We start from the raw sequence: 72,089 nt of genomic DNA on the forward strand, positions 1-72,089 counted from the left end.
CGCCTGGATAACGTTTATAACGTTAGACACCTAAATGGGTCAAAAAATAATATAGACACCTCTTCTAGAATTTAGATATAGGTTGGGCACTTATATTGGTATTAAGTCTTCTCTAAAAAGAATAATGATGATGATGACAAAAGCTTGACATCATGATGATGATGGGTGGAAAAGAAATAAATGGGTCCTTTGTTTATGTAATTCCCCACGCCTCCCTTTATGTCATACCCTCCGACCAACCCTCCCTCCCTCTGTTTATTTCTTTTTTAATTTAATTTTGTAGTCTCAATCACCCCTAAGGTTCAGTACTTGTATATAAACCCCCCGTCATCACCCACATCCAAATCTCAATAAACCCAGAAAGACAAAGTTTCATATTCATCGATTACAGACACCAAAGGAAAAACATTGTTAGAAAAGAACAGAAAAGAAAAGAAACCATGTCTGCATCCGACCAAACCTGTTTCAACCAGCCCAGATTGGTCACCAAGAAGGTTCTCGCCAAGCATCAACGCGAGGGCGACGGTGCAATTGTTCGCCGATGCATTGGAAGGTTTCTTCTGTTCTTGTTATCTCCGCGTTTGTTTCTCTATTTTCATTTTTTTTTCTGATTATTTGTGTTTGGTTTCAGGAGTGAGTTGAAGTCTTTGGATCCATTTCTCATGATGGATGATTTTACAGGTACGCGTTGACGATGTCTGTTTTGTAAACAAGATTTCATGTTAAGGAATAACTTTTAAAATTTTAAGACGGATTCTTTTGCCAATGATTTTTGCAGTGTCTCCACCAGCTGGATTTCCTGACCATCCTCACAGAGGTTCTTGAATTTCTCACTATAAATGTGTTGGGGGGGGGGGGGAAGCAAGAAAACGCTCTCTTTATAGTGGTTTTGAATCATATTCTTCTGATGCAAATGTTGTGCTTTTTCTTACAGGGTTTGAAACTGTTACATACATGTTACAGGTAAAATTCTTGTTTCATTAATTTCTGCAAAAACACACCACAGACAATTTGATCACTGAGACATGTGGGACCTTTTTTTTCTTTCTGGATTTTCAGGGAGGCATTACCCATCAAGATTTTGCGGGGCATAAGGGTACAATTCATACTGGTGATGTGCAGGTGATTGTTTTGTCGGTTTAAATGATAAACCTGCTCAAATTTCTGGGGTTGTCTTAAAGAATATGTTTTTGGGGTTTTGGATTAAGCAGTGGATGACAGCAGGAAGAGGGATAATCCACTCTGAAATGCCTGCTGGTGAAGGTGTTCATAAGGGCCTGCAGCTTTGGATCAACCTCTCCTCCCAAGAAAAAATGTAAGAAAACATAGTTTTATTTCAAAATAAAATTGGGATTCTGTGCGTGGATAATTCTAAAATTTCAAATTATCTTATATTTTAAATATATTTTCATAAAATTGTATATCTTAACACAAAATTACACGTCGGTCCTGATTTTGTGTTCAATTTAAAGCAACAGATGACCATTTAACATTGGAAACTTTTGGTCATACTTTATGTCAAAGTATTTTTGGCTAATTAATCAAATAATTTGTGGCCAAACATAATTGACAACAAATATGAGCTGTGTTGTTTTCTTCTGGAAAAAAAACGCACTATTCTTGTCTTGTTTTATCTGCAAAAGTCATGACATCTTCTAGAATATTTCTTGTTTACCAGAACCCCGTATCTTTTCCAATAGTACACTACAAGTCAAGCGAGTTTATCTTTTGAGTTGGATATTTCATTGCAGGATTGAACCAAGGTATCAGGAGCTTTTAAGCGAGGACATTCCAAGTGCAGAACAAGACGGAGTACAAGTTCGAGTCATAGCCGGAGAATCGATGGGAGTCCGATCTCCGGTCTACACCCGAACTCCGGCGATGTACCTCGACTTCACCTTAATGCCGAGGTCAGAAGTTCACCAACAAATCCCGGAATCATGGAATGCGTTTGCATACATAATAGAAGGCGAGGGCGTGTTTGGGTACCAAAACAAGTCACCCATATCGGCCAACCATGTGGCGGTTTTGGGACCGGGAGACGGGGTTAGCGTGTGGAACAAGTCATCGTCGAAGACATTAAGGTTTGTGCTGATCGCGGGGCAGCCATTGAACGAACCGGTGGTTCAACATGGTCCCTTTGTGATGAACACACAAGCCGAGATTGATCAGACCATAAAGGACTACCACTGCAGCCAAAATGGGTTTGAAATGGCAAAGTACTGGAGATCACATTGAATGATGAAAAGTCCATTATCAATAAGGATGAACCACCAACAGTCTACTTCAAAAAATTTAAATTAATATATATTTTAGATTTTTTTTATATTTTATATCAATAATCTATTTTTATAATTTCCATAATCATATATGATCTTCTTAAAATATTTATTAAATTCTACGCCCGTCGCTATTTATCAAATATATCTCCATCTATTAGATAGGAGAGGTGAAAAGGAAAGATTTCCTACTCATTGGAGCAAAAGCTTCTGGAAGATTCAAAGTGCAGGTGGAGATTGTTTAGCGCTAAGTGATGGTGATGATTTGATGGGATTGCCTTACCTTTTAGTTTAAGTATATTTCCTAGCTTTTGGTATTATTTCTTATGGTGCTGGATATTATGGTAGGGTTTTATTTCTTCTCATATTTGTTGAATTTTATTTTTAATCATATCTACTACGCACAAAGTTGACTTATTTATATAATCCACACCCCAACTTCAAGATCCACTAAGAGGTCCAAGGGAAGGGAGGGATAGATTTTGGTCATCATCCCATTAAACTAAAACTTGAAAGGTGGGGATGGACCATAAATTAACATTATCATCCCACAAATACATATTTAAATGTTTTATTTTATATTTATGTATTTAGAAGACATATTTTAATATTTACATTTAAAACTAAGTTTAATAAAATATGATATACTAACAATTAAAAAAAGATGTAAATCGGAAATTAAAGATATGTCCCTCTATATCGCTTTAAACATAATCTTTACGCAGCAAAGATGTAAATTCTCTGATAAAATTGAGGGTAAATTACATGCTGAGTTGATATATAAACCCCAATGACATACAAAATGAAGACTTCTTCTATAGCTTTTCAAGCATTCTCTCGACAGCTTTTCATCTATATCCGTGTCACGAAAGTTATAGATCAACAATCGGATCATTACCGATTATAGATCCACGTCCAAATCAAGAGAAATGAATAGTTTACAATCGATATAATTCATTATTTCCATCAACAGATAAACATATTATTATATTATGCTAAATATTAAATTAATGTAGTATCATCCAATACAATATTTTATAAAATTAACATTTTTCAAGGAATAATTATTTGGCTAGTTTTTCTAACGTACATGGACCCCTTTTCTTGTTTTAAAAGCACAAGGTTCAAAATATACTCTTTGCTATGATAATGGGGACTTATACAAGAATTTTACCACAGTTTTGCGATAAAGTGTATATAGTTTAGGGTAAACTACATAAATGACCACATAAGTTGAGTCTTGAAATGACCAACATTTTCAAATTTGCATCAATATGAGCACCGAACTATTTAAATGGTTTCAATATAGCCACCTGCAGTTAATACTTAACGGAAGTGTCTACGTGGTAATTAAATTAATTAGTATAATCAGAGCGCAGGTCCTTATAAAGTTACGTGTTCACGGTGCTGACATCTGCTTTGTTTTCTTCCATTTTGGTCACTATTTGTATATGATTTGTTTCCTTAGATTTTCATTTAATCTAATTTGATCCTGATTTTGTTTTTAATTTATCTAATGCCTTAATTTGAGCATTAACTTTAAAATCTTTTATTCTTATCATGTACTAAATTTGTAGATTAAATCCCCTAAATTTTAGAATTAATCGTTGAGTCAATTCTCAGACTTGTTATCAAGATAATATATGTGTTATATAAACTTGTTCAAGTTTAGGCAAAAAAAAAAATCTTAATTGCATTTGAACCCAATATCAGTTAGTAACCAAACAAAGCCTTAACTAATAGGCTAAATCTAATATTTATGAATCAATTAAAATAATTTTAAATATTATATATTATAGTTAAAGATAGAAATAGACAAGTGATACTTAAATCGAGGCCAATTGAAAATATAATAACACTTAAATTACTAAAAAATCTAATATATTATTTATAAATAAGATAAAATTTTAATATTTTAAATTAAAGTTATTTATTTTATATTTATTTATTAATGATTTTAATTTGAATCTTAAATATATTTTTCTTATGATTGTAATTTGAATATTAAATTATTTTTAATGATTTCATATATATAATCATTAAAAAATATCTAATATTTAGGAATCAATTAAAATATTTTTTATATATTATAGTTAAAGATAGAAATAGACAAGTGAGGACATAAATCTAGGCCAATTAAGAATATGATAACACTTAAATTGCTAAAAAAACTAATATATTATTTATAATTAATATAAGATTTTAATTTTTTTTAATTTTAAGTTATTTATTTTATATTTATTTATTAATGATTTTAATTTCAATCTTAAATATTTTTTCTTATGATTATAATTTGAATATTAAATTATTTTTAATGATTTCATATATATAATCATTAAAAATAAATATGAAAACAAAAAAATTAGTTTAAAAATATTAAAATCTTAAATCAATTATAAATAAACTATTAGATTTATTTTAGTGATTTTAGTGATGTTATATTTTCAATTGGCCTAGATGTAAGTTCTCACTTATTCATTTTATTTTTTTATCATTAACTATAATATATATGTAACACCCCCAACCCGTACCCGATTCGAATACGAATCCGATGTGTCACATTGACTTTTCAAAACATTTACTTGTACAAAATAGAAAATAATTTTAAACTTTCACCAAATACAACTGAATAATTTACATAAATTATCTCAAAACGGTTTATAAAACTTATTAGCGCATAAACGGTTTAAAGCTTTAGTTACATGCCAACTACAATCAGTATTACAAAATACTTAATATTCAATTCTTTTCTGATCTGATCTTTGGAAAGGAGAAATTGACCTGTCTTGTTTAACTTTTATCATTCTTCTTCTTCTCGGAACCTACGTGTGAAACAATCACACACTAAGTCGTTGAATTAGTAAGGCATATAAAACATATAATAGAACCATAGAACATTTCATATAAAAAAATGCATACATGCACATATGCCATTATTATCAACATCATTATCATGATTTCTATCATTATCATTAACCCATTTAAAACATGTCATCTTGTACTTAACCTTTGTAACATATCATATAATACATTTCACCAAGCAATACACACAGTATCGCATATAAATCATGTAATATACTTCATATAACAAAGCATATACATCACATACAATGTATTTATGTTATATCTTTAATAACCCATATACTAGCTCATGTATACTTTTGATATCTTTTGTAGGCCCATGTACATTATTGATAACTCAAGGTATATGAGTACTTTGAGGTTGTGCACACATATGTTGTCACCACAGCTCGTATAATAATCTGTCCATATGTCCCGAAGAACATAGGTAATCTGTCCATATGTCCCGAAGAACATAGGTAATCTGTCCATATGTCCCGAAGAACATAGGTAATCTGTCCATATGTCCCGAAGAACATAGGTAATCTGTCCATATGTCCCGAAGAACATAGGTAATCTATCCATATGTCCCGAAGAACATAGGTAATCTGTCCATATGTCCTGAAGAACATAGGTAACTTGTCTCGAATGACCTATCATATGTCCCAAAGGACGACATGTATGTCCCGAAGGACTACTCCTTAAGAATCACATATATATTCCAAAAGACCAAATATGTGTCCCAAAGAACCGCATATATGTTCCAAAGGATTACATATATATCCCGAAAGACCACATAGAACGCTCAACTCTTGGCATGCCAACTATACCCCTAGCTCTCATATCACATAACATGAGCATTATTATTTATAACAGTTCACATCCCTTGTATCATATAAACATGTAATCTCATAACTTATTATCATGTAGCTTATATAACATTCTTGTATGATCTCATAGATCATTGTGTAACATTCTTGTATGATCTCATAGATCCCTTTTCATATAACCCATATCACATATATCACATGTGCATGTAATCATGTAGATCATATCATATAACTTATATCATTTCTCATATATATTTATGTAGTTCAGTATCACATATCGCATATACATGTAATCATGTAAATCACGTCGCATATAATAACATATGACACATATACCCACTTTCATGTACTCATGCACACATAAGCATCATATCAATCACATGCTTGTACTTATGGAATCATGCATTCCAACATGGGAAATAGACTTATCGCAAATCCTATCCAATGATGTATAAAACATCCATATATAATGTTATGCATGCATCACAAATCAAATAACATTTTAGGAGTCACTTCTTACCATAGTAACTCTGTCACTGGCTCATCGCAAGCCGATATTTATTCTATAACACAGGTACAAATTAAATTTGCACTCACCTTGACACTTTATATACCCAAAAGACGTGTCTCATTATAATCCACAATAACTCTCTTATACTTGACTTGTCTTAGTCACAAATCAATCACGATTTGTACAAATCACAATTTCATAACGATACATATGTTACTATTATACTAACATAAACAGATCCCAAAACAAAATCCATAAGATACTTGAAACTCATTTTCTATCAAAATACTTAACACTTAATAATTCATTTTTAATATTGGCACAAACTTTTTCCAATTTACACAAAATGGTCATTCACCATTTTATCACTTAAATTTTAAATACAAAAAATTTCAGTACTGAAATTATTACCAACCAATTACTTTTACAAAGGTGCATTTACCTTGAAGCACCCCAACTATGTGAATGTTGCACTTAAATCACCAATCTTTTCAAACTTCCAAAATGGTCATATTTCACATCTAAATGCTCATTTCAATCCCAAAACAACAACTTACATCATAGTAAATCAACTATTAGACAATTATACAACCATTCACAGCTTTTCCAAAATTACCAAATTGGTCCCCCAACTTTTCAAAAATTAAAAAAATGGTCCCCAAATTTTTATAAGCCTTGTAACATACTTCCTACATCATTTCCAGACCTTATATATTTTTTCCATAATTTTTCTCACTCAAATACATCAAGATTAAATACTTTATCCTTTAAAATTACGTTTTCATGATTTTGCTCGATTTTGATTCGATTCATGCATGAAATCAACTTTCAATAAACCTTTTAACATCTCCAAAATCAAATCCCTAATCAAGTCTCATCAGAACAAAAAGTTCTACAATTTCCTCTTTTGGCCGAATTTAAAGAATAATTTCTAGAAAGATTGAACATGTTTTAACCATAAATCAAGCTTGAAAATGAATCTACAACCTCAAAAACATCAAGATTCATCATCAATTTCATGAACTCAATCATGAATATAAACCCTTATATTTGGGATCTTTAAAATCCAACAAGCTTAGAAAGAAATATTGGTACCAAATGATAGCGTTTTTCGCGTAGATCACTTTCCTATTTCACGACATAACTCGAATTCCAAAGAAAATTGCTCAAAAATGGAAAACAAATATTTTCCCTTACCTTATGAAACTCACGTTCTGTTCTAGAGAAGATGAAGAAATTCATCTGATAATTCTTCATCTTTCTTTATTAAATAATGAATAAAAAATTTATTAAATATCAAATTACCACTTTACCCTTGAAATTAAAATATCCATACTAATTTACCCTTAAGGAACTTGATATTTACATTAATACCAAGCCATAGAAACCTTATCATCTTCTAAAGTCAAATATGAACAAAATATTTTCCCACTTTACCATTTTGCCCTTGAAATTTCCAAAACTTACAATTATGTCACTTTAGTTCAATAGTCCAAATTAAACATGGAATTAAACTCTTAAATATTATTTTCCAACATTTTAAAAATGTGAAAAAATATATATATTTTTTTATTTTCGAAACCAACAATAACTTTTTAAAATTACCATTTTGGTCCTTAAACTTTTTAAAGTTTATACTTTGGTCATAAAACTTTCAAAAGCTTATAATTTGGCCACTAAACTAAATCCATTTATGGAATAAAATTATTTTTGGGAAAATATCACTTAGGTCTTTATACTTTTCACAATTTTCTACTTTGATCCTCAAACTTTTAAAATTTACATTTTAGTCATTAGCCCACTTTTTGAGATGTTACAATATATATATATATATATATATATGTAATATTATAATTGATTCCTAAATATTAGATTTAGCTTATTGGTTAAGGCTAGCATGATTACTAATTCATTTTGGGTTCAAATCCAATTAAGTTGTTTTAATTTTTTTTGCCAAAACTTGAACAAGTTATATAACATATGTATTATCTTAGTAACAAGAGTGAGAATTAACTCAAGGGTTAAGGCATGCGTAGGTTACCCTTGGGACCCAAGTTGGATTCCCTTGTGTTTCAAAACTCATGTAACACCCCCAACCCGTATCCGACCCGGATACGAATCTGAGGTGTCACATTTACTTTTTAAAACGAGTACTTTTATAAAATAATTAAAACTTCAAACTTGCATTACAATAAAACTGTTATTTCTTACATAAATACTATAAAAAAGATTTACAAATCGATAAGAGCATACTTAATTTAAGCTTTATATTTACATACCAACAAAATAACATATAACAAAAGTACCTACCGCTTAAATTAATTCTGATTTGATCTTCAGTCGATGTATATTGTCTTGTCGCTTGTCCTAACTGGGGTCCCCTTGATTCTTTGAACCTACGTGTGAAACACTCACACGCTAAGTCACAGACTTAGTGAGACATATAATACAATAATGCAATACTTAATTCATAAACTATGCAATCTTATAATATCAACATATCACAACAATCAACATATATTCATTCAATAATAACACATATATGGTCATGCATTTAACCAATAATACCATGTCACCTCATAAGAATGTTAATTATTCTTATCTCTTTTATTAGCCCATGTACAATTTTGAGAACTTAAGGTATGTGAGTGCATTGAGGTTGTACACAAATGTTGTCACCACATCTCGTATAAATTTGCACTGAGTGTCATATAAAATTGTCCCAAAGGACCTCGTAGAATTATCCCGAAGGACCACATATATGTCCCGAAGGACCACATAGAATTATCCATAAGGACCACATATATGTTCCAAAGGATCAAATATATGTCCCGAAGGACCTCATATATATTCCAAAGGATCTCATATATATCCCGAAGGACCACATAGAACCCTCGACTCTTGGCATGCCAATTATACCCTCAACTCTCATATTACATAGCATGGGCTTTACCATTTATACTCTTTCACCTAGCTGGTCACATAAGCATATATTCACATATATCATTTTCACTTAGCTTATATCATTTTCTCACATGTCCACATAGATCATATAACACATAGGCTAGCATATAATACATAGCTCATGTATGCCAATGCATGTAACATATAGATATATGATTGTACATCATGTACACATAGAAACAATATCACTAATATGTTTGTATTCATGAAATCATGCAATTAAACATTGGAAATAGACTCATCGCAAGTCTTATTTCCTTATGATCATATTTCATAATAATATGCACTCACCTAAACTACACTTTTAGAAATCCTTTCATATAATCAAACTCAACTATATTCACTTTAACCATCTTTTATCACTTTAACACATCATCTTCTTCAATATCTCACCATAATTCTTTAAACTAAGAATCTTACTAAACTTGCACCATGTTCTAAACTCATTTCTAACACTTATTACTTCTTATTCTAACTAATCACAAGTCAATTCCAACTTCCAAATCCATTTATTTCCTTTTATTCACAATTTCACTTATAAACCTCTTATATTCAATCATTCATAACTTACAATTCTTTGAGTTTCTACATCCCTTTAAGTATCCATAATCTTTCCTAATGCTTCATCAATCAAAACCACTCATGAATTTCAAGAATTAACCAATTGAAAACCAAACTCACCTTAGCTTTGGAGCTCACGTTGAGAGAAGGAAGAAGAATGAATATATCTCTGGAAATCTTTTTTCCCCTTTTTCCTAGCTCCACATGGTATATAACACCACCATAATAATTTTTTTATTCATTGACTTGTCAAATGACCAATTTTCCCTTCCATTCATCATTCTTTTCTATTCAGTCCTAGATAAAAATATTCCACTTAGGTCCCTAAACTTTTCAATTTATCTAATTTAGTCACTGAATTCTAAAATTTTACAATTTGGTCACTAACCCGATGTTTGGGATGTTACAACTCATCTTTATTTATTTTCACTTCAATTCAAAAGTTGACACATGCCACATTTTGATTAGATTGAAAATTTATTAAATTAATTAAATTAAAATTAAAAAATCTTCTAATCAGATTGTGACACTTGTGACATGTGTCACAATTTGATTGGAGAAATAAATTTATTAAATTAAATTGATATTAGGACCTAATTAAAAATTAAGAATTAAAGTTTAATCTTGATGATCAAATTGATTAATTCTAAAATATAGGCAATTTAATATATAAATTTTATACATGACTAGAATAAAAGATTTTAAAGTTAATGCTCAAATTAAGGCATCAGACAAATTAAAACTAGAATCAGGATCAAATTGCATTAAATGAAAATCTAAGGAAACAAATCATACACAAGTAGTGACCAAAATGGAAGAAAACAAAGTAGGGTTCTAACATCACGAATACATAACTTTACAAGGACCTATGTCTTAATTATACTAAATTTTGTTAATTGCCACGTAGACACTTCCATTTAAATAGTTTAGTAGTCATATTGACACAAATTTAGAAAATATTGTCATTTCACGACCCAACCCATAGTTATATGGTCATTTATATAATTTATCCAATAGTTTAACATGTCATTGAATTTTAAAAGGGTAAATTATACCATTAGTCCCCTTTATTTTTGGTTTGACAGACTTTGGTCACCAATTTTTTAATTAAGTGCGCTTGGTCCTTAATGTTATCGATCCGTTCGATTTAAGTCTCTGAGTTGTTAACTTCCGTTAACTCATTAACGGAAGTCTAACTTAAAAATTAAAATTAAAAGAAAATTCACGGAAGTCTGACTTGGAAATTAAAATTAAAAGAAAATTCAAGAAACTCACGTGTCTTATTCTTCTCCTCCTTATAAAGTATGAGTTGGCAAATGAAAAATAAAAGAATTAAAAAAAACCCAAGTCTTGTTCTTCTTCCTCCTCCTCTTTTTTCCCATTGAATGCACCCTTGAATGTCGAGTAAAGACACCGAGGCTACAATTGAACTACGCTAGAAAGTTGGGAGCAACAACTCGATGCCGGGTTGTCCAGTTTCCAGTAATGTAGTTTAAACACGGGATTAAACCCAAGAGCACGCTGATGTAACCGGACTGAACCTTTGCTAAATCACAAAGAATGGTCATAAAAACCATGGCTAGACCAAACTTGACATATTCCAAATCCATTTTGGAGGTTCAGTTTGTAGCAGAGAACAGGTTATTTGTGGGACTAAAAAGACTTGAGTAACAAATAGATGGAAATGTGTCTTGCCACTGGAAATGGTGGGCCAACTTTTTACTAAATCAGAGTTGATTTTGGTTGAACAATTTTAAGAAGCTCAACCATTCTTCTATGGCAAGTCTTGAGCTAATATTTATAGCCAGCTTTAGTTTCTCAAAACATAGGTGAAATAATGGCATACCCAAGTATAAATCGATTGGCCTAAATGGTTGAAATTAAATTTTCCAGTTTGCAACCCCACCGTTAACCACCGTGCAAAGGCATTGCGGCAACCATTGAACAACGATCAACATCATTAACTACCACGCATAGGTATTGGGCCAGTGGAAGAAGACATAATTGTTTGTTCTTGCATATTTTTGTTACTGTTTCATATTAATTTTTAGGGTTAACTACACAGATCATCACATATGTTTTTGTTTTGTCTACTTTTGGTCACTGATTTCAAAAAACATAAGATATAGTTACTTTCGTTTTTATTTAATAAAGATGTGGTCACCCCAACTTAACTGCCGTTAACAACAGTTAAATATTTTGATATAATCACACATTTGGTCTATATTATTTACATATTCTCTCAATTTAGTCATAATTTTAATAAATTAAAATAAATTATATATTTTAAAATGAAAATATTTAAAAAAAATTAAGTTATAATAAAATATATTTAATAAGTTAATATAAAAATATTTTTAAGTTAATATATATAAAATTTTATTATATATAATCCGGGTCACGAGTATCAGGTTCACAATTTTTTTTTAATTTTTTCTTTAAACTATATTATTTTTAAAAAATTATAAATAAAAATTCTTAAATTTAAAAGTCTATAATATATATAATCCACACATAAATTTTAAAAATTAAAATTACATAATTAAAATAAAATTTATTAAAAATAAAAATAAAAATATAATTAATTTTCAAATATTTTGAAGTTAAAATAAATATTTTAAAAATAATTTAGAATTTCAATGTGAAATAATTTAAGAAATTAAGAATTTAGAACGTTATGGTGTGAAAATTTAAGAAATTAGGATTTTAGAATGTCATAGTGAAATAATTTAAGAATTATGTATAAAAATTAATATAAAACAAAAATAAAAAATATATAATAAATCGGGTTCCTATTTAATCAACATTTTGTGACCCAAGCCCGACCTAGAATCCCAAAAAAATACCAGCCGGGTACCCGACCCGAAAATTAGAGTATTTTTATTATAAATACCCTGTATTTTTAATTGGGTCGATGGGTTGGATCAATCGATATGTGTATTTTTGAACCCCTACGTGACATGATATGTCATCATTCGATTGGAGGATTAAATTTATTTTAATTTATTAAAAGTATGATTAAATCGAGAGAATATGTAAATAACAAGGACCAAATGTGTGATTATATCAAAATATTTAACTGTTGTTAATGATAATTAAGTCGGGGTGACTACATCTTAATTAAATAAAAATCAAAGGAATTTATCTTAATTAAATAAAAACGAAAGTGACCATATCTTATATTTTTTGAAATCAATGACCAAAAGCGGACAAAACACAAATATGAGTGACCATCCATGTAGTTAACCCTATTTTTTAAGTAATGGTGTTATGTCACTCGTATTGCCAACTAAATTTGAAGTATTAAGAATAGTATTGATATACGATTTTTTAAGAAAGAGACAAGAGAAGGAAATTGTGCTTTTAGTATTGATCACATCATCGTAGAAGATTTTATTAGGACTGAAATCTTCAAAGATCTGGGAACCAAGTCTTTCTAGCGGGTGGTATTATAACCAACCTTTGTAGGAGAGTTAAACCATATTTTCCATACCTATTATTACCCTTTTTAACATGGTAAAAGTTAACACAAAAAGTGATTGTTTCTAGCTTGGGTGCTTATTTATAGGTGACTTCTGAGTTTCTGATATTTGAGAGTATATTCTTTCAAGGAGCTTGGCAGTGATACTTGTTGAGTTTTGCTAACAAGTGAACATATGACCCTCCCTCAGCTTAGTTGATGACACTATTTTGTATTAATAATATTTTATTAAATGCAATTGTAGGCAACTTTGTTCATCTTTTTCAATACATTGGACGTAAATATTACTAATCTTAAAGAATGCCCCGAGGTTTCTCGTCAGAAAAATCCTATTTGTTTATCCACAAGATAGTAAAAGTCAGCTTGATAATCTCTTATTTCTGTTTGGAGGAAATCTATCTACTCTTGTTGCAGTGGAATTTAGGACAATTCCAAGTCTTGATATGAACCTAAAGGAGAACGTGGAATTTATGGACCTTGAGGAACAATTTTGACCATCCATGATGTCTATAAATCCACAAGGCAGGGTCTTTTTCCTTCATTTTAGTATTCTCAACAGTTGTCATGCTTTTGAGCACTGAAATAAACTTGGCAGCTGTTACTCTAGATGCGCTTGACAAAACAGTCTGCAGGATGTCTATGTCTGCTGCTGCTCAATCATCGGAACTGCCTTCATGTTTAGGTACTGCCCTCTTCTATCCAAAAATAACCTGATAGAAAGATGGTGGGAACACTTGTATCTCCATTGAAATTTTAGTTCATAGTCGATGCGGATTCATGGATCCATGCTGGATCATGACACTACAACTAGCTCAAAATCAAGTTTGACAGAACCTCTAGGGCGTCATAGTAGTCATGGGTTTTACATCAGCCTTGTATTGGTTGGGATGTATGTGTTCATACGACCATCTTGTAAGATACTTTTTATCGATAAAATTGTGAGACCCAACATGTCAAAGTGGACCGTACAGGTTGGTGTAAACCATCACACAGTCTTCTTTAGCCACTTTTGAACCATCCATTTCTATTTACGTGCCAAAATTCATCAGAAACCCTATCTGCCGACCTCCACCGCAAAGCAGCAATGGCGCCTAAAGCTTCTAGTCAGCCATTTTTGTATTAGGAAGCCCAAATCCCAAACTCCAGTCTCCAAGGGCATCCTCTCCTCCACGCTGTTCTAATACAAAAGCCAAGGTTGACCCTGCCTTAATTCCCAACCATCTTCCTTCATCCCTGCCTAGTCCGACAAGCATAACCTAAGATAAGAATTGTAATCAAAGTTATAGGTTCTATGACAACGTTGAAGCACATAACTCACATATCTCATATTTCGAGTATGACTTAATTTAATTCTAATCATAAATTAATTTAATTTAATTTAATTTAACTCACATGTTCATCTGAAACATATCAAAATGACCGATAAAATTTACTAAAGATTATCCGATTGCAATGCTAACTCAATATCTGATTGCAACACTTTTCTTTCATAAACCAGTATATGAGCATTGTAATTCATCAACGAATAAAATATCAATATTTTTTTTGACCTTTCAACTGAATAAACCACATAATTAAACTTTGATGTCATTGAACAAAGATTTTTTTCAACTATACCCACGGCCACTATTTTCTCCTATCTTACTAATGATGCTTATCTTTCTTGAAAAGAATTCATAAATGATCTACCCAAATTTTAAACTCTGGGTGAGTACTTCAGACTGCTGCATCTTTGCTCTAGTTGGTCCTTGAAATTACTTTTTTTTTTATATTATTGAATCTCAAATTTTCTTTTATGTCTTTGTAAAGGATGATTTCTAGGATTGAATGTTTCATTGCCTAGAAAAGATAATTCTTTACCCTAAGAACCTGCAACTTCTCTTTTGTGTATTCATCGTTATTGTGTCCTCGATCAACTATTGCATTCTCATAAAAAATATTTATCAGTACTCCTCGAATCTGAAAAAAAATTCCATCAACATTCTTCGATGATCATAGTGGCCATCAAAATGAGAAATCCTATTTGTACAAAACTAGGATACAACTTTTATTGTAATGTAAGAAATAAAAATGAAATAAGGGAGAGTTTGAGAGGTATTTCAATACAATAAGCAAGAGCTTCTTTAAATAGGTTATAGAAGAGCACACAGAAAAACATGAAACCAACACCTAAACTTTTAGAAAGCATAATAACAAAAATCAAAATCAACTACAGCCTGTAGACCAGGCCATAATAAACTACAACAAATATCTAAAAGAATTCCTCAGTTAATGTAAGTGGACAAATTAACTTTTGTTGGCTCTACTTGTAGCTGTAGGCCAATAATGATTTCTTTCCTCCAACAGATTGTTTTCTCTGTTTTTGAGGCCTTTAAAGAGCTTGTTGGCAATCATTTTTATCAAATTAGATAAAGTTTGAAATTTTGGGAAAAATACTTAAAAGTAGAGTTTAGATTAAAAAATTTGAAGCTTTTGATTTCCCCTTATATTTAAACCTACTTTTTTCATCATATTTATAACTGTTTAATAATTAGTCAAACAAAAGGATTGTAGACAGCTCAACATAAAAGAATATAGCTGTTTTGGCTTGAGTCTGGCCTGGGAAGTCTCACACAATTTAAAATACAGCTAAGGAAAATATTATCGGTTTTGTTATTATTTTTAATAAAATCAGTAAAATATTACCAGAAAATCTGGCCTTGTCTTTTTTTTCTTCAGATAATCTTAAATCTTTCAAATTATTTGTTCAGAATATGAGTTTTTGGAGTACTTGAAAGTTTGATTTTTATTTTGTGTTCATTTGCGGTTGCGTTTAGATTTTCAGAAAAAGTATACAAATGTTATTCTATTATAAGGCTTTATTTTATTGAGTATTCGATTATTAAAAGTTATAAAATGATTTTTTGAATATAAGGTTATGTTTTATTGAGTCTCTTGACTTTTAAAAATTATAAAATGATCATTTAACTACTCATATATTTAGTTGAGGATCTAGAAATTTTTTAGGGTGGGTACACATATATTAATTATTGAATTTTTTCGTATGGTATAGCGTTAGTAAAATTTCAGGGTGGACATCCATAGTAAAATGAACATCTAATATAAAAAAATTCTAATTCCAAGGTGGGTACGTGCCCATGAGGATGCTCTGCATTTGCTACTGCATATATTTTAAACTCATCATTTTCTGTAACAAAATTGACAACCATCTGAGCTAGACGTTAACCTATTGATTATGATATGATAAAATTTGATCTCAAAATCATTTAAGTTGTATTTTGTAGATCAACTCTTTGCATACATTATGTAATCAAGTTAGTACTTTAAATACTATATTGTCGAGCTAATATTTTGAAATGAACGATGGTTTCAGTAGATATTATTAAAATATAATTTTATCATATCCTAATCATTATGTTAGCGTCAAGCTTAGACAATCATCAAATTTTCAATGAAAATTATGAGTTTGGAACGTATGAATAATCGATGATCATTTTGTAACTTTTGATAGTTGGATGACTTAACCAATAACATCATATAATAGAGGATTATTTTATAACTTTTAAATAGTTAAAAAAATTCTACAAAGTAGCGTTTTATAATGAGAACCATTTATATACTTTATTCTAGATTTTATAAGTATTATAAAAAGTTATCATTAATTATTAGTAAAAGAAAATTGTCACTACCTAATCAATTATTTTATTATTGACCGTTCGTTTTAAACAGAAAGATAACAGGATTGGTTAAGAATTTGGAGAGTTAATTATCTAAAAAGAAGTGTAATCAACAAAGTATTAGGTACGGAGAGAAAAAAGGAAAGAGATTATAAAGGAAATTTTCTTTTATTTTTTAATTTAAAATTTATTTTCAAAAATTTTATCATTTTGTTTGAAATTTATATAATTTCTTCGGAATTTTAAAGATTAGTATCAAATTATCAACGGGGTTGGTTCAAGCGATAAACAACTTGATATCGTTTAAGTAATGTCTCAGGTTCGAGTTGTCGTGTATGCAGAAAATCTCCCTTAAAGATTTACCCACCAAATCTAAGTGTGCGACTCGGGTCTATCCAGATTAATCAGGATAAAACCTTAAAACTGGAGGGCAAAAGAAAAAAAGATTTAGATCAAATTGTAAAAATGTGTAAAAATTAAGAGATATTTTTTAAAATTTAGAACAATTTGATGTAATATATCAGACTTGTATAATTAGAAATAAGTATACTAATAATTTCTTCAATCATCAAAGGAATTTCAAAAGGCTTGGAGGGATCTTTAATCAGCAAAAAATTTACCATGATTAAAACTTTTGCATATAATGTGGCTAAGATTGGGGAAAATAGAATTTATGCACAAAAAAAATTAAATTTATCGTAGTGGGTCCAAATAATTTATTGTTGATTAATAATTATTAATGTTAGAACATGTGTTCATGTATAGACAATAACATGATTGTATTACGTGTAAAGCTAAAAACACCGCTTATCTGAGTATTTTGAAAATAATAAATTTCTTAATTTGATGTTAATTATTTTACTTTTTTAATATTAATATTTCATACATAATATTTTAATTATTAGAAAATATTTTGAAAAATAAATCATAAAAATATTTAAAATTATAAACTTTTATAAAAAAAAACTATAAAATGTGAAAAACTATAAAATATTAAAAATATATTATTTATTGTCAATTGATTTAATTTGACAGAAAACATATAATTTCGAGGTCAAAAAAGAGATCAAGTTTAAAATTACGACTACATTTTTATAAAGTCGTCAGATGATCGATGCACTTTTTTAGAGTAAATCTAAATGAATCACATACTATAAGAATTAAATGATGGTAAAGTATCCTGACAGTCCTTGTATTATAACTTAATTACATTTTGATCCTTCAACCGAAAAAAACAGAAGCTGACTAGTGTACATTTTAAAATGAGAAATTTCTTTCTATTCCTTTGTTTCTTTTCAAATTCCAATGAAAATAGTAACCACATTTATTTTCAAGTATGCATGTATTCGAAGAAAAACTATCTTATGATCCATGCATCTTTATAAAGTCGCCAGATGATTTATATATCTATTTAAAGTCCTTAAATGATATGCTTCTTTAATAATAAAATATTTTAACAGTGAATCTTATGAAAAAAATATTTTTTCTGGCCCCTTATATAAGATTATTTTATTATCCAAAAGAGATAACTATCCAACTCAGTTGGTAGAACACAAGGTTCTTAACATTGAGGTCGTGAGATCGAGTCTCACGGAGGGCATTTCATAATTCGGAGGTCTTCTATGAAAGCTGCTTTCAATCTGGTGTTGGGGGCAGCCTACTATCTTATCTCCCCTTACCCCATTACATATGGAAACAAGGGACATCCAAATTTTATTTTCCAAAACATTTTTGGGCAATTTTGCCCGAGAATTCTAATTCAATATTATATTACTAATAATTATAAAATTTATGGTAGTTTGGTTGGTAAAGGGCGTCTTTCTTTTTTAACCTCAAAAGATAATTGTTGGAAGTCTCGATAAGAACAAAAAGATATTTGGGTAAATTTTGTATATAGTCATCCATTTAAATTTACGGTTTTATTTTAGTTATTTAACTATTGTTTTTTTAAACCGTACTTTTTTTTATTAATTTGGAGTGAGTAAAAGACATATCTGTTTAAAATAACTCTCAATCATTTGATATTTGAACGCTCACACCTCTGGCCACTTATATAGTAATAATAGAAATTTTTATATGTGAGTATAAATAAAATTTTAGGTGGGCACCGAATTATGATGAATTTTTTTTTTATTAATTTGAGGTGATTATAACGTAATATTTGTTTCAAATATTCTCAATCATTTGATAATGAACACTCAATCACTCTTACTATAGTTGTTGGTACTCGAACCCGTAATCTCTAAAAATAACAATTATTCTTTTAACCACTTAGGTAATTTGGCTCGTACGATTTTTCTAAGGAGAATACACTTTTGCACGGATGATGATGGTTTTTCTAAGAGAATGCATAGCACAATTACAATTATAAAGACAATAAGTGCAAGCACAATCAATCATAATTTATATATAATCAAAATTAATTAGTGTAATCCAAGTATATTAAAAGTTTATCAGACCTTCACCTCGATCAAAATAGTTTAAATATAAATTCATACAAAACAATTGGACTAGAATTTTTGCGAACGTAATTTTTTAATAGTTTGTTGATTATAAAGTAATATATATTCAAAAAATAATAATTTAATGCACACATATATTGTATACGTCGCTGCTCGAAAGCAAAACTTTTAGAAATATAACATTTCCTTATACTACTGAAACCAATTGATAGATTCATATGAACGTAAATTTATATGATAATACTCAAATTTAAAATATTTTTAAATCTCATGACCTCAATCTTACAATTGATATAACTTAAATAATAAAAAAACTTAATTAAAATATAAATATATAAATTATATATATATATATTGAATTTAAATGTTCCGCGCATTTAAGAATTTTAAGTTCTATGAATTAAAGTGGCATCCGTAGTAAAAGAATTGTTATTGTTCCTTAAGAACTAGTTTGAGCACTGAGAATGTCGAGAATGTAAGTGTTCAATATTAAGAGGTTAAAAATAAGAAATTTTACGTAAAATTATTGAAACATATTACTTGAAATTTATATGTATGACCAAAAATATTTAGATAACTTTTTACTATTTCATAATTGTTTGATAATTTAATTTTTAGAGTAAATTTATTGATGTAGAACAATTTTTATTTAATATTATTTTTATAATATATATTTCAATTTAATACTATTTTACTTAGTAATATCATCTCAGTTAAAAAAATTAGATGAAAAACATGTTTATAAGATTTTCATAGTAATTTAATTTAATTTAGGTTAAAAATAATAATTATTTTAAAAATATTTTATTTTTTAAATTGAAAATATTAAATTAGTTGCATTCGCCTTATAGACTATTCAAAATAATTATATGTTTGATTAAAACTTAAGTAGCATTGCGTTAAAAACTAGTAGAATGATCAATGAGTTGGACTTTTCTTTTGAAAAATAAAAATAAAAATAAAATTTCTGGAACTATATTCGTTGAACCGTCAGGGATAAGCCAGATCGGGGGATCTCTCGAGCTAGTTTTCTTTTAGTAGATTAAGATTTCAATTGGTGGGTTTATTTGCTTATTTCTCAGTTTTGGCCAGTTCGCTTTGGTTTTAGTTTCTAATATTGAATTGTTTTGCTGAAATTAGAAGTTTGATGGACTTAAATTTTGCTGATTCTGACTTGAGACATGATAGAAATTTAGTTAATGTTTTTTGTTTCTAGAGTTGTTCTAAGTCTGAACGTTGTGATCAATGAGTAAATTGGCATGTTTTATTGATGTTCTTGGGATTGTTGTTTAGTATTTTTAGTTGATTTTCCTTTTTTTCGCGTTAATTTGGATTTTCAGATAAGCGTGTACTTGAATTTCCTTGAAAAAATGGGGGTAATGTCGAGACGGGTTGTGCCCGCCTGCGGTAACCTCTGTTTCTTCTGCCCTTCGATGCGTGCAAGATCAAGACAGCCTGTTAAAAGATACAAGAAGCTGCTAGCTGAAATTTTCCCCCGTAATCAGGTAATTGTCAGCTCATCTACTGTCAATTTTTACTTGATTTTGGGAACTTCTTTACTAGCTATTTTGTTAATGTTTGATTCTTATAGTGAAAAATTGCATAGGGGTGTTAGTCTAGCTTGTTCCTTTTCTTAGTAATGGATGATTGTTTGTTTGTATTAAATTCAGTTTAATTGGTGACTTCAAAACATGAAATAGATTTTAGGTTGTGAAGTTCACAGAAGGATAAAATGTTCATAAGATCTACTTCTACACTGCTGCTTCTATTTTGCTTTTGGCTGCATAAGTTTCTAATGTCCGTGGTATTAGATATTGTTGAACGTTGAGGAAGAAGTGGCACTATTGGCATTACTTTTTTCTTATATTTGGGAAGTAAGGCATTCATGTGCTTCTAGAAATGGTCTTTAGGTTTCTTGAAGGGTATCATATCCCCTCATTCTGATATGCTTAAAATTTTTCCAATTATTTTTTATTTGACAGGATGCTGAGCCGAATGATAGGAAAATCGCTAAGCTCTGTGAATATGCTTCGAGGAACCCATTAAGAATACCGGAGGTATTATTGCTTTTCTTTTGTTCATTTATTATTGGAAGAATTTGATTATAACATGGAATTTCTCAAATTTTAATTTTCTGTTTGTAATGTTAGTTTCCACTATATATATATAAAGATACTTATCTCTGCTAATTTAAGTGAAAAAATACAACACTTGTAAGTGCGAACATGTCTACTTCTTTTCTAATGGGTTCTGTAATAATAAACTTAGTGATGTTTTATATCTTCTAGTTGTTTACGATTCAATCTTGCTTTTAAAATGATTCTTTTATATTAGTTAAAAGGAGGTGGTATGCAAATATTTTCTACAATGTTGGTAATTTTGTCATGAAATGCTCAAAACCGATTGCAAATTTTTAATTGGTATAAATCTTGGAAAAATTCAAATTTATTGAAGTATCCTTGATGTGTTCGAAATTAGTTTGAAATTGACTATATTGTGAAATATATATAACTTTACTGAAATGCTTATTGATTTTTCTTTCACTTCTTTAAACAATTTGTCTGCACAGATTACAAGTAATCTAGAACAAAGATGCTTCAAGGATTTACGGAATGAGAACTTTGGATGTGTGAAAACCATATTGTGCATTTATAGGAAACTGCTATCATCCTGTAAGGAGCAGATGTAAGTTTGATTTGTTGAAATATTAACATCTAATGGTATAAATTTTTTGGCATAAAATTTCTGGAAATGTTTCATCTGGGGGTGAGCAGCTTGGAGCAGGGGAGTTTTAAAGAATGAACCATTGACTTAAATAACTAAATCTTTGGTAGAGCATAATATTTGGCTTGTTATTGTCACATAATTGTTGAAGGGGCTTGTGTTGCGGGATTAAATTCTTGCAGGGGTTGAACTTTGAAAGATAACTACTTTTTAATTTATGATCTAATTACTTTCTTTTTTATCATTTGTTTCAAATTGTCTTTGGTTGCATCTCAAGAATGCTGATTATATAAAGATATATATTTTTTTATTTTAACAATTCAATAGGTACACATGTTCAATAAATAATAATATATTGTTTTTATGTTTAGTGAGATTATACTGCAACAGTGATGATGCTTCCTTAGAAGTTCTTTCTTTGACATGCCAACTAAAATTTTGAGTAGATTGTTAATTAAAAATTAATCTTAATTTTGCATAAAAAATTAACGGGGTTTACAATGCTGGACAAGATCACGCGTAGTGAAAGATTAAATTGTTTAGAAAATTATCTCTAGCAATTTTGTCTATTTCCTCAGATTCAATTTTAATTTTTAGTATGTAGAGAATTAATATGGTATTTTTTATTATCTTCATTGTTTTAATTTACCTCAGCTTATGCTTTAACTTTTAAGTGTTAATGTGATGTATCTATATTTTTTGTGCAACATTCATAGGAGCACTTTATTCTTGCAGGCCACTTTTTGCTTGTAGTTTATTAGGGATCATTCGGACTCTTTTGGAGCAAACTCGACAGGATGAAATGCGAATTTTGGGTTGCAATGCTCTTGTAGATTTCATAAATTGTCAGGTGTGTAGTCAAACTGATATGCGAGTAATACATACAGGTTTGGCTCGGGTTGCTAAATAGCCCTTTGAAATTTAAAGGTTTCCATCACTGGGCTTTTTAAGTTTTTGCTGTAGACTACTTACTGGATTTGGACCTGCTGATTGATTATATAACAGTTCATTTCTTGGCTTTAGATTGCAAATAGACTAGAGACAGAATGCTTTACATTCAGCTATAACTAGCAATTTTTTTCTAATTCTGTGGGATTTAAAACCAGATGGATGGCACACATATGTTCCAATTAGAGGGCCTTATTCCTAAACTTTGTCAGCTGGCTGAAGAAGATGGAGATGATAACAGAGCTTTGTGTTTACGTTCAGCAGGATTGCAAGTTCTGGCTTCCATGGTTGTATTCTCTCTAGATTTTTTTGTTGTTGCAAAAGTAACTCTTTTGTCCAAAATATTGAATGCACTTACATTAGCTCAGACAATTTTTTTAAGTAGCCATAACTTTTCTTCTTTATGACATGTGCATGCATATTCAAACCATTAATTGTTTTCTATTTTCTCCATTATTTCTTGTATCTAATACTTGCTGGATTTTGTGTGCATGTCTTTCCAGTCATTTCCTTCACAATTTTCGTACTTGAAAGACGTGTTTCCAAAATGAATTTGGTGGTTCAGTTACTGGCAATGACTACTGTCCAGCAGTTAATAAAATTATGGCTCGGCAAGATTATTATACAGCTTATTTAAATATTTTCAAGTAGCTTCTGCCTTTTCTACCTTTATGCAACAGTCCATATTCTCTGTTAGAAGGCATTCTTCAAAACTATTGCAATATGTTTTAACGGAAAGAGGCTTGGCTTTTTCTGCATTGTGTTTTATAATATAGGATAAGCTCGTAGACTAGTTAATAGTTCAAACAATTGAAATTTTAGAGACCTTTTCTTATATATGATTGAAATCACTTCTATATTGACTGTAGGGGAATATAGTGGCTAAATTTTGTTTTCAAAGGGGCTATCAAGTGTGCTTTTGTTTTGGTCAACCTGTAAATAACCGTATTTTGCAAAATATGAGTTAGTTTCCAATTCCTTACAAATCAGATTGATTCCTGGTTCTCTTTTCATGTACTTTTTCTTTTTAAATAATTCTTTTCAGTTATTTTATTTGTTAACATTGCTTATTTTTTTGTTGTACATTTTTCTCATTCGGTATTTTTTTACTTCGACTTCCAAGTCTGGTCCCTTACTTCTTTCTCATTCCTTCTGCCTAGGTCTTCTTTATGGGTGAACACTCTCATATATCAATGGACTTTGATAGTGTAAGTTATCACTTCTTATGGTGGCTTTCCTGTCAATGCACTTTTTTCTTCAAAGTTTGATGCATTTCTGATCTGATACAGTTTGACTGTGCAAATATAACCAAGTATATTTTAGTCCTGGCTGTAAACTTCTTAAAAAATATTGAAATAATTCTCTTTTAACCAACTGAGCTTCATTGGAAAGAATGAAACAGAGCTTTGAAATGTTTATCGAGAAGTATATTATTGTCTGCCCAAAATTTTGGATAATCTCTCAATCTGTTTCTTTCAGTTTTATTTTGGAGTTTCAGCTTTAGCCTCTTGAATTTCCTTCTAGATATTATAAAGCGCGCACTAGACAAGCAAATGAGCAATAGGTATTGGCCATTTTGATCATCTTAAATTATTTTTCCATCTTTTATAGATCATATCAGTAACAATGGAGAACTACATGGACTTCCAAATGTCCTCTGCTGATGGAAGTAAAGTGGGTGAAATTGGTTTGTCCGTCCCGGATATCAATGAGAAGGCATTGTCTGTACCAAACCTTTTAATTAAATCAGACTTCGAGCCAACCGCTAAGGCTTCATTTTTTATGCATTCATTTCATTAGGATAATTTTATCATATGTCCAAATATAATTGTTTGCTCCATTTGGATATTTATCAGTGATACTTCCAAGAGTCCCTCTTACTGGTCAAGGATTATCTTGCGTAATATAGCCAGATTGGCAAAAGAAGCAACAACTATCCGGCGTGTTCTTGAACCTCTTTTTCATAATTTTGATGCTGAAAATCACTGGTCCCAAGAGAAGGGAGTTGCTTTGTCTCTTCTAATGTACTTGCAGCTTGTAATGGAAGAAACAGGTTACTTGGGAAGTTTTAGCATGAATCCTTAATATATGCTTTTTCTGATATATATTTTGTAGGTATAAAGGTATTTATTTTTTAATGACAGGACAAATGTCTGACCAACTCTTGGCGATCTTGGTGAAGCACATGGAGCATAAGAATGTAGCCAAGCAACCTCATATACAAGTTAACATTGTAAATGTCATAAATCAACTTACAAAAAATGCAAAGCTTCAGCCCTCATCGGCAGTCATCGGTACAATAGCTGACTTGGTGAAGCATTTACGAAAGTGCCTGCAAAATTCAGCTGAATTATCATCTTCTAGGGGTGATCATGATAAATATAACACTGATCTTCTGTTGGGCTTCGAAAAGTGTATTTCAGAGCTCTCAAATAAGGTTGGGAAAATGCCTTGTATACATCTGAGTTCTAATTTAATCTAATTATCTTAAGATACTTTGAGAAGCTAGTTATTATTATTATTATATATTAATATTATTCTTATCCATTTAGTTGAACTCTTTTTCTGTATGTATTTAACAGGTTGGGGATGTGGGACCAATTCTTGATATGATGGCTGTGGTACTAGAGAATATTTCGACCAACAGTATTGTTGCAAGAACAACAATTTCTGCTGTTCAACGAACAGCAGAAATCATCTCTTCCATCCCTAACATATCATATCACAAGAAGGCAAGTATTCTCGGGTAATAATATGCTGTTATGTTCTTTCTTATCTTGCACATGCAACTAAGTCCTGATATTTTAATCTGTTCCAGACCTTCCCTGATGCTCTTTTTCACCAGTTGCTCCATGCAATGTCCCATCCAGACCATGAAACTCGAGTTGGAGCACACAAAATTTTCTCCATTGTGCTTATGCCATCCTTGCTTTCGCCTTTGTCAGTTCAAAATAAGAAAACTTCTGAGGCTGTTTCTTATGACTTATCGATTAGTGCAACTGTGAAGGTAAGTAGTCACAGCTTATCCTTTCAGGATGAAGGTACCAAGCAGAACTCATTTATGGAAGACTTTAAGAAAATGGAAATCAATTGTTAATAATGTGTCAGTACCATGGGAACTCATTTAGTTTCAAGCATGCTCTGGATGAATGAAAAATGTTATGGAATTGTTGTCTTTCTGTTGTTTGGTGTTACTATCGATTCATATACTATTTGGTTTTCATACGTGTGTGAATTTTTCAGCAGCTGTCTTCCCTTCGATTAAGCAGCCATCAAGTGAGTCTTCTTCTTTCATCAGTATGGGTCCAGGCGAATTCCACTGATAATACTCCTGCAAATTTTGAGGCTATGGCCCGTTCCTTCTATCTTGCAATATTGTTTACCCAATCCAAGGTAAATATTTTTTATGCTGGCTTACTCTCAAAAAAGAGAAAAAAAAATTAACTTTTATGCTGCCTTCTAAAATATCAATTACCTTTATTGACGCACAAGGTTTAAGAAGTATTAGTTGTTTATGATACTACCTTACTCTTTTTTATTGATTTTACTTTGTTTTTGGTGATGATGTATGATACGAAAAAAAGGGTAGGATAGTGAAATTGGAAAATGTTTTACTCTTGGTGATTGACAAACATTTTGGAAGAACCCACAATAGATGAATGAACATCTTATTTATTTGTTTTATAGTGTCTGCTATTTCTGATTGTGCTTAATTTGATAATAGAAATGTGCTTTTGAAATATTTAGAAGTTCTAGTTCTCACTGTGGTGGTTTTTCATGAATGTAGACAGACCAAATCATAATGCCGACTCCCTTTAGTATCTTGTCTCTTTCTAGTTGTCAGCACCATCTACCATTATCTATAAAACTCAAAGTGAGATAATAATGTCAACCTTTATGTTGCCTGCACCTTTTTTTTTCTTCTGAAAAGTAAGTTTTATTCGAAACAAAGATAAAAGCATTGGTAGGGGCCTCATTAAAAAACCTCCCTAAGCCTAAATGGAAGAAAAAGAGTGCACCCTAGCCAATGAATACAAACTGAAAGAAACATCCTGAGAGAAGAAACTGGGAAATCCCGAGGCACAAGTAGCACCTGTAAACTACAACAGCCATAATCTAAAAGAAAGAAACAGAAAATAAGAATAAACCGACTTCAAACTCCAGCCTTCAAATCTTTCATGAGCACTCTTGGGCACTTTGCTCCCTCCCACTAGAACCGTCCCAATATTCAACTTGTTTCTGCGGTGAGATGTGCCATGGGCCAATAACTGGACTGTGATAGAATTTGGATCTTATCTTGACTTTCTAAGAGGGATTTCCTGGATATTTTGTTAAGAAGATTCCTCTTTTCTTTTGCATTTGCCTGGAAATTTATTAAATATATTTTAATACTATTAGAGGTTTTCTTTCTATTTGGTATCTATGTCTGAACTGCTCTATTGATTAATTTTCTGATGATAGACCTCCAGTCACATTGCACTAGTTCGGAGTTTTCAGTTGGCATTCTCCCTGAGGAGCATCTCTCTGGATCAAGAAGGTGTGTTACATCTATTAGTATTGGTGGTTTTTTTTATGATACGGTGAAAGAACTTAGTGCTGTATGTATATAAGCTGTAGAATTATGCCCTTTGTCCATTTTGTCACTTGGAAGCCTCACGGGCAGGATTACTCCATACACTCCATGATTGTGTTTGCGACGCTTCAATGTTTCTTCCATCCCATCTCAAGAAACATCAGAAAGAAACTTTGGCTCAAAAAGTTTATTCTAATTGTTGTCTTGACTCTAGATATTTATTCTAGCTAAATTAATGTTGGCTGAATTATAGGTGATTCATTGAAGATTTCCTAGCTTTGAATACTGATGTAATTGCTTTAACTTTTGGTAATAAATGTAGATTTCTCTTATATCTTTTTTGTATTGTTCATAAATAGGATATATGTAATAGACTTTATGTGGGCAATAAACATTCAGATCCAGTTTGTAATATAGGCTCCTCTGTCTTCACCTATTCGTTATGAGTTATCTCACTGTGATTAAATGGTGGTTGGTGGATTGCATTTAATCTTTTATTAAACTCAGAGCTCTTCACCTTTTACCATATTGTTTTGGGTTGGGTGCTTGTTCAATTTGGTGAAAACTTCTCCTGACATCTGTGTCTTGCATGCATGTTGAAGGAGTTTTGCAACCATCTCGCAGAAGGTCTCTATTTACCTTGGCATCCTACATGCTTATTTTCTCAGCCAGGGCAGGCAATCTTCCAGAATTAATACCTATTGTTAAAGCATCTCTGACAGATCAAACAGTCAGTTTCTTATCCTTAATGTATATCAGAAGGTTATTTATATTGATACAGCGGTTTACTATCTTTTCCGACATTCTGATACTTGATTCTATCACCATTCACACAGGTTGATCCTTATCTCAAATTAATTGAGGATATGAGACTCCAGGCTGTGCATGTGAAGTCTGATGTGGACAGTGTAGCATATGGGTCAAAGGAAGATGATGCTGCTGCATCAAAAACTTTCTTGGCAATAGAGCTAGATGATCTTCATTTGAAGGAGACAGTCATTTCTCATTTCATGACTAAATTTGACAAATTTTCTGAGGTAATCTATCAATTTTTTATTATTGTTTTAAGGTTTATACTCTGCCATCTCCCCTAGCTGTATGGACAGTGATAAGTATCTACTATCAGAGGGTGATTATTTTTTTCTTGTTTTGAGTAACATTATAAGTTTCATTGGCGTAGATTTTTTTCTTTTAGTGATGAACTTGCGGAACTTATGTTCTTAGATATTTAAGGTTCTTCATTTAACAAACCTTTTATATGAAAGATTTTGGTTGTGAGCAGAGCAGCTATTTGTTAACTAATAGAAAGAATCATCATAAAACAGAGTGTAGTTTGGACTAGGAGTAAAAACTTTCTTGGCAATAGAGCTAGATGATCTTCATTTGAAGGAGACAGTCATTTCTCATTTTATGACTAAATTTGACAAATTTTCTGAGGTAATGTATCAATTTTTTATTATTGTTTTAAGGTTTATACTCTGCCATCTCCCCTAGCTGTATGGACAGTGATAAGTATCTACTATCAGAGGGTGATTATTTTTTTCTTGTTTTGAGTAACATTATAAGTTTCATTGGCGTAGATTTTTTTCTTTTAGTGATGAACTTGCGGACTTATGTTCTTAGATATTTAAGGTTCTTCATTTAACAAACCTTTTATATGAAAGATTTTGGTTGTTAGCAGAGAAGCTATTTGTTAACTAATAGAAAGAATCATCATAAAACAGAGTGTAGTTTGGACTAGGAGTAAAAACTTTCTTGGCAATAGAGCTAGATGATCTTCATTTGAAGGAGACAGTCATTTCTCATTTCATGACTAAATTTGACAAATTTTCTGAGGTAATGTATCAATTTTTTATTATTGTTTTAAGGTTTATACTCTGCCATCTCCCCTAGCTGTATGGACCAATGTTTTTAAAACCGGACCGGACATTGAACCGGTGAAGGTACTGGTTCAACCGGGTTCAACCGCGATTGAACCGGATTTTATATAAAATAATTTTTTTTTTAATTTTACATAATATTCAAAGAAATATTAATATATATGTAACACTTTTTTTAAGTTTACAATATTAAAAGGTATAAAAATATCACAAGTCATAACATATATAAATTAAAAACCATAAAATCAAGTGTAACGGAGAGGCAGATAGCTTAGCAAAGAAAGGGATAGGTTGATTGTAAGGGTCTATTTGTGGTTTTCTTGACCAAGTGTGTAGGTTTTATGTTGGGAGGAGGAGTGTTTAAGTCTTATGTCAAGCAATTTAGTGCTATTTTTAACTTTTATGTAATGTTCAATATTAATAAAAGTTCCAAGGCACTCTTTTCCTCCTTCCTATGATTAACGACCTTTCTTCAAGGTCTTTAATTTAAGAAGGGGGTTTTTAACGAGGCCTTTCATTCCTATAAAAAAAACCATAAAATCAAGTGAAACAAAATGATTCAAATCAACTACAACATAATATTTAAGGTAAAACATATTAAATAATAAATATAATTATATAACTATAATCAAAAAAATAAAATTGGGGCTTAAAAAATCATAACAAATGATGTCATTTGGTTTAATTTTTTTTTATAAAAAAAACAATCCCACATGGCTAAGAAACATAGAAGAGCATCCCAACTTACTTCTATAAATAATAGAGGTAATTTGACATTCAAAATCATGGAGCCTTTTGGTGAGCACACAACAAACTATTCTTTTGCTTCAATTGAGCTCAAATTTTAGGCTTCAATCGAACTTCTAATTTTTTTTTTGAGTTCGAGCCTTTTTGAGTTCAAGTTTTAATATTATATTTGAGTTCGAGTTGAACTTGATAATTTTTAGCTCGTGAGTTTTTGAGTCGAGTTGAGCTTACTTTTAAAGTTTTCGAGTTCGAGTCGAGCTCAACAATACTCGAATTTGACTTGGCTCGTTGAACAAACGACGTCGTTTGGTTTAATTTTTTTTTAAAAGAAAAAAAGTGAACCGGCGTTTCAAACCGATTTTGCAGGTTTTCAGCCGTTTCACCCCGGTTTTACCGGTTTTCAGCCGGTTCTACCGGTTTTCAGCCGGTTATTGCCACCCGGTTTTGTGAGGTAACCGGACCAGACATGCCACCGGTTCACGGTTCAACCGGTTGAACCGGCCGGTCCGGTCCGGTTTTTGATAACCATGGTATGGATAGTGATAAGTATCTACTATCAGAGGGTGATTATTTTTTTCTTGTTTTGAGTAACATTATAAGTTTCATTGGCGTAGATTTTTTTTTCTTTTAGTGATGAACTTGCGGAACTTATGTTCTTAGATATTTAAGGTTCTTCATTTAACAAACCTTTTATATGAAAGATTTTGGTTGTGAGCAGAGCAGCTATTTGTTAACTAATAGAAAGAATCATCATAAAACAGAGTGTAGTTTGGACTAGGAGTAAAAACTTTCTTGGCAATAGAGCTAGATGATCTTCATTTGAAGGAGACAGTCGTTTCTCATTTCATGACTAAATTTGACAAATTTTCTGAGGTAATGTATCAATTTTTTATTATTGTTTTAAGGTTTATACTCTGCAATCTCCCCTAGCAGTATGGACAGTGATAAGTATCTACTATCAGAGGGTGATTATTTTTTTCTTGTTTTGAGTAACATTATAAGTTTCGTTGGCGTAGATTTTTTTTTTCTTTTAGTGATGAACTTGCGGAACTTGTGTTCTTAGATATTTAAGGTTCTTCATTTAACAAACCTTTTATATGAAAGATTTTGGTTGTGAGCAGAGCAGCTATTTGTTAACTAATAGAAAGAATCATCATAAAACAGAGTGTAGTTTGAACTAGGAGTAAAAACTTTCTTGGCAATAGAGCTAGATGATCTTCATTTGAAGGAGACAGTCATTTCTCATTTCATGACTAAATTTGACAAATTTTCTGAGGTAATGTATCAATTTTTTATTATTGTTTTAAGGTTTATACTCTGCCATCTCCCCTAGCTGTATGGACCAATGTTTTTAAAACCGGACCGGACATTGAACCGGTGAAGTACTGGTTCACTGGTTCAACCGTGGTTGAACCGGATTTTATATAAAATAATATTTTTTTTAATTTTACATAATATTCAAAGAAATATTAATATATATGTAACACTTTTTTTAAGTTTACAATATTAAAAGGTATAAAAATATCACAAGTCATAACATATATAAATTAAAAATCATAAAATCAAGTGAAACAAAATGATTCAAATCAACTACAACATAATATTTAAGGTAAAACATATTAAATAATAAATATAATTATATAACTATAATCAAAAAAATAAAATTGGGGCTTAAAAAATCATAACAAATGATGTCATTTGGTTTAATTTAAAAAAACAAAACAATCCCACATGGCTAAGAAACATAGAAGAGCATCCCAAAAGTTTAAAGAGAAAAAATATGAGAACAAAACAATCCCACATGGCTAAGAAACATAGAAGAGCATCCCAACTTACTTCTATAAATAATAGAGGTAATTTGACATTCAAAATCATGGAGCCTTTTGGTGAGCACACAGCAAACTATTCTTTTGCTTCAATTGAGCTCAAATTTTAGGCTTCAATCGAACTTCTAAATTTTTTTTGAGTTCGAGCCTTTTCGAGTTCAAGTTTTAATATTATATTTTGAGTTCGAGTTGAACTTGATAATTTTTAGCTCGTGAGTTTTTGAGTCGAGTTGAGCTTACTTTTAAAGTTTTCGAGTTCGAGTCGAGCTCAGCAATACTCGAAATTAACTTGGCTCGTTGAACAAACGAAGTTCGTTTGGTTTAATTTTTTTTTAAAAGAAAAAAAGTGAACCGGCGGTTCAAACCGGTTTTGCCGGTTTTCAGCCGTTTCACCCCGGTTTTACCGGTTTTCAGCCGGTTCATTGCCAGCCCGATTTTGTGAGGTAACCGGACCGGACATGCCACAGGTTCGCGGTTCAACCGGCCGGTCCGGTCCGGTTTTGATAACCATGGTATGGACAGTGATAAGTATCTACTATCAGAGGGTGATTATTTTTTTCTTGTTTTGAGTAACATTATAAGTTTCATTGGCGTAGATTTTTTTTCTTTTAGTGATGAACTTGCGGAACTTATGTTCTTAGATATTTAAGGTTCTTCATTTAACAAACCTTTTATATGAAAGATTTTGGTTGTGAGCAGAGCAGCTATTTGTTAACTAATAGAAAGAATCATCATAAAACAGAGTGTAGTTTGGACTAGGAGTAATGTTATCAGTGGATTGCTGCCCCCTCCCCCTTGTTCAGTTGTGTGGCTTGTAAAGGGTAATAGTGATTTTAATTGTCAATGCTTTTGTAAGGGCATTTTGAGTTGTAACAAATAGGTGTTGCATGTTACTAAGTTGTTCCATATTTCTTTTGAAAAGGAATTAATAGAATTTATTGGAGCTTGGTAGCAAACAAGATTCTTATCAACCTTTTTCTGCTTCTTATAGGATGAGTTGTCAAGTGTTAAGAAACAAATTCGTGAGGGCTTTTCACCAGACGATGCATACCCATTTGGTGCTCCATTGTTTATGGAGACACCAAGACCATGTTCTCCTCTTGCACAAATAGAGTTTCAGCCATTTGAAGAGGTAGATCATACCTGGATTACATCGTATCCTATAATACAATGAGTTTGGTTGACTTGGTTTTTATTTTCTTCCAGATTTTGCCTCTAGCCACAATAACAGATGATGAAGCCTTCCCTGAAGCCAATGGAAGTCAGTCAGATCGCAAAGCATCTCAATCTCTCAGTACACTAGATGTTTTAAGTGTCAATGAACTTTTGGATTCGGTAAGATGATCAGTTCTTTATATCTATAATGATATAAAGTATAATTTCTCAATGACTTTGGAAACATTAAAACTGCAAAAAGATAATATGTCTTAACTCCTTAGGTAGAGTCTATAAGAACTATCTGGATAGTATAAAATTTGGATTCCGTAGGCCTCTCTGTCTCTCTTCATCTGAGTTCATATGGTCTATAAAATCTTAAAAAGGTAGAGGCTACGTTTTTGTTGGATTCTGGTGAAATTTAAAAATTTCATTTTAGGAAAATTGATAAGGTTTTGCTATATGATACTGAAATTTTGAATGTATTAAGCTTTTGCTTTTTCTTGAGATTCTGCTAAGATCATTTCTGTTTTCCAAGCCTTAAATATTGTCTGAAAATGCGAAGTGCATATGATATAACATATTAATTCATATCACAAACTGATAAATGGGGTTTAGCCAAATCAAACGAGTTTCAACTCTTCAATGTAATCTGTGCATCTTTGTACCTTTTATCATGCAATAAGTTTTGTTGTTTTTAGAACTCTAACCAACCTTCCTAGTTGAAATTGAAGTCAGAGGAGAGAAAAATCATTTAATCCATCTTATTGAGCAATTGAATTTGTTCCTAGCTGTTGTGTACAAAGAGCTAAACTACATTTTCTCACAAATTATACTGATTTGTTTGTCATAGGTTCTGGAAACGGCACGGCAAGTCGCAAGCTTTTCCATTTCGGCCACACCCATTCCTTATGACCAGATGAGGAGTCAGTGTGAAGCTCTTGTAATCGGCAAACAACAAAAGATGTCAGTGCTTCATAGCTTCAAGCATCAACAGGATGGCAAGGCAACCCTGGAGGAAAACAAAAACGAGGTCCTCTGTTTACCGAATATGGTGAGTTGGTCTTTAAACATATGACAAGCATCTGTATTGATGTTTTAGATCCATCTGCATTCTTCCCTAAGCCAAAGCATAACCTGAATCATCACCTCTCAATACCATTGATAATAGGGAAAACTATGTATTTAGTCACCCACCTATTCCTGCAGTTCCATTTTGGTCACCTTCTGTTAAAAACTTAACGGTGATGCTGACGTGTTACCTTAAAGGTAATGCCACATCATCATTGAAAAAGTAAAAAATTGCCACATTAGCATCTCTGTTTATTTTACAACGGGAGGTGACCAAAACAGAACCAAAACATAATGTTAGATATGCTTTTGAAAAGAAAAAAAAAGTTGGGCGACTAAAACGGAACAACGAGAATAGGTGAGTGACTAAATATGTAGTTTACCCTTGATAATATTTGATGCCACCAATAATAATATCTTTGGTGGGCTATTCTTTTCCTACATTAGGAAGTAGAGCTTTATGAAGACCTGAAGGTAATTGGGAAGGAGCAAGCTCATGGAAGGGGACAACTTGCCCTTTGTGCACTAGAATACGGGCAACATTCTTTCAAATTACCACCCTCAAGTCCTTACGACAAGTTCTTGAAAGCAGCTGGATGCTAAAGAGGTTTGGTGCATATGTACATGTAGTTTCCAGATAATTGTCGATTCTTTTCATTTTTTTTTGTGTGGATCCATTGAAGCTTAATCTACAAATGCTCCAAAATGGAAGAAGCGAGTAGGGGAGAGGAAGGATGGGCATGGTGATGGCATAGTATTGGACAAGAGAGCATTGTAAGACTTTGATAATTCTTTTGAGTCACATTTGTATGACAATGCAATTGTTTGGTTGATTTAGAAGAAAGAAAAAAAACTCGATTCCTTGGTTTTTCTTTAGCACAAATAGGTGTGAGTAAAAGTATATTCGACTGAAACAAAATCAATTTTTTCGACTCAACTTGATACTAAAAAGTTTGATTTGACTATACTAAAAAATAGTTCAAATAAAATTTGAGTTATAAAATATGATTCGAATAACTAATTTTTTTTAATAATTAGTTGGTTAGTGCATATGAAGCATGCAAAACGTCGGTAAGTGCACCCAGATTCCTTATGAGAGATGTTCTGATCACACTTAAAAAGGCTGATAATTATTTCCGTCACTGCGAGGCTAGAATGAAAATAGTCGACAACGCTGCATGATCTTTTGTATTTAGAAAATTGGAGCCATTACAATAAAATCTAGAGAAAATAACCTCAGTGATCGAAAATGTCTTATAATATATGATTTTAACCAATTTTTTTTGGATTTGTCAAAATGACCAACAAATTCGCAACGCGAATATATAAATTGCATTGCGATTTTCTAAATTCGCAACGCGAATCTTTAAATCGCAATGCGAATTTGTAAATCGCAACACAGAAGTCAAATTCGCAACGTGATAGTCAAATCTGCAACGCGATAGCCAAATTCGCAACGCGATAGCCAAATTCGCAACACAAAAGTCAAATTCGCAACGCGATAGCCAAATTCGTAACACAAAAGTCAAATTCGCAACGCGAGAGACAAATTCGCAACGCGAAATACAATATTAATTTGCAACATAAATAAACAGTATTATCGCAAATCATAACATAAAACCCTAAATCACAACTCAGTCCCATCTCCATCTCTCACTCTCTACGGCGACATCCGTCCCCATCTCCGACGAAATCCCTCCCCATTTCCGGCGAAATCTGTCTATCTCATCTCTCAGAGCAACCCTCACAACCATTCACGGTCAGAAATGGAAAATCAACTACCGAGGTTAGTTTTTTAATCTCTTATTTTTATTTTGAAATTTTTGTATTATTATTAGATTTTTCTTATATTGATGATAAATTTACTGGTAATTTCAATATATATAAAGGTTAACAATTTCACTGAGATTGCTTTGTAAATTCATTTGGTTGCTGCCAATACTGCTAAACTATTAGTCTTTAACCATGTGAAGTTAGTATTTGTCTTTATTTTGTCTTTTTGTTGAAGAAATACAATTCATTCAAGTTTAAATTTGCAGAAGAATATTTTTTGAAACTTAAATTCGCAACACGAAAATGAAAATCGCAATACCAAAATCGCAACGCGAAAATGAAAATCGCAACGTGATTTTAGTTTCGCGTTGTGATTTTCATTTTCGCGTTGCGAATTTAAGTTTCAGAAACTACTCTTATTCTGCAAATTGAAACTTGAATGAATTGCATTACTTCAACAAAAAGACAAAACAAAGACAAATACTAACTTCACAGTGTTGCTAATTTAAGTTTCAAGAATAAACTACTACTCTTTATGTTGTCCTTGAACCTGCAGTAAACCTATATGTTGTCCTTTTAAATGTTTATATAATGCTTACTTCTAGAATGTTATTTGATGCATTTTGTGAACTATGATGGAATAATGACAACATGTGAATACCGTGCTAGTTTGAAACATATTTGGCTTTGTTTTCACTGTTTAATATCATGTTTGTTTATAGTGTATAATTTGTAGTTTTTGTAGAAGTTTTTTTCGGTTGCATTGACCTTAAGGAATAAATTAAGCCTAGCTACTAAAATTGCGTCGACGCTTACACCTCTACAAAGAAAATTGTTTGAGGATACTTGCTTCGGGCCATGGCTGAAAGAACAACATACGGGTGGAGATGCTATGTTGACACATTTGTTTCTTCATACCATGACTAACGATCTACCCGAGAGGATACAACGTGGTGATGAAGAGATATGGTTTCATTTTCCTCCGGCACCGGCGTATACTTGTTTTGGGCGGGAGGAGTTTTGCTTAATCACTAGTCTACGCTTCGGACACGATGAAGTAACCCGGTACACTAGTCATATATCCCGCCTATCATGGTTATCTCGGGTTTTTCCTAAGTTGGCAAAGTCGAAGCCGAGTTTACACGTCGATGACTTGAAGAGATTATTTGTTAAAGATGGTTTTACTCTGATAGATGACCTTGATGTTGTCAGAGTATGCCATTTATTACTTTTGCATAACGACTTTTTAGGCAAAGAGGGCAGACAACCTATCTATGAGGACCTAATATTATTGGTAGAGGACCTAAATGCATGGAACCTGTTTCTGTGGGTTTCATATCTATGGAAAGCTACCTGGAAGAAGTTGTCGTCTGCCTTTGAGGACCGAAAAAGTTTGTGGGGCGATGGTTCTAAATACACTTTGACAGGCTTTAATTGGGCCTTCAAGGTAAAAATTTCTATATAATGTTTCCAAAATTATAATTAATTATTTAACAATTACTAATGTTTGTGTATTATATTATTTATAGATTTGGATATTTGAGGTTTTCCCCAGCATGCAGACATATGCGATAAAAAGATCAAATGATATTCCTAGGGCTATTACCTGGAAGAGGATCCGCATGTTGGATTGGGAAGAGTTACTCCCATATACGATGATGAATGATGTAAGTTAACACACAAATAATACCATATATAAATAAGTTATTACTAGTACAAATTTAACTTTGTTTGAGCTTTTATATTGTTAGGAGGCTAACTATCCATTACAGAGGCTGACACCCACAGAGGCTGAGCTTGCCACTGATTGGTGGCAAGCTAGTAAGCGGTTTTTTGATGGGACGGATGATGAGCACCCCCTACTTCGAGAGCCATCACCTGATCGGGCCGATTCTACAGCTCGACACCTGGAGCCATAAACTGATCGAGCCTCTTCTCCACCTCCACCATCACCTATTCCATCACATCATCGAGACTCTTCTCCACCATCACCTCATGATCGGCGACCGGGAAAGAGGCTACGATATTTATCTCCCTGTTCCCACCTCCACGGGATGAGTTAGGGGAGTTACGTGATGAGGTCGGTGCTTTGCGTCATGAGGTCGATACTTTACGTGAAGATAATGGTGAATGGCGTGATGAGGTTCGGTCTTTACGTGGTGAGGTGGATTTTTTACGCGATGACAATTATACGCTACGTAGTGAGGTATCTACTTTACGTGATGAGGTTGCCGCTCTATGCGAGATTGTTTCATCGTTGTAGAATGAGGTTCATGCTCTACACAATGAGATAAATTTGTTTAATACTATACTAAAAATGCAAATAACCTTTTTTCGACATTATTTATTTATTTATTTACTGATTTATGTATTAATTTATTTTCAGCGGCCCGATAAGGTAGATGCTTTACATCGGGTTTTTCTTGCACGACGAGGTTCACGCATCAGACGTCGTGCATGTGCCATTACGTCTCCGTTCACCCCATTAGTGCCAAGACTCCGTAAGAAGAAGCCCGATGCACCTATCATCATTCAAGATGCGCCTCCTATCGTTCAAGAGGCCCCTCTTATCATCGAAGAAGCCCCTCCTACCGTTCAAGAGGCCCCTGTCATCGTTCAAGAGGTCCCGCCCGCCATTCAAGAGCCTGATTCACATGGCGTCATATGTCGACATATTGATAAACCCCCTCCCGTGCCCGATATGATGGATGAGTTGGCTTTCGTATGTGTTACCGGCCAGTACCATTCCTCAGCAGGAGAGGGAAACACTACCGGACACAATTACGGATATACCCTTTGAGCTAAGACCGCAGTTGATTTTTATCTACATGAGCGGAGCAAGGGGTACTATTCTGACCTATGCCAACTCGACGATGTTATTCATTTGTTTCTTGATCAGTCTTGGTGGGGTATTTTATTAGGGTTGAAGATAATGACTATCTAGAAGGGGTGGTAAGTCTTATATTCTTCTTATATTACATTTTGATTAATTTTTTTAAATTATTAATAAATTCACTAATATATGTATTTTTTTATAAAACAACATATTGATGCATGTTGTCATGTCTTCTAATAATAAGGAAATTGAGGAAAATAAGAAATACTCGATGGACTATTATGCCGACGTCTTTTCACGTAGCTCACTTGAAGGATCCGAGAGATGCTTCATATACGTTGGGTAATGGAAAAGCTAAACTTTATCATGCGTGGTGGGAGGTCGATAAGGTTAGTATTTATTTTTTGAATATTGTAAAGGTTTTCATAAATTTTATTTGATGTGTGCAATTATTTATGATTGCATGTGTTTATCCCTGTTTTGGAACGTCGTCATTGGCTTCTTGTCGAGCTTCATCTCCCATCCCTGAAGACAATGGTATATGACATCATGTTGAATTACATACTATTGTCTGATTTAAGAGATATTATAAGGGATGGAGCGCTCATTTGGCGAAATACTTGGACGCGATTGATTATTGGACTAAATCTGGAAACAAGAAGCCAAAAAAGTTCAAAGTTACAATGATCAGAGACGATACCACGCCACAACAAACGGAGGGAGCCAGAGGGGATTGTGGTCCTCTTGTATGCATGTGCTTGGAGCGTTTGACGAAAGGAAGTAAACACCTTCTACCTCCCACAATACATATAGAGGTGCAGTAGGCTTATGGTTTCGGCATTTTATGGCTCGAGCGATATATGCGAGATGTTGCCTACCTGCATCCGCGTGCTGAAAGTTTGCATAAACAATTGGTAAGTTTGAGCAAGTGTTGTTAACATATATACTCTTTGTTGGTTTGAAAATGTTTGGTTAAGTACCTAGAATTCAATAATTTTCTGTTTGTTGGTTTTAGATTATAGAAAGTGTTGTTTGAGCAAATGTTTGGTTTCTGCAGGTTATTCCTACGTGAGCTGCGTGAAATTGATGTATTTGTGCATAAACAACAGTCTGGGTACACTTTTTTTGCTTGTTTAATTGAATTTTACATTGAAAGTTGATTTGTTTAATTGATGAGGAAATAAGAATTATTTTTTTCTTGTTTAATTGATTTGTAAAAGTTAATTTTTTGTTTTAAATTCAATCTGCATTATGTTGAAGGCAAACAAGACATGTTGAAGGTACAAATTAACAACGTGAAAGTCAAATTCGCAACGCGATTTTCGGTTTGCAATTTGCGTTGCGAATTTGACTTTTGCATTGCGAATTTGACTTTCGCGTTGCGAATTTGACTTTCGCGTTGATCGCGACATACAACATCAAGTTATATACAACATCAAACACATTCCAAGCTATAAATACAAGCTAATGACACTTGAAGAAGCAAGAGAACAACTATATAAGCAATCAAACACAAGAGAAAATCCCAACATGATAACAACTGAACAGATCATAGCAATGTTCAAACTCAAGTTACTAATGAATGTCTAACTGAAAATGTATGCATTCACACATAAAATACACATAATACAACGTTTGCATTTAAAAATCACCTAAGTTAATAAGTCCCAAAAGGTGAAGCCGGTTGTGATTGAGATTTTGATTTTGATTGCGATTTTGATTTCCTTTTGCTTAGCACCATATGAGCTTTGAATTTTGATGATGATCCATTTTTTGATAGAGGAAAAGATGATTGTGATGGCACTGGTGATCCACAGGTCAACCTTGTATGACCACTTTCCTTGCACCGACTACATGTCGATATCCTCTTCTCTTCACCCTTAGATGGTATACGATCGTGATTTTTTGGATTTAGATCGACAAGCCCATTTAAGTTATTATCTAATACTTCAAACAAAGTGTTTGAACATGGTTGAACTCTCCATGACGTTGACTTCACAACACATTTCGTTATCTTTTTTTCAGTCCATGGTGTAACACGTCATTCCAATGTTCCTGTAAATTTAAATAAGTAATACTTAGTAAAATATATGATAAGTTACGAAAAGAAATAATACCTGCATGGTTTCTTTTCTTGTAGTACCACTGTTGAATAGAGGCTCGAAAAAACTCCATTAACATAGTAATGGGTAATTTCCGGGAAATGACGACTTAGAACGTTGATTGATTCTGCACTATTAGACGTCATGAAACCATATCTTGCTCCAAGTTGATGTACTCTTGACTATATTTCAAACCCGAAATCTTCTAGTGTTTAAGCACATTGAGGCAAAACACGTCTTAAACAATTTATATGCTTATTAAAATCCACTTCCCAATATGCTTTTACAGCCTTCCAGTATGTCCATTTGTGATTTTTTATACCAGCAGACCTTGATTTTAGATTTCTGTACAAATGAACACCACAAAGTCCATGAAAAACATCTGAGAAACACCTTCTAATAGCGTTGTCAATTGAGTTTGCCCTATCGGATATGATTGTCAGATTGCTAATAGGACCTATACAATCCCTAAGATACCCCATAAACCATGTCCATGAATCAGAGGTTTCAGATTTGCCAACCCCGTAAGCTATTGGCAGTATCCCATTGTTAGCATCCATGGCTACTGCTAATAAGTTTACTCCAAGGTATCGACCTTTCAAATGTGATCCGTCAACTATAATAACTGGGCGCATGCAAGTAATAAACGAACGAATCTACAAAATCATAAACAAAAGAAATATAATCATTTAAATGTGAAATGCATGCAACTAACAAAAATGAGTCAACAAAATTATAATTATTTACTAACCACATCACCAATGGCGATAAACATCAACTCAAAACGTCCATCTCTATCTGTTTTGATATGAGTTACCGACCCAGGATTTTTCAGCTTTAAATTGTGACAATAAGCCGGCAGTTGGGCAAACGATGCTTCTGGCGACCCCCTCAACAATTCCAAGGCATAACATTTGGCTCTCCAAGCTTGAGAATATGAGATACTAATCTTGAACCGAGCATTCATGTCAGTCATAATTTCATGTCCCCGATATACCCTTCCATTTAAAAACATTAACTCAGCCAGAAAACCACCCAACACCCTTTTGTTTGTTTGTCTATGGTGAGGAAAAGCTTGATTTCTTGAACATGTATATTTATGAATAAAAGTCCTAACTTGAAACATTTCACAATCTTTTATCCTTTTGCATTCATACGCCACGTACAGTTTTTGTCAATCATACACTTTGTTTCGAAACGATCTTTGCTTGATTTGTTAACTTTTAGTTGATAGCTATCTTCCACACATTTCGTATACAAAGCTATCTTCAAGTCTCCCTTTATATCAAAACAATTATCTTTCTTGATACGAATAACTTTTGTGTAACAATCAACTGCTATCTTTACCAACTCTTCTTTGGTATCTGAAGTAACTCTGGCATATTCCAGTTATACTCCCGTGGCATTTTCTTCTTTTTCTTTTCTTCGGGGACTTCTTATTCTTCTTTTTCTTCTTCAGAGTTATATGAATTACAAAATGGATGTTCAACATGTTCATTCACAGTCGTAACTTCCTCCTCATTATCATCAACAACATCTTCCTCGGCAGCGGCTGTTTCATCATCAAAATTCTGGTATTGACCAATATCAAAATTATTACATGCAGGGTCTGTTTCTTCTTCCATCACATCATCAAAATTCGAGTATTGACCAAGATCAAAGTCCGGGTATTAACCAAGATCAAATTTCGAATACTGACTAGTACTCACAAATTTTTTTGTTGGCTCATAATCGTCTAATTGGTCAATACGAAAATCAGAATTTGGTGCTGAAAGTTGATTGGGATTTGGATTAGGAAAATGTTGTGGGTTTTGAGATTGTGTTTGATATTGTGTTTGGTATTGGAAATGTGGTGAAACAAAATTTTCTTGGTGATGAAATTGTTGTGGAACCATTAAATTTTGAGGTTGATAATAACGTTGTACATTATGAGCACCATAAACTGGGGTTGAAGAACTTAGTTGATTACTACCCGCTACTGACCTAACTTGCTACTTCTAGGTTCAACAATATACAATGTAACATCATCTTCTTGTGAAACACTAATGTAAGCAATGAATCGTTCAACATCTTCATTGTCAGTTAACAAATAAACTTTACATTTTCTCTGATAAGATAGCCTAAATCCACTTAGAGGCTCTAAATTCAATTTCTTTGCAACACGTAACATTAGAGTTTCATAAGTTAACTTTTTTAATGACAGTTTTAGTTGAAGATTCATGGGTAAAGGCACATATTGTAAAACACCATGAACATTCTCCCATGACCCTCCAAAACACAAATCTATCCAAACATGATCAACATTAGATGATTTCTTTCTACAAATTGTAAATTAATTTACTAAACAAACGAGCTATAAACTAGATATCATCAATAACTTAGAGAAAAACATACCTTTATTAAGTTGATAGTTGATAATTTGGGAGAGAAATCATTGAAAAATTATATAGAAATAAAATTATGTAAAAAAAAATTAGAGATGGGGAAGGATGTCGTTGGATATAGGAACGGATGTCACCAGAGAGAGTGATAGATGGAGATGAAATGAGTTGCGATTTAGGGATTTAGGTTATGAGTTACTGCTGCTGCGTTGTTATATACCCAAAAATATTTGTGTTGTAAAACTAAAACATGTTGCGAAATTAAATTTGTGTTGCGAAATTAAATTCGAGTTGCGAATTCGAAAATCTAGTTGCGAATTTGAAATTCAGTTGCGAATTTGAAATTCCGCGTTGCGAATTTGACTTTTGTGTTGCGAATTTGACTATCGCGTTGCGAATTTGACTTTTGTGTTGCGAATTTGACTATCGCGTTGCGAATTTGACTTATGTGTTGCGATTTACATATTCGCATTGCGAAATTGGAAACTGGGTTGCGAAATTAGAGTTCGCATTGCGAATTTGTTGCGAATTTTGGCAAATCCAAAAAAAAAATTGGTTAAAATCGTATATTATAAGGTATTTTCGGTCACTGAGGTTATTTTATCTAAAATCTATACATGATTTCATTTCATTTCCCTTTGTTTTCTATTTCACCGATTTTTTAAGCAAATATTTTCGCTAGTTTTATTAAATAAATAAAATATTAAAAATTATAATGAAATTTATAAATGAAATACATAATTATAATATTTTTCTGTAACTACAATAAATTAATAATGAGATCATAAGGATCCTATAAGAAAGAGATTAAAACTTAAAAAAAAATTTGAACAAAAGATAAATACAAACAAATCTAACTGGATAATGAACCACAAGAAGGAATCAAACTACTGAAACACCACAAACAATCATAAATTAAAATCAGACATCGTAAAAAATTTAGTCTGAATCTAAGATTATATGTCTTTAACCTCATCATCTATGGGACTAGCCGGTTAGCAATATTAATTAAAAGTTTAAATTTACGAAAACATTGAGAAAAATGCAATAAATTAAATACAACGTTAAAACGACATCATAAAAGTTTCTCAAAATCACGAAGGTACCTGACGAACTCAAGACGACGTTAATAAAAAATAATTCACATCAAGAACCGGCCAACACAGCAAAACCAAGGATTTAAACTAAGGTTACTGTTGAATTTTTTTACCGTGTTGTGTTTATCATGATTATAAATATAATAGATGTTGATGTGTTCACTACGATATCACTACCATGATTTTTTCTTTAAATTCCCACAACTTATTATAAAATATAATAATGTTAAGGGTAAATTACACATTTAGTACTTAAATATAATTTTTTGTTCTGTTTTGGTCATCAAACTATTTTTTTGTTTCAAAATCGTACCTAACACTTAGGAATGTAAAATAGGGTAATCGTTCAGGTTTTAGTCGAATCCTGTCAGGTCGGATAAAATCAGAATACAAATCAAGTCAGTTAAATTTGATGCTTCGACTCGAATCAGGTCGGGTCCAGTTCAAATCAGGTTGGGTCATTTTCGGGCTGATTTGACACCAAGTACAGTTTGGGTTGAGGTCGGTTACTTTCAGTTTGATCGATGTCAGTTCAGGTCTGGAGCAGTTAAAGACTAGGTTAATTCAGATTCAGATAGACTTCAGGTGGTTCTCGTTCAAATCGGGTCACATCATTGACATATAAAATTTAGGTCAAATCTCTATCAGATACAGATTGAGTTTAAATCAGGTCAATTTTTATTTTTGGATTAATTATTTTTGTCTTTCGCAAACGTTGAATAGCAATTTATAATTGTATATGATTTAGAGTAAATTACTAAGAATATAAATAATCATGGATCAATTTTATGAAAAATAAAAAATTAAGAACTAAATTGAACAAATATGTAATTACAAGTAAAAATTTAAATAAATTAAACAACATGCATTGATGAGGACCAAATATAAATAATTGAAAAATGTGAGGTTGAAATTAATATAAAAAGTACTAAATTATACCCATTTAAAAAGTTATGGGCCAATTAAAAAATATAAATAAGTAATAAGTATGAGCCAATTTCATATGTGATAACTCCGTAAAAAGGTCACATTTTGGGACCTTTTCACTTAAGTTATTGAAAGTTTAAGAGCTAATTTAGGAACATGTAGATGCATTTAGAATCATTTAGTTGCATGTGGTGGAATTCGGTTTGCCGCGACATTTTAATTTGTCATCAGGGCTACCTTATGGGGAAGGTGTTTGTCTAATGATGTGCAGGAATTGAGAGCAAGGAAAAGAGAAAATGAAATGTCGTGACATAAAGAGATTGCTGAGCAGAATGAAAATGCCGAGTTGGATTGGCATTTCGAAAGAGAGCAAGAAGATATTTTAGCCAACTGTCTCCTACTTTCCGTGATCTCTGCCCGAGAAATCTGTCTCGAAGATCCGCCTGAAGGGGTCGGCGCTGCTATAGCCGATCCTGCTGACCACGCCGCCTGCTCCGCAGATCTTGTCTGTCCTTGGGCGTCTGTAGTGGGATTATGCCGGGTACTCAGTCAGCAACCCATACTGGATCACTGCTATGCTCTGCCCAATACCCACGTGATTTAAGTATGGTTTGGGGTTTCCTAGGAATTTCAACACCAAGTCCTAGGGTTAATTTTGCCCTATAAATAGAGGATGAAGCCCCAATGTTAGGGACTTTGGTTCCACGCCGTTTGAGCTTAAAAGTTAGAGAGAGAATGTCTCACTTTTCTCCGTCAATCCTACTTGCCGTGGCATTTCTCCATGACAAGCTTAAGGGAGTGGCGTTCTAGTCATCCGAGAGGAGCTAGTTCGCTGGGGGCAGTTCATGGTGGCCTAGGGAAGCTCCGGTAGTGCACGTCGAAGGTTTTTCCTCCTTCCCTTTGTTCTTTGCTTTAATATTTTTCACTTGGGTTGTATGGAACGGATAAAACTTGTTTTTTGCTTGTTTATTTCGAACCCCACCATGAACTAATCCTATTTGGTGAGAGTTCATTTTGGATGTTTAAGTTTTATTTCAATGAATGGTTATTTTTCTATGCTATAATCTGTTTTGTTTATGAAGCTTAGTTCCTTAAGGTTGTAGGAGCTACGAGAGTAGCCATTCCTTAGGAGATTCTTAGTGTTTGAGAGAATACCTAGGTAACACATCCTTAGTGTTCAAGAGAAACTAGGGAGGAACCACATAAGCAAGGGGTTCTAGATAGTAACTAGGCCTAATCCACCTTAGAGATAAGGCTAGGATTTCATTCGACTAAAAGGAGTTGTGCATGAGCGATAGGTTAGATGTTAATGCTGCCGCAAAAAGGTATTGTTGAGATATATCATGTTATTTGGACCAATAGGATCACTACAGGGGTTTACGCCAATCGGTTTTGCCAGGGCATCTTCAATCTGTCGAGTCCCTTACTAGAGATAGCATGGGAACCTTAGTATACTCTGTCAAGCATAAGAGGCATAGAGATAAGACTGCTCAGAGAAGTAAACTTAGATTTTCTAGAGTGACTCCTATCACTCATTCCCATAGTAGCTTGTCGTGCAAGAAAGACAAAGTCCTATTAATCAAATCATATATTTACATTTCATTTTGCCTTGACATTTCCATTTGTTTGCACTCAAATAATTTAATTTCCACGACATTTCCATCCACTTTGCCACGACATATCCATTTGCTACCATACCACCATTCCATTTCCACAACATCCATATCATTTTGCCACATCATTATCATTTGTATATACCATCACTAACTTTAATTAGGTGACAAAGTAAAGCGCTTTGATAGAACTTATTCGACTTCCTCCAATCCCTGTGGAGACGATACTCACTTATCACTGTATTACTTGTTCGATTGTGTACACTTGCACACATATCCGCACTCATTTATAGTACTCATACCGAGCGGACAAGTTTTTGGCACCGTTGCCGGGGATTGGCAACCGGAAGTTAATTTGTTTTGTCAAAGCATTTTATTTTACTTGTTCATTTTTTGTATAGTATTACTTGTTATTTTCCTTGTCTTTTTCAAGTTTTTATTTTACGTGCTCAACGTGCTCAAGAAAACATGTATCAGAACAGAAATCATGGAATTGGTCAAGAGGAATATCATAATGTCGAGGCAATTTTAAATTCTAGGAATGCAACTAGGCCTTGTACTATTCTAGATTACTTAAACCCTATCATAGACGACCTAAATCCTAGAATTGTGGTACCCAAGATTCAGGCAGCCCACTTCGAGCTCAAACTGGTTATGTTCAACATGTTGGACTTTATTGGACAGTTTGGTGGTACTCCTCAAGAGGATACAAGGCAACATCTTCGGGCATTTTTAGAGGTTTGTGACTCCTTTCGACAACAAGGTGTGCATGAAGATGTGCTAAAATTGAAGTTATTTCCATACTCTTTGAAAGATTACGCCAAAGCATGGCTCAATGGATTACCTTCCGGCTCGATAAGGTATTGGGTTGACTTGTGCAAAAATTTTTTGCTATGGCATAATCAACCCAATATGAATAACCATCTTAGAAATGCCATAGCATCTTTTCACCAAGGTGATGAAGAGTCTATGTATGAGTGCTGGGATCGATACAAAAGTTTGATTCGCAATTGCCCCAATCATGGATTCCACAACTGGACTCAAGTTGTAATATTCTACAATGGAGTCAATCACCCACGAGGATGACACTAGATGCCTTGGAAAATGGGACATTACTTGACAAATCACCAGCAGAGGCATTTGACATTTTGGATAGGATTGACACCAACTATTACCAATTTCCATCTACAAGGCTTGGCCTTGGGCGAAAATCATATGGAGCTTTCGAGCTAGATTCTAAGGATTCGATGTCTGCCCAACTTGCTGCTATCACCGATATGTTGAAGAATTTGCAAAGGCCAAGTGAGGTGAGAAAAATAAAGACAACCAATTCAGTATGTTTATTATGCCATGGCAATCACAATGAGAGCGAGTGTCTGACCAATCTGGAATCCATCCACTATGTAGATAATTATAATCGAGGCAACAACAACCCTTATTCTAACAATCTGGGATGGTGTCAGCGTACAAACTTCTCTTAGGCAAATCAAGGAACTAGCAGTGCTAGTCAGCCCGCTAGGCAGCATAACTTCAATGACTCACAGGGTTTTCAAACGAATATGTCATGGCATAATTCTAACGAGGGAGTATCATCTTCATGCAACACAAGTTCTTTGGAGACCACAATGCTAGATTTTATATTAACCACGAAGACCATGCTGCATGACCATACGACCTCTATAAAAAACAAGATGCTTTGTTTCAAAGCCATAGCTCATCTTTGAGGGTCTTGGAGGGTCAGGTTGGTCAAATTGCCACGATATTACATTTTTGCCCACATGGCAATCTACCTAGTGATACTGAAGTCACTCAGGCTCAAGACATGGAGCATTGTGGTACATTCACCTTAAGGAGTGGCACCAAAATCTACAAAGATGCTAAATTTGGAGGGGGGTAACACTCGGAGAGCCCGGTCAAGAGATTATGCACGAAGATCCGAAGGTTCAAGAAGATTCACATTTACTGGAAAATAATGATGAGGGTTCGAAGAGTGCAACCAATGAAGACACAAAAAATTTTGCCACGGCAAAAGAAAAGCCCCCATCAGTAGGAGTTGATGACCAAAGGAAAGCTACAGAATTTTGCCGCAACAAATTTTTATACACTGATAATCACTTGAAGCTTGATGAAGAAGATAAAGAGGAGCTCGAGGATATTCCAAAGGAGATGAGTCAGACTAGCTTACCCATAGCTAGACAAGTATGAAATTTGAACCTTTGGATTCTATTGAACTCACTCATCCTAAACCCCAAGTATTGATCATTTATCTAGGCTAGAAATTATAAAAGAATTAAGGAATGAAATGGAGATTAAGGAAAAATTCCCTAATGAGAAATTATTATTTGTCGCGGCAATTTTGTGGCATGCTAACATTGTCAATTTTCTCGTTAGTGTTGTTTTGCTTTCTTACTTCAATAGCCTAGTAAAGAACAATGTCATACACGATGGTGGCTACTGTCATGGGGATGATCCCGACCTTTTCAACAAATTTGCTGCCCAAATGATTTCAAGTCGCCACAACAAAAAGGAGCAATAAGATACCTCATTCCTCTACCATTCATATTCACGCAGAGAATACTTTGAAGAAGAAAGGACTACTGCAAAGGTCCTACAATTCAGATGTAAAAGACCCAAAATGCCAGGGCAAAATATTTTGAAGGCATAATTATTATATGTGTGGGCCATTTTGGTATACACTGGTGCTCCAATCGAACGAGACAAAAATGCCATAACAATTTGAGATGCTTCAGAAAGTACAGACTCTCAAACATGTGGACAAGGGTAAAGGCCCTATAGTAGCTGTAAAGAAGACTCAATTAGTGTTGGCACTAACGATGACATTGTTGATGATGTCCACCCATATGTACAAATACCACGGTAAATTGCAATACTTCTGGCCAAGCAGACCCAAGATCAAGTGACGAATCTGACCAGCAACTGATGACCTTCTTTTCCTATATCAAGCGACGGGATGAGGATGTGGTAATAGCCTTCATGGAGCTCATTTCGTAGCCCACGGAGCCACACGATGTAGCACAATCGAAAATGTCGCAATAATTTCCTATGCAAAGGAGTAGACGCCGCCTGAAGAAGGCATCTAAATGCGAGGAGCCCCAACTCTCAACCGTCCCTAAAGGTCGCAATACTCCTCCAGTTGCACCCACTTCTAACTCCGAACACTCCAACCCCACCCAACTACGTAAGTGCACCCGTGGCATGAGCGTCGCACCACCACGCGCATGAAGTCAAGGTACCTTGCATTGCATTGCATTGCATTTCATAGCATGTAATTTCATTTCCCTTAGTTTTAGTAAGCATTGGGGCAATGCTTCTCTCAAGTTTGGGGGAAGTAGGATTCTCGCATCATTGCATGATAATATCAGTAAAATAAATATGCCATGACATTAGTAAATGTTTGAATAATTTTTGGAATTAGTTAAGGATGCCCGATGATGATGAATCTTGATGGCTAGGATAGAATGTACATGACTGGTTGAGGATGATAGAACCAACTCTAGGACTTGCTTCTTTGAAATCCTTGAATACACGATTGTATGTTTTCCATGCTTGAGAAACTTAGAAATTTTTTTATAAGAAAATTCTTAAAATGTTGTGGCATAAAATTTTGAATGATGAAAAACCCACTTAAAAAAAAGATGAAAAAATTGAAAAAATTTGAAATGAAGAGAAGTTATAAATAAATGCCTCGGTATATCTGTAGAGGGACACTCCGCTATGCCATGGCATATGAATGAATGAAAGTAGTCAAGGGATGACTCTATCCGACTAGCTCGGGGGTGGAAGGTATGCTCCCTTTCACCTAGAGTGTGGGATGGTAAAGTGATGGGCTGACTCCCCTCGTAGCAGAAATAAAGGAAAGAAAACAAGGTGGAAGTAAAAATTTCTAAATGTCATGGCAAATTAAGAAAGCTTGCTTAGAAAATTTTTAAGTTTGTTAAGCATGGACTGGATACAAACACGCACACACCCACACAAAGAATCTTGCCCTAAGGGACAGTACTAGATTTCTCGACCTAGTCTAGCATGTTGAAGTCATATGTGCTGAGGGCTGAAATTTTATCCCATAAACTATTCTGCTTCTGAACTTGTCATGGTATTTTTGTTTTGCTTAATATTATCCATTGCTTGAGGACAAGCAATAGCTTAAGTTTGGGGGTGTGATAACTCCGTAAAAAGGTCACATTTTGGGACCTTTTCACTTAAGTTATTTAATGTTTAAGAGCTCATTTAGGATCATGTAGATGTATTTAGAAGCATTTAGTTGCATGTGGTGCAATTCAGTTTGCCGCGACATTTTAATTTGTCATCAGTGTTACCTTATGGGGAAGGTATTTGTCGAATGATGTGCAGGAATTGAGAGCAAGGAAAAGAGAAAAGGAAATGTCGTGACATAAGGAGACTACTGAGCAGAATGAAAATGACGAGTTGGATTGGCATTTCGAAAGCGAGCCAAGTGCAAGAAGATTTTTTAGCCAACTGTCTCCTACTTTTCGTAATCTCTGCTCGAGAAATCTGCCTCGAAGATTCGCCTGGAGGGGTCGGCGCTGTTACAACCGATTCTGCTGACCACGCCGCCTGCTCTGCAGATCCTGTCTTCCCTTGGGTATCTACAGTGGGATTATGCCAGGTACTCAGTCGGTAACCCAGACTGGATCACTACTATGCTCTGCCCGATACCCACGTGATTTAAGCATGGTTTGGGGTTTCCTAGGAATTTTAACACCAAGTACTAGGGTTAATTTTCCCCTATAAATAGAGGATGAAGCCACAATGTTAGGGACTTTGGTTCCATGCCGTTTTGAGCTTAAAATTTAGAGAAAGAATGTCTCACTTTTCTCCGTCAATCCTATTTGCTGTGGCATTTCTCCATAACAATCTTGAGGGAGTGGCGTTCTAGGCATCCGAGAGGAGCTAGTTTGCTGGGGGCAATTCGTGGTGGTCGATGGAAGCTCCAGCAGTGCACGTCGAAGGCTTTTCCTCATTCCCTTTGTTCTTTGCTTTAATATTTTATCACTTGGGTTGTAAGGAACATATAAAACTTGCTTTTTGCTTGTTTATTTCGAACCCCACCATGAACTAATCCTATTTTGGTGGGAGTTCATTTTGGATGTTTAAGTTTTATTTCAATGAATGGTTATTTTTCTATGCTATAATTTGTTTTGTTTATGAAGCTTAGTGCCTTAAGGTTGAGGAGCTACGAGCGTAGGCATTCCTTAGGAGATTCTTAGGGTTCGAGAGAATACCTAGATAACACATCCTTAGTGTTCGAGAGAAACTACGGAGGAACCACATAAGCAAGGGGTTCAAGATAATAACTAGGCCTAATCCATATTAGAGATAAGGCTAGGATTTCATTCGACTAAAAGGAGTTGTGCATGAACGATAGGTTAGATGTTAATGCTGCCGCAAAAAGGTATTGTCGAGGCATATCCTGTTATCTGGACCAATAGGATCATTGCAGGGGTTTACGTCAACCGGTTTTGCCAGGGCATCTTCAATATGTCGAGTCCCTTACTAGAGATAGCATAGGGCACCTTAATATACTCTGTTGGGCATAAGAGGCATAGAGATAAGACTGCTAGGAGAAGTAAACTTTGATTTTCCAGAATGACTCCTATCACTCATTCCTATAGTAGCTTGTCGTGCGAGAAAGACAAAGTCCTATTAATCAAATCTTATATTTACATTTCATTTTGCCTTGACATTTCCATTTGTTTGCACTCAACACAATTTAATTTGCCACAACATTCATCTCATTTTGCCACATCATTATCATTTGTACATACCATCACTAACTTTACTTAGGTGACAAAGTAAAGCGCTTTGATATAACTTATTCGACTTCCTCCAATCTCTGTGGAGACGATACTCACTTATCACTGTATTACTTGTTCGATTGTGTATACTTGCACACATATCCGCACTCATTTATAGTACTCATACCGAGCAGACAATATGCAAATATAATTTTAAGGACTAAATTGAACAAATATAAATACAAATAAAAAAATTAAATAAATTAAACAACACAAAGGGATCAAATCAAAATAATTGTAAAATATGAAGAAAAACTATAAAATATGAAGAAAAACTGTAAAATAGACTAAATTGCATTCATTTCAAAATTTGAGAAAAAATTGAAAAAATTAATATATATATATATAATATATATATATAATATATAAATAATATATATGTATAAACTATATATATATATATATATTATATATATATATGTATATATATATATATTATATATATATATATATATATATAAAATAGTAAAAATTCAAATAAAGTATAATACTTATTCTATATATGCGTTATATTTTTTTCTTTGTCAAAATTAAATAATGTAAAATGACTAAAAAAATCTCAATTGTTAACTCGAAACAAATAAAATTATTAGAAACTTACCACATCCTTCCTTCAGCTTCAAGTATTTCTTTCAGTATAAACCGAAGGGCATGATAGCATTCCTGAACTGCATACTTCATATACACATCTCATGAAATCCTTTCCCAGAGCTCATCTTGCGAATCTCTACTCCCAGCAGCAATATCTTTAGCAAAAAATATATGCAATAGAACATTGAAGATGAAACAGGCACAAGTTTAGTAAATCACAATTGAAAACAATTAATAATTTTAACACAATAAAAGAATAAAAATATAACATAAAAGAGATATAATATTATGACAGAAAAGTATGACCTTGCTGGAAAGAAGAAAAAGGAGCCACTGGACCAAAGGAGACACCCTGTATTTTTTAGGCATAAAAAGTAATTCCATTTCACTGCAACAAAGGAAAAGAAGTGAATAACCAGAAACAAATTTCATACAGAAGAACAACTGCATATCAACAATATGGACCCTCCAAATATGCAACCACCAACAAGCCAATGCAAATGAATATATTATACCAAGAAGAAATAAATCAACAGCACTCACAAGTTAGTTAAAGTTCAAATTAAGTATGCATTTCATTTTTTTTGTGTTTTCGGTTAATTCGAAATTGGATTTTTATCGATCCGTATCTGATCCGATAATATGAAAAAAAATTCAGATACCTGATCCAAACTATTCAAAAATTGAAAAACAGATCGAATATCCAAATTTTGGATCAGATCAACGAATCGGATCGGTCGGATCGGGTTTTTTTGCACACCCCTAATAAAAACTATATAGTTTATATTTATATTGTTATATACTATATATAAACTATATATATTATATATAAACTGTTAAGTTAATCGATTGACGAATATGGCCAAGAGGGGGGTGAATTGGCAATTAAAAAATTTGGTGGAAGCTTTTGCAGAAAATTGAAATAAATTGCACAGCGATTTAGAGTGGTTCGACTTTATCAACCAAAGTCTACGTCCACTACCTTAGCTATCCACACTAAGGATTTCCCAACAAATTCACTAATTTGTCTTTCTTTTGAGGCCAAAGAGATAACCTTACAACTCCCTCAAGAATATACCCCAATTCTTGAGAACACTCTTTTCTCAAAGAGAAATACAAATTTGCAAACTTACAAGAAAAACCTCACAAGACAAATATGTTTGCACAATTCTAGAACAAAGAAAGAACACTTAAGAATAAATACAATTGAGCACAATAAGTGTTCTTGAAAGAAAAAATGAATATTGAATGAAAAATAGGCTTGAAATGCTCAAACTTGAGGTTTGATGCTTTCTCTTTGATTCTCTCTTGATTCTAATTGCTTGATGTTTCTTGTTGTTGATCAATGGATTCTAAGCTTGCTTAAATACACCTTGAATCACTTCTGAACGTTGGGGATAATTAGAGAAATAATATATCCGTTTTAGTGTGAAAACAATTAATAAACAGTTTGGAGCGTGGGGGAATCGGTACCCCTATGGGGAATCGGTTCCCTAAGTGTAAAATTCAAATATTTCGACCGTTATACAAGGGGGGAATCGGTACCCCCTGGGGGGGAATCGGTTCCCTCCGAGCATACTGGAAATCTCGGAGCCAAACCATTCAGGGGGGAATCAGTACCCCCTTAGGGGGGAATCGGTTCCCTCTGAGCAATCTGGAATTTTTGGTTTTGAAATGGTTCGAAATACTTTGTAAAATTATTTTGAAATTGTTTTAAGATTAAAACTTAATTTTACACTTTGAGTAAGGATTAAAATGATCTTTGAAAGATTTGGAGTAATGTTTTGATATTCGAATAATTCTATTGAATATACTTAGAAATCATTTGGAAAATCTTAAAATCATTTAACTTAATTTGTTATATCGAAATATCAAATGTTTTCAACAATCTCCCCCTTTTTGATATAACAAAACATTTTAGTAATTTTAAGATTTTGAAACCAAGTTTTGATATTACTCCCCCTTACTTTAACATTTCTCCCATTTATCATTTTAAAAACACTTTAACACTTCTCCCCCTTTTTGTTAAATCAAAAGACATTTTAAAGAATTTAAACAAGGTTTTGAATCATTTAGCCAATTGATTATATATAATAAGCTGCTAAGATCACAAGCAAGAGAAACGTTTAGCCATTAGTTTCATAATCATATTCATAATTAATGTGAAATGGCAAAATTGGTCATATATCTAAATATGAAGTAAATGATGCAATAATGAATAAATTTAATCACGCCAATAGATAATTTCTAACCATTCATGAATCCAAACAAATTCAAAGTCAATCATCCATAAATTCAAATTCCAAAATATTCAAAATGTTAAAACAACAAGTTTGGAGTTCAAAGCAAACATTGAATCACATATCCAGATCAGGAGGAGGAAAACGAGCTCGCATAGCGGCCATTTCGTTAGTGAGGTCATTAATACGTGCGTTGGTTACTTCATTATTGCACGCATTTCCCGAGAATTTCTAATGTTGAGCTCCCATTGTGGATAAATGGGACTCTATAGAAGTAAAGCGCGAATCCATAGTAGCGTATCGAAAATCGAATGTCTCCATAAAGGATTGGAAATATGGAGGCATTGGATGCGTTTGTTGTGCTTGCTCTTCGGCTGCTCAGGTCATCTCGGCTTCATCGATGTCTCGCTTAATTGCTCAAGCTCGAGATCTTCGTCAGCTTCGGGTGGAGCTTGTGAAGAACTAGCTCTCGGAGTAGTTGCAGAAGATCGAACCCATTCCCCGGTTTCCTTATCCTTAATCCATCCCGCTCTCGTAAGGAAAGAGGTTACTTTGTTTTTAAGAGGAGAAACGATCTAGACCGACTCTAAGCACAGCTTTGGAAAACAGATTACTCAAAATACAACAGTAAACAAGAGATGAACTGAGTTTTTTGTTAGGAACAAGATTTACGGTTTCAACAATTTAGCAAAATAATCTGGGGTAGGTTGATTTTAATATTGTTTTCGAAACATTAACCACCAAAGATCTAAGGCTCTAAGAGTAGAATAACGACCTCCGGATGGTCGAAACCACCAAGAAATCATTAGATGAAGAAAACGTTCATGAAGGTCTAGGACACTTGCAGATCCCTTCTTTATAGCAAGATCCTAAAACCTGTTTTTCATTTGAAATCCCATCATTATCTAATCCGAATGTATTGGCTATGTAAGCCGAGTCAATATATAAGAATTGTCCTAGAAGGTAGGAACGAATTCCTATGGTTTCGGTTTCAGTTTGGTCTTTAACACAACGCATTAGAATAGAAATACGAACAAGTTGATGGTAAACGATGGGTTCAAGGTCAAAGAGTTTATCAAATTTCCACTCTTGTAAAAGAGGAAGATATTTAAAATTGATAGCTAACATAGCTTGACGAGAAGGAATACGTTCTTCCCGAATTTGTAAGAGTCGAAAATATTGATAATACCAAAACGATGATTTCTAGGACCAGGATGATTGAAACAGAATTTTGGATAGTCAAATTAGGATCAATAGATTAGGATTAGAAATTGGAATAGTGGAGGATTTGGAGTGGATTTGGTTGACGTGTGAACGACTAGATGAAGACCTAGCACGTTTAGGATGGACATGTTTAGGAATCGAGATAGAATTGATAACCTGCAATTTAGAAAACACATGTATGCAATTTAATCAATCCCAAAACTCAATTGAGTCCTCAATATTCAAGGTTCTCTAAATCAATCCTAATGGCAAAGTTTTTGAAAAACTTTTGAAAAATATGGTTTTGAGAACAACATATAGTATAGTTTCATAACAACACATAATTTAATCAAACACAATAATTTGAAAATTAACATTTTTTTAATTTCGAAAATTTAAAAAATTGGAAAATTCTAGTGTTTTTGATGAAATTGGTTGTAATCTAGTTTCTAATCACTAAACAATCAGCCCGATCTAAAGTTCATCCTAGAACTAATTAAAACAAGTCCTATGTTCAAAATCAATAAAATAGGGTTTAGAAATTTACCTTGAAGGATGAGATTGAGTGGATTGAGTGGATTTTGATGTTGTTTGCACGATTTTAATGATGATTGCAAGTTTAGGAGATGATATTTGAAGTGAATTCCGATTAAAATCATGATTTGAGGCAAGAATGGAGATTTGAGTGTTTGAGGGTGAAAAATGGATTGAAGATAGAAAAAGGGTTTTGAGAATTTTAAAGGGTTCTGCCCGATAAAACCAGAACCCCAAGGGGGTATCGATTCCCCTGTGGGGGGAATCGGTTCCCCTTCAAAGGGTGAATCGGTTCCCTCAAGGGGGGATCGATTCCCTCTGCACTAAAATGCTAAAATCCGATTTTAAACACCCAAAATGCTAAATTAATTTCCTCTAGTGGTATTGGCAACTCATATATTGAAAATTAATCATGTTCAAACAATTCAATTAATCTTTAAACGATATTTGAACATAAAATTAATTTTTCATCAAGAATCATAAATTCCCCCTAACTAATAGCAATGAATGCAATCAAAAAATTATTATTATAAGCATTTTTCATTTATTATTAAAAGTGCTAAAATTATTTTAAACACTCAGTGAAGATAGATTGGTCAAACCTAATTCTCTCCTAAGTGTCCAAAATCGTTCCTTGTCTAAAGGTTTTGTAAAGATATCCGCTAATTGGTGCAAAGTATCAACAAATTCTAGAACTACATCTTCCTTAATGACATGGTCTCTAATGAAGTGATGTCTTATTTCAATGTGCTTAGTTCTAGAGTGTTGGATGGGATTTTAGTGAGCAAATAGCACTAGTATTGTCACACTTGATAGGAATGGTACCTACTTCAATTCCATAATCAAAAAGTTGTTGTTTCATCCATAAAACTTGTGTACAACAACTACCAGCTGAAATGTATTCGCTTCAGTGGTAGATAATGCAACACACAATTTTGTTTCTTTGAAAACCAAGAAATTAGCATATTTCCAAGGAATTGGCAAGTACCGGAGGTGCTTTTCCTATCTAATTTGCATCCTCCATAATCCGCATTAGAAAAAGCATGCAAGCTAAAGATAGAGTCTCTAGGATACCAAAGTCCTAAACTAGGAGTGTCCTTAAGGTATCTAAAGATTCTCTTAACATCTAGTAAATGTGATTCCTTAGGGTATGATTGAAATCTAGCACATAAGCAAACACTAAACATAATGTCCGGTCTACTTGCAGTTAGATAAAGTAGAGATCCAATCATTGACCTATATAATTTAACATCTACACATTTACCTCCTTCATCTAAGTCAAGCTTTGTTGAAGAGCTCATTGGAGTGTCATGAGGTTTCCCATTTTCCAGTCCAAACTTCTTGAGCATATCTTTGACGTACTTAGCTTGATTGATGAAGATGTCATCTTTTCTTTGCTTGATTTGAAGTCCCAAGAAAAATGAGAGCTCCCCCATCATGTTCATCTCAAACTCACTTTGCATTAGCTTAGAAAATTCTTGGCAAAGAACATCATTAGTAGAACCAAATATTATATCATCAACAAAAATTTGAACTAATAAATCTTTACCTTTATGCTTCAAAAACAATGTAGTGTCAACCTTCCCTTTTGAAAAACCTTTTTCAATTAAAAAATTTGACAATCTTTCATAACAAGCTCTAGGAGCTTGCTTTAAACCATAAAGTGCTTTTGTCAATTTTAAAACATGATCCAGAAAATTTAATCTTCAAAACCTGGAGGTTGTTCCAATACACTTCTTCTTTTATAAAACCATTAAAATGCACTTTTAACATCCATTTGATATAGTTTAAATTCATTGAAACATGAAAATGCTAATAACATTCTAATTGCTTCCATCCTAGCTACGGGAGCGTATGTTTCATCATAGTCTATGCCCTCTTCTTGAGTATACCCTTGAGCAACAAGTCTAGCCTTGTTTCTCACTATATTACCACTCTCATCAATCTTATTCCTAAATACCCATCTAGTACCTACAAGATTTATTACTAGGCCTTTCAACTAATGTCCATACTTTACTTCTCTCAAATTGATTTAACTATTCTTGCATAGCCATAATCCAATGTTCATCATTTAATGCTTCTTTAATATTCTTAGGCTCTATGCATGAGATAAATGCAACATATTTACAAATATTTCTAAGAGAAGATCGAGTTGTTACCCCTTTTGATGGATCACCTATAATTTCACCATCCTTGACATAGTTGTACTCTCTTGGATAAGATACTTCCCTTTCTTCAATGGTTGGATTCTCAAGAGGATCATGAGTTTCCTCATTTTTCGTTTCTTCCTTTGATGATGGTTTTCCAACGTCATGTCTAACTTCATTTGTATTTATAACACCTACATCATCATTCACACAAGAATCCTTCCTCGGAAGGGGATTATCATCGAAAACAACATGTATAGACTCTTCTACAACTAAAGTTCTTTTATTAAATACACGATAGGCTTTAGAATTAAGGATAGCCCAGAAAAATTCCTCATCACTTTAGCATCAAATTTGCCAAGGTTTTCTTTACCGTTGTTTAAAACAAAACATTTACATCCAAAAGGATGAAAATAACTAATGTTAGGCTTTTTATTTTGAAAATTTCATATGGAGTTTTCTTTAAAATTGGCCTAATCATTACTCGATTCAACATAACAAGCGGTATTTTTGGCTTTGCCCAAAATATTTTGGCAAATTATTTTCACAAAGCATGGTTCTAGCCATTTCTTCTAAAGTTTGATTTTCCTCTCAACAACTCCATTTTGTTGAGGGGTTCTAGGTGCTGAAAAATTATGGCTAATACCGTTAGAGTTACAAAATTCAGTAAATCCAAGATTTTCAATTCAGTTCCATGATCACTCCTAACACTAGTTATAGAGTAACCTTTTTCATTTGGATTACTTTTGAAAATGTGATGAATTGTTCTAATGCTTCATCTTTAGTATTTAAAAATGGAACCCAAGCATATCTAGAATAGTCATCTACCAAGACAAATCCATATTGTTTTCCACCCAAGCTAGTAGTTCTAGTTGGCCCAAAAAGATCTAAATGGATCAATTGTAAAACTCTACTAGTTGATACATCATTAATGGATTTAAAAGAAACTCGCTTTGTTTTCCTTTAGCACAAGCATCACAGATTTTATCATTATCAAATTTAAGCTTAGGCAACCCTCTTACTAGGTCTCCTTGAATTAACCGTTGCAAACACTTACTAGCATGTCCTAGTCTCCTATGCCATAACCAAATATCATGTTCATCCTTAGCAACTAGGCATAAATTAGTCATATCAAAAGAATCTAAATGCACCATGTATATGTTACCTATTCTATGACCAACAAGCATATCCGATTAGATGCAATGTCAATGACTTTACAACCATTAATTTCAAATAAGACATTGAATCTTTATCGCATAATGACTAATACTCAATAGATTATGCTTTAATCCATTCACATATAAAACATTTTAATTTGTATGGAAGAGGTATTACCTATTGTACCAATACCTCAATGTGACCTTTGAATTATCTCCAAAAGTCACTTCTCCTCCATTTTTGGCATTAAGCTCAATGAACCGGCTTTTGTCTCCGGTCTGTGTCTTGAGCATCCACTATCAGGTACCATGAATTGAATTTGTTCCTGCCTTGTAGCAATGCTCCTTTCCCTACAACATAGATTAATTTTTGATTTTGGTACCCAATTCTTTTGGGTCCATATTATTAGTTTCCAAAATCCTAGTCCCCTTAGGTATCCATTTGTGTAGGATATTTTTATCTTTAGTAGTAATGAGTTCTTTAGGAACCATATACTTCTAACGATTTTTCCATTAGAGGTTCTTTGGGGACCTCTATGATTGTAGTTTCTAAAACTTTTTCTAACAAAGTTGGATTTTGAATTTCCACCTTTTTCAAAATGTTTTGTTTCAACTTTATCAAAAGAAGTTTTAAGATCATCAATTTTCTTTTGATGATCATCATTGATTTTGAAAGTAAATTTTGCAAATCTAAATTTTCTTTTCAAACTCTTAGTTTGACTTGCAAATCTTTGATTTTACTTTCAAGATCGTTGTTGGTTTTGGATATGAGTTTGTTTTCATTTTTCAATTTTGAAACATCATTTTTATATTTTAAAAATAATTTCTCATAATCCGAAGCAAACCCATTATATTCCTCTAATAACTCATCATAGGATAAATCATCAAAATCAGATGAGTTAGAGGTTACCTTAGAATCTTCCCCAAATGCCATCAAGCACAAGTTAGCTACTTATTGTTCCTCTTCATCGGAACTTTCTTCATCGCTCCATGTAGCCACATGAGCCTTATGCTTATTCTTTAATTGACCATTTTTCTTCAATTGTGGGCAGTCATATTTAACATGCCCTGGCTTTTTGCATTCGTAGCAAATGATTGGGTCCTTCTCTTTCGGTTCATTTTTGAGGCCTTCATTTCGGTTTGAATTTTCTTCCTTGATAAGGTCTCATCATTTTTCAAGTTAGCTACTTATTGTTCCTCTTCATCGGAACTTTCTTCATCGCTCCATGTAGCCACATGAGCCTTATGCTTATTCTTTGATTGACCATTTTTCTTCAATTGTGGGCAGTCATATTTAACATGCCCTGGCTTTTTGCATTCGTAGCAAATGATTGGGTCCTTCTCTTTCGGTTCATTTTTGAGGCCTTCATTTCGTTTGAATTTTCTTCCTTGATAAGGTCTCATCATTTTTCTGAACCGTTTGGCAAACAATGCCATCTCCTCGTCATCGTCATCGTTATTCGAATCACTCTTATCTTTTGTGGATTTGAGAGCAACTCCAATGTTTTTCTTCTTCTCCTTCTCCTTTGGTGTCTCGTCAATCTTGTCGAGGTCCACCTCATCTTCGAGCATCATTTCATGAGTGAGGAGTGACCCAATTAGCTCTTCAAGAGTTAAGGACGTTAAGTCCTTAGACTCGATGATTACCGTCTTCTTTGATTGCCATGATTTTGGGAGAGGGAGTAGACTATATTCCTCACAAGCTTTTCATTTGAAATGATCTCTCCATATGATTTGAGACCATTGACAATCGTTGAAAATCTATCTGTCATAGGTTTGATATCTTCATTTGGTTTCATCCTGAAATTTTCATAGCTATGCATTAGAATACTAATTTTAGATTTCTTTACCTCATCGGTACCTTCATGAGTGACTTGAAGTTTGTCCCATATTTCTTTGGCGGTTGTACACGATGAAACTCTTCCGTATTCATCTGGTCCAAGAGCACAAAAAATGATATGGATGGCTTTGGAGTTGAGCTGGAACATTCTTGTCTCTCTCCTTCACTCCACAACCTTGGATGAGTGAGAGGTTTGATGTATCCTTCTTCTACAGCATTCCATGCTCCCATGTCACTTGCTTGAATGAAGTACATCATTCTATTCTTCCAATAGGCATAGTTAGCTCCATTGAAGAAAGGAGGCTTGTTGACTGGCATCGAGTCGAGACCGGAGTCGAAGTTTGAAGCGGAGGCCATTGATGACTTTGATTATCAATATAACTCTTCCCGAATCGACTCAAAAGGCGATTAAACCTTCAAATGAGTTAGGCTCTGATACCAATTGTTGAGTTAATCGATTGACGAATATGGCCAAGAGGGGGTGAATTGGCAATTAAAAAATTTGGTGGAAGCTTTTGCAGAAAATTGAAAGAAATTGCACAGCGATTTAGAGTGGTTCGACTTTATCAACCAAAGTCTACGTCCACTACCTTAGCTATCCACACTAAGGATTTCCCAACAAATTCACTAATTTGTTCTTTCTTTTGAGGCCAAAGAGATAACCTTACAACTCCCTCAAGAATATACCCCAATTCTTGAGAACACTCTTTTCTCAAAGAGAAATACAAATTTGCAAACTTACAAGAAAAACCTCACAAGGCAAATATGTTTGCACAATTCTAGAACAAAGAAAGAACACTCAAGAATAAATACAATTGAGCACAATAAGTGTTCTTGAAAGCAAAAATGAATATTGAATGAAAAATAGGCTTGAAATGCTCAAACTTGAGGTTTGATGCTTTATCTTTGATTCTCTCTTGATTCTAATTGCTTGATGTTTCTTGTTGTTGATCAATGGCTTCTAAGCTTGCTTAAATACACCTTGAATCACTTCTGAGCGTTGGGGATAATTAGAGAAATAATATAGCCGTTTTAGTGTGAAAACAATTAATAAAACAGTTTGGAGCGTGGGGGGAATCGGTACCCCCTATGGGGAATCGGTTCCCTAAGTGTAAAATTCAAATATTTCGACCGTTATACAAGGGGGGAATCGGTACCCCCTGGGGGGGAATCGGTTCCCTCCGAGCATACTGGAAATCTCAGAGCCAAACCATTCAGGGGAGAATCGGTACCCCCTTAGGGGGGAATCGGTTCCCTTTGAGCAATCTGGAATTTTTGGCTTTGAAATGGTTCGAAATACTTTGTAAAATTATTTTGAAATTATTTAAGATTAAAACTTAATTTTACACTTTGAGTAAGGATTAAAAATGATCTTTGAAAGATTTAGAGTAATGTTTTATATTATTCTATTGAATATACATAGAAAATCATTTGGAAAATCTTAAAAATCATTTAACTTAATTTGTTATATCGAAATATCAAAATGTTTTCAACATAAACTATATAGTTTATATTTATATTATTATATACTATATATAAACTATATAGTTTATTAATATAAATTATATAGTTTATATTTATATTATTATATACTAGATATAAACTATATATATATATATATTATGTATAAACTATATAGTTTATTAATATAAATTATATAGTTTATATATAAATTATATATGAATTAATATAAACTATACAACTTATATTTATATTTTATGGATAATTATAAATAATATATACTATGTATAAATTATATAGTTTATTTATATAAACTATATAGTTTATATATAAATATATATACATATGGTTTAGGGTTAATTTATGGAATTATATATAAAATATATAGGTTATAGATAGTAGTATATAAACTATATATAAACAATATATACTAACTTATACTATATGTAAACTATATATACTATATAGTTTACATATGAACTATATGTATAAACTATATATATATATAAACTATGTAAACTATATAATATATATAGTTTAGTAGTTTACATATGAACTATATATATAAACTATATACTATATTTGATGTTTATATACTATATAATATATATAGTTTACATTATTACATATGAACTATATATATATAGTTTATAAATGAACTATATAAACTATTTATATAGTATATAGTATATATATAAACTATAATTTATATTTATATATTATATACTATAGTTGATATTTATATACTGTATATTATATGTATAAACTATATATAGTGTATAGTATAGTTTACATATGAACTATATATAAAAATCTATATATAAACTATAGTTTATATATCGACTATATACTATAGTTGATATTTATATAATATATAATATAATTTATACTTATATAATTTATACTATATAAATTCAAAGTATATATTATATGTATGAATACCATATAGTTGAATACATTAATTAATAAACTATTTATATAGTATATACTACATATATAGTTTATATATACTATATAGTTTACATATTAACTATATATAAAAACTATATATTTATATATAAAGTATATGGTATAAATAAACTATATATTATATTGTTCATTAGTATAAATAAACTATATAGTATATATAAACTATATATTATATAGTTCATTAAGTATATATAAATTATATAGTATATATAAACAACTGAGGGCTAAGTTGTGGAATCATTTTATGAAGCACAAGCTTCTCCCCACTGCCCACAACACCACGGTCTCACTGCAGAGGATGCTTCTGCTACACTCTATTTTGGTGGGGCGCTCCATTGATATAGGGAAGATAATTATGGAACAAGTTCTGTAACACCCCCAGTCCGTATCCGACCTGAATACGAGTCTGAGATGTCACATCAACCTTTCAAATCATTTACTTATATAAAATAAAGGAGATTTTCATATTTAATTTGAATAAGCTTAATAATTTACATACATTAAATCAAAATGTTTACAAAAGCTGATCAGAGCATATATGTTGAAAACATTTTGATGTTTCGATATAACAAATTAAGTATAAATGAATTTTAAGATTTTACAAATGATTTTCTAAGTATATTCGATTTAATTACTCGAATATCAAATTATTACTCCAAGTCTTTCAAGATCAATTTCAAACCTTACTAAATGTGTAAAATTGTGTTTCATACTTAATATATTTTTGAAACAATTTTCACGAAGTATTTTGAACCAAAATCAAGCCTAAAATCAGTTTTTCAAAGTGATGCACCGATGCACCAATCCATGCATCAATGCACCATGGAATAAATTGAACATCGAATGTATTTCATGCATTAATGCACTTAGGGTTTTATGAAAACATCGAATGCATTTGATGCATCGATGCACCAGCCATGCATCGATGCACTCAGGCTTTTTCAAAACATCGAATGTATTTTATGCATCGATGCACACTTAGTGCACCGATCCACTAAGTGTTCCAACGGTCAAAATATTTGAATTTTACACTTGATTCACCGATGCACCCTGTGTATGCATCGATGCACGCACGCTCCCAACCATTTTTATTAATTGTTTTCACACTTAAACGGCTCTATTGACTCCACTAATCATCCCCAACGTTCATAATCAATTGAAGGAGTATTTAAACAAGCTTAGAATCCATTGATCAACAACAAGAAATAACAAGAAACAATAATCAAGTGAGAATAAAAGAGAAAGCATCAAACTCATTGTTTGAGCATTTCAAGCCTATTTTTCGTTCAATATTTATTTTGCTTTCAAAAACACTACTTTTACTCAATTGTATTCATTCTTGAGTGTTCTTTTCTTTGTTCTAGAATTGTGCAAACAATCTACCTTGTGAGGTTTTTCCTTGTAAGTTTGCAAATTTGTGTATTTCTCTTTGAGAAATAGTGTTCTCAAGAATTGGGGTATATTCTTGAGGGAGTTGTAAGGTTATCTCTTTGGCCTCAAAAGAAAGAACAAATTAGTGAATTTGTTGGAAAATCCTTAGTGTGGATAGCTAATTTAGTGGACGTAGACTTTAGTTGAGAAAGTCGAACTACTCTAAATCGCTGTGCAACTTCTTTCAATTTTCTGCAAAAGCTTCCACCAACTTTTTAATTGCCAATTCACCCCCCTCTTGGCCGATTCCGTCAATCGATTAACTTAACAATTGATATCAGAGCCTCACTCATTTGAAGGTTTAACCACCTCTTGAGTCAATTCGGGAAGAGTTAAATCGATAAAGATGGCGTCCACTTCCGGTTCATTCTCCATGGAAGAATCCAGACCAATTGATGTGCCTCCACACTTCAACAGAACAAATTATCGTCGTTGGAAGAGGTTTATGATGATATTTATCCAAACATTTGATATGAAAGCTTGGATGATAATCGAGAAAGGATATTTCTCTCCTACGAAGAAGGCAAAGAAGTGGAGTGATCAAGAACGGAAGAAAGCTCAACAAAACACAAAGGCTATGCACATGTTATGTTGTTCAATTGATCCTAATGTATATAAAGGAGTTTATTCTTGTTCAAGTGCCAAGGAGATGTGGGATAAGCTTGAAGAGATCTATGGAGACAATGAAGAACAAGAACCAATAAAGGTGATGTCTCTATTAGCTCTCACAGAGTCAAAGGTATCTTCTAACTCAAATAGATTAAATTCATAATCTTCTAATGAGTTACAAGATGCTTATGATGAATTATTTTCGGAGTTTGAGACCATGAACTCCAAATACAATAAATTGATTTCTAAATTTATAGTTAAAAATGATCTTCTTTTGAAAGCCAAACTAGATTTAGAAAATCAAAATGAAATTTTGAGAAAGGAGTTAGAGCTTTCAAAAATAAAATCTGAAATCTTTGAAAAAGAAATTTTCAAATTAAACAAACTTCTTCTAGAAACGAAAATGGAAAATCAAAATGAAATCTTGAAGAAGGATTTAGAGCTTTCAAAAATAAAATTTGAAAGTATTGAAAAAGAAAATTTCGATTTGAAAGTTAAGCTTGAATGATTAACAAAAGAAAAAGATATCATTTTAAATAATTCATCTAGTTCAATAATGACAATATGTTCACATTGTCATTATCATGGTCATAAGGAACATACTTGTCCTTTAGAGAAAGGAAAATGATTTAAAAGTAGACAAGTATGGGTTCCAAAAGGAACAAGGGGCATTGAAACTAATATTCACGGATCCAAAGCAATTTGGATACCAAAATCTACTTAAATGTCTCTTGTTGGTGTGTGGGAGCAATGGTGATGAAGATGATGATATTCAAGATGCTCTAGCCCACATGAAAAATGAATGGGAAACCTCTAAACTTAATGTTTTTATTTTATTTGGTTGCTCATTTAGTTTATACTTACATGAGGTTTTAAATGTTGAATAATTCTAAATGATTATGTTTTATCTCATGTATGTTGAAAAATATTGTATGATGAACATAGTAATTTTTGGTAATGTTTTATAAACTCTAGTTCATCATATTAATTTTTGGTAAAAATTGTTTTTAAAATGTAATTTATATATCTTTGACAATTGATATCGATTTTTCAAAAACTTTGGTTTTGCAAAATTTTGACCTTAAATTTTTCTTAATGTGTATGCATAGATTTTTTTTTTAAATATTATAAAGTTTTAATGCATAACATTTTCAAAAACTTTATGCATGTGCTTTTAATCTCGATAATCAACATTGCATAATGTTTTGTATGTGAATGGATTAAAGCATAATCCGATTAGATGAATTTGACAAAAGATACAATGTCTTATTTTTAAATTAAGTATTTGCAAAATTGATTGACATTACTTCTATTTTGATTATGCTTGTTGGTCATAGAATAGAAAACATTTACATGGTACATTTAGATTCCATATATGACTAATTTATGCCTAGTTGCTAAGGACAAGCATGATAGTTGGTTATAGCATATGAGACTAAGACATGCTAGTATGAGTGTTTTGAAACGACTAATTCAAGGAGACTTAGTAAGAGGGTTGTCTAAACTAAAATTTGATAATGATAAAATATGTGATACTTGTGCTAAAGGAAAACAAAAACGAATTTCTTTTAAATCAATTAATGACGTATCAACTAGTAGAATATTACAATTGATCCATATAGATCTTTTTGGGCCAACTAGGACTACTAGCTTGGGTGGAAAACAATATGCATATGTCTTGGTAGATGACTATTCTAGATATACTTGGGTTCTATTTTTAAGTACTAAAGATGAAGCATTAGAACATTTCATCACATTTTCAAAAATAATCCAAAACGAAAAAGGTTACTCTATCACTAGTGTTAGAAGTGATCATGTCACTGAATTTGAAAATCTTAGATTTACTGAGTTTTGCAATTCTAATGGTATTAGCCATAATTTTTCAGCACCTAGAACCCCTCAACAAAATGGAGTTGTTGAGAGGAAAAATCGAACTTTAGAAGAAATTACTAGAACCATGCTTTGTGAAAATAATTTGCCAAAATATTTTTGGACGGAAGCCACAAATACCGCTTGTTATGTTGTAAATCGAGTAATGATTAAGCCAATTTTAAAGAAAACTCCATATGAAATTTTCAAAAATAAAAAGCCTAACATTAGCTATTTTCATCCTTTTGGATGAAAATGTTTTGTTTTAAACAACGGTAAGGACAATCTTGGCAAATTTGATGCTAAAAGTGATGAATGAATTTTTCTGGGTTATTCCTTAAATTCTAAAGCTTATCGAGTATTTAATAATAGAACTTTAGTTTTAGAAGAGTCTATACATGTTGTTTTCGATGATAATCCCCTTCCGAGGAAGGATTCTTGTGTGAATGATGATATAGGCATTATAAATATAAATGACGTTGGACATGACGTTAGAGAACCATCATTAAAAGAAGAAATGAAAGATGAGGAAACTCAATATCCTCTCGAGAATCCAACCATTGAAGAAAGGGAAGTCTCTTACCCAAGACAATACAACTATGTCAAGGATGGTGAAATAATAGGTGATCCATCCAAAGGGGTAAGAACTCGATCTTCTCTTAGAAATATTTGTAATTATGTTGCATTTATCTCATGCATAGAGCCTAAAAATATTAAAGAAACATTACATGATGAACATTGGATTATGGCTATGCAAGAAGAGTTAAATCAATTTGAGAGAAGTAAAGTATGGACATTAGTTGAAAGGCCTAGTAAAAAATCTAATGTAGGTACTAGATGGGTATTTAGGAATAAGCTTGATGAAAGTGGTAATATAGTGAGAAACAAGGCTAGACTTGTTGCTCAAGGGTATACTCAAGAAGAGGGCATAAACTATGATGAAACATACACTCTCGTAGCTAGAATGGAAGCAATTAGAATGTTATTAGCATTTGCATGTTTCAATGAATTTAAATTATATCAAATGGATGTTAAAAGTGCATTTTTAAATGGTTTTATAAAAGAAGAAGTGTACTTGGAACAACCTCCTGGTTTTGAAGATTCAAAATTTCCAAATCATGTTCTTAAATTGACAAAAGCTCTTTATGGTTTAAAACAAGCTCCTAGAGCTTGGTATGAAAGATTGTCAAAATTTTTAATCGAAAAAGATTTTTCAAAAGGGAAGGTTGACACTACATTGTTTTTAAAGCATAAAGGTAAAGATTTATTAGTAGTTCAAATTTATGTTGATGATATAATATTTGGTTCTACTACTAATGATGTTCTTTGCCAATAATTTTCTAAGCTAATGCAAAGTGAATTCTAGATGAGCATGATGGGGGGCTCTCATTTTTCTTGGGACTCCAAATCAAGCAAAGAAAAGATGATATCTTCATCAATCAAGCTAAATACGTCAAAGATATGCTCAAGAAATTTGGACTGGAAAATGGGAAACCTCATGACACTCCAATGAGCTCATTAACAAAGCTTGACATAGATGAAGGAGGTAAATCTGTGGATGTTAAATTATATAGGTCAACGATTGGTTCTTTGCTTTATTTAACCACAAGTAGACCGGACATTATGTTTAGTGTTTGCCTATGTGCCAGATTTCAATCATGTCCTAAGGAATCACATTTACTAAATGTTAAGAGAATCTTTAGATACCTTAAGGACACTCCTAGTTTAGGACTTTGGTATCCTAGAGACTCTAGCTTTAGCTTGCATGCCATCTCTGATGCGGATTATGGAGGATGTAAATTAGATAGGAAAATCACCTCCGGTACTTGCCAATTCCTTGGAAATATGCTGATTTCTTGGTTTTCAAAGAAACAAAATTGTGTTGCATTATCTACCACTGAAGCGGAATACATTTCAGTCGATAGTTGTTGTGCCCAAGTTTTATGGATGAAACAACAACTTTTTGATTATGGAATTGAAGTAGGTACTATTCCTATCAAGTGTGACAATACTAGTGCTATTTGTCTCACTAAAAATCTCATCCAACACTCTAGAATTAAGCCTATCTTCTAAAAAAAATAACCGTCATTATTAGAAAAATAGATTTAAGTGTTTGATAAAAATAGTTTGGATTATCAATTATTTTATAAATTATGATAATCTACATAAATAATATTATTTATAATTTAATAACTATGTGCTGTAATATTTTTTGACCGAAAATAATGGTCAAACTTGAAACTTCAAGAAAGTAAAACAACTTTTCACCACTTGATTGTTCGAACAGATTTCAAACCTAATGTTTCTTTCATCTTATAGAATATAGATAACTTTTTTTTTAAAATAACGAATATTAAAAATATGTTTAATTAAAATTATAAAAAGATTTTTAAATATGAATATTTAATAACTAGAAAATAAAAAAAAATCCCCAATTTTTTTTATATAAAATTAAAAAAAAGTGAAACTATGGTGTCAATTAACTAATATCGACTCAAAGCCATATAAATGTAAAACAATGAAAAACAATCTTCCTTCTCTAAAAATCCCAAATCTATGACCAAAGTTCAAATATATATATATATATGATTGTCCCTTGTTCTCATATGTAATAGGATAAGGAGAGGTAAGATAGTAGACTGTCCCCAACACTAGATTGAGAACAGCTTCCGTAGGAGACCTCTGAATTATGAAATGCCTTCCATGGGACTCGATCTCATGACCTCAAGGTTAAGAACCTTGTGCTCTACCAACTAAAAGGAAGATTTGTTGATACTTTGCACCAATTAGTGGATATTTTTACAAAACATTTAGACAAAGAAAGATTTTGGACACTTAGGAGAGAATTAGGTTTAACTGGCCTATCTTCACTTAGTGTTTAAAATAATTTTAGCACTTTTAATTAGTTTTAAGAAAATGCTTATAAAAATAACTATTTTGAT

General features: G+C 32.7%; 2 protein-coding genes across 5 annotated transcripts; both read left to right on the forward strand.

Moving 5' to 3' along the window:
• Positions 1-440: 440 nt before the first annotated feature.
• LOC120185480 (pirin-like protein 2) lies at positions 441-2,296 on the forward strand. Its single transcript, XM_039189684.1, has 7 exons — positions 441-553; positions 632-681; positions 779-817; positions 935-963; positions 1,060-1,122; positions 1,212-1,315; positions 1,752-2,296. Exons 1-7 carry the CDS (start codon positions 441-443, stop codon positions 2,236-2,238), a joined length of 885 nt encoding a protein of 294 aa, XP_039045615.1. The 3' UTR covers positions 2,239-2,296.
• An 18,257-nt stretch (positions 2,297-20,553) lies between these two features.
• On the forward strand, positions 20,554-49,202 carry LOC120185508 (protein SEMI-ROLLED LEAF 2-like). 4 transcript variants are annotated; one of them, XM_039189706.1, is made up of 22 exons: positions 20,554-20,663; positions 20,947-21,111; positions 21,589-21,663; positions 22,176-22,291; positions 23,066-23,180; positions 23,437-23,565; positions 24,439-24,486; positions 24,890-24,999; positions 25,135-25,331; positions 25,423-25,715; positions 25,861-26,010; positions 26,097-26,285; positions 26,522-26,671; positions 27,740-27,815; positions 28,454-28,581; positions 28,688-28,888; positions 33,296-33,436; positions 33,511-33,639; positions 34,313-34,513; positions 34,978-35,140; positions 41,123-41,132; positions 49,189-49,202. In XM_039189706.1, exons 2-20 carry the CDS (start codon positions 20,977-20,979, stop codon positions 35,131-35,133), a joined length of 2,739 nt encoding a protein of 912 aa, XP_039045637.1. In that variant the 5' UTR covers positions 20,554-20,663; positions 20,947-20,976; the 3' UTR covers positions 35,134-35,140; positions 41,123-41,132; positions 49,189-49,202. The 4 variants fall into 4 exon arrangements, with proteins under 4 accessions (XP_039045637.1, XP_039045636.1, XP_039045635.1 ...); XM_039189705.1 differs by lacking the exons at positions 41,123-41,132; positions 49,189-49,202 and adding an exon at positions 35,224-35,406 and having other exon boundaries at positions 34,978-35,154; XM_039189704.1 differs by lacking the exons at positions 41,123-41,132; positions 49,189-49,202 and having other exon boundaries at positions 34,978-35,406.
• Positions 49,203-72,089: the final 22,887 nt, after the last annotated feature.

The sequence above is a fragment of the Hibiscus syriacus genome, unplaced genomic scaffold (genome assembly GCF_006381635.1).
Source record: "Hibiscus syriacus cultivar Baekdansim isolate YM2019G1 unplaced genomic scaffold, ASM638163v2 tig00113123_pilon, whole genome shotgun sequence".
In the NCBI taxonomy this organism is placed as follows: Eukaryota; Viridiplantae; Streptophyta; class Magnoliopsida; order Malvales; family Malvaceae; genus Hibiscus; species Hibiscus syriacus.

Coding starts and splice junctions, on each gene's coding strand:
- LOC120185480 (XM_039189684.1), top strand. CDS start 441: ATGTCTGCATCCGACCAAACCTGTTTCAACCAGCCCAGATTGGTCACC. Junction 554..631: donor GTTCGCCGATGCATTGGAAG/GTTTCTTCTGTT, acceptor GTTTGGTTTCAG/GAGTGAGTTGAAGTCTTTGG. Junction 1,123..1,211: donor TTCATACTGGTGATGTGCAG/GTGATTGTTTTG, acceptor TGGATTAAGCAG/TGGATGACAGCAGGAAGAGG.
- LOC120185508 (XM_039189706.1), top strand. CDS start 20,977: ATGGGGGTAATGTCGAGACGGGTTGTGCCCGCCTGCGGTAACCTCTGT. Junction 25,000..25,134: donor GATATCAATGAGAAGGCATT/GTCTGTACCAAA, acceptor GATATTTATCAG/TGATACTTCCAAGAGTCCCT. Junction 27,816..28,453: donor CATCTCTCTGGATCAAGAAG/GTGTGTTACATC, acceptor TGCATGTTGAAG/GAGTTTTGCAACCATCTCGC.